The sequence below is a fragment of the Canis lupus genome, chromosome 9 (assembly GCF_003254725.2).
Source record: "Canis lupus dingo isolate Sandy chromosome 9, ASM325472v2, whole genome shotgun sequence".
Lineage (NCBI taxonomy): Eukaryota > Metazoa > Chordata > Mammalia > Carnivora > Canidae > Canis > Canis lupus.
In genome coordinates, this window is record NC_064251.1 from 43,050,469 (window position 1) to 43,121,950 (window position 71,482).

General features: G+C 43.9%; 1 protein-coding gene and 1 non-coding gene across 4 annotated transcripts; both read left to right on the forward strand.

Moving 5' to 3' along the window:
- Positions 1 to 13,699: 13,699 nt before the first annotated feature.
- On the forward strand, positions 13,700 to 30,640 carry WSB1 (WD repeat and SOCS box containing 1). 3 transcript variants are annotated; one of them, XM_025476452.3, is made up of 9 exons: positions 13,700 to 14,049; positions 20,622 to 20,790; positions 21,601 to 21,869; positions 23,487 to 23,618; positions 24,638 to 24,738; positions 26,978 to 27,150; positions 27,642 to 27,755; positions 29,041 to 29,148; positions 29,431 to 30,640. In XM_025476452.3, exons 1-9 carry the CDS (start codon positions 14,010 to 14,012, stop codon positions 29,588 to 29,590), a joined length of 1,266 nt encoding a protein of 421 aa, XP_025332237.1. In that variant the 5' UTR covers positions 13,700 to 14,009; the 3' UTR covers positions 29,591 to 30,640. The 3 variants fall into 3 exon arrangements, with proteins under 3 accessions (XP_025332237.1, XP_035577417.1, XP_025332238.1); XM_035721524.2 differs by lacking the exon at positions 27,642 to 27,755; XM_025476453.3 differs by lacking the exon at positions 23,487 to 23,618 and having other exon boundaries at positions 13,712 to 14,049.
- A 28,623-nt stretch (positions 30,641 to 59,263) lies between these two features.
- On the forward strand, positions 59,264 to 59,336 carry TRNAE-UUC (transfer RNA glutamic acid (anticodon UUC)). The gene has a single exon. It is a non-coding gene; the product is annotated as a tRNA-Glu (tRNA).
- Positions 59,337 to 71,482: the final 12,146 nt, after the last annotated feature.

Below are 71,482 nucleotides of genomic sequence, written 5' to 3' on the forward strand. Positions count from 1 at the left end.
CAGTTTTTTTGTTTTTGTTTTTTTTTAAGATTTTGCTTATTTATTCATGAGAGACAGAGACAGAGAGAGAGAGGCAGAGACAGGCAGAGGGAGAAGCAGGCTCCATGCAGGGAACCTGATGTGGGACTCCATCCCAGGACTCCAGGATCACGCCCTGAGCTAAAGGCGACACTCAACCGCTGAGCCACCAAGGCGTCCCTACAAAGACAGTTTAAACAGTTCCTACAATTGTGTGAGATTGGATATGATATATAAGCTATGATACACACACACACACACACACACACACACACATGCAGAGAGAGCTCCTAGTGGGTTCTGCATCTGTGATCGAATCCTGACTGTATTCTATTGATTTTATAGTTGGATAAATCCACTATCTTCTTTGGACTTGCTCTTCCAAAACCTTCATCATTCAGGATGATGTATTGTAGCTTGGTTCTGTACATTTTGTACTTTGAAGGCTAACAAACTCAATTCCTGAATTTTGAAGAACAATAAGCTTGCTCAGATGACCAGTTTCCCTAAGCTCTTCACAATTGCCTAATTTATAAAAATTGCTATGTGACAAAATGAAAATGATACACATACTTCTAAGAAATAAGGAGGTAAATGTCAGAAGTCAGAAAAGTTCAATTTAACCACCTGAGCTATCAAAAAGTTGTTGCTTTTGGCATAAGCCTTTGTTTTTTTGGCATCATTTGTCCCCCTGAACTAATTGCATGGAATGTTTTGATAAAAATAAATATTGGCTACAAGAAAGTTTTAATAAAAAGCAAATCCGTGCTACTTATTTGTAATAGTGCAGGCAAGAAGAAAGGAAATAGGAAAAGTTATCATTTGAGTTAGACAATAGAATTTAGTTCTGGAAAGATTCCCATACAAGTTGAAAGGAAGATCAAGTTTGGGAAGGAATATGAAACAGTAAGATTTAAAGGGATAAGAGAATGAGCTCTTCCTCAAGAGTCATTTGCAATACAAATCTTGGCAACATATTCTTGGGCTTCTCTCTCCTCCTCACCTCTCTGCCTTCTGTCATCTATTTGTAGCGTACTAAGTGAATCCAAACCTAAGACATTAATGAAACAAGAGAATACATTGAAGCAGTTCCTTTCAGGTTTATGTTTCACAAAAATATGACGTGAAAATATTTTGCTATTTTAAGCCAAGCCAACACTGAGAAGAAGTAGGTAGTTAGTCCTTAAATAACACTCTGCCCCAAAAAAGTAGATGGATGAGAGATTGGAAAAAACAACAACAAAAAAAAAAAAAGAAAAGAAAAGAAAAGAAAAGAAAAACAAACAAACAGAAAAGACAAGGTGCAGAGGAAAACATCAAGAAAGACCTAAGAAAAAGTCCTGGGGAAGTGGTTCTACTTTGGCAGAAGAAAAACAAATCATATATTCAGTAGTGTTGCTAGACCCATTTCAAAGCAATAAAGTAGCTAGGTGTTCTCTTACTAGGCCATTTATATCCATTTTAGAACTGCCTCTTCCTTCATTTGTACCTCTTCCTCAAATCATTTGGTAATTCCAGCTACACAAATTTCTAATGAATCCAATGAAGCCTGGGAGCTAAATGAATAATATAATATCCTACCTTATACACAATTTTCCCTTCTAGAAACATAAAGCATTTTACAGATACTTTCTCTTTTATTCGCAAAGCATTTCTAAGACTACAACAGAAGGCTGTGTACCCAAAGCCATGCAGATTGTTGGGAAGAGAGACAGCTTCCAGACTTCAAGCTCTGACGTTTCACCCTCGACTTTGCCACTTCTCTAGACCTAAGGATGTGCTTGCCAGACTCTAACCCCTTCTGATGACTGTTCATCTTCCTGGTTTCTAATTCCCCATGGAGTCTCTAATAGAGTTTCCTCTAGGTTGGTTTTATTCCATTCATCAATGCCTTTGGGTACAATTCCTCAACCAATTACAGATTCAGTTAACACCTATTGCTCTTGATACCTCATCAAGGAGTTTCTACTCTGGCTTTATGATCACATTTGTAGGTTCTTTTAGAACCCTGGGCTGGAAATTGTCTGGGCCTGAACACAAGCTCATTTATGGGACCATATACTCTCTTCATTTCTTTTCACTTATCTTGACTTTTTTTTTTAATTTAGATACAGTTGATATACAACATTGCATTCGTTTCAGGTGTACAACAGTGATTCAACAAATCTATATATTAGGCTATGCTCACCACAAATGTAGCTGCCATCTGTCACCATACAACATTATCACAATATCACTGACTATATTCCCTATCCTGTACCTTTCATCCCTTTGACTTATTCATTTCATAAGTGGAAATCTGTATCTCTCACTCCCCTTTACCCATTTTGTCCATTCCCCTCACCCACTCCTTTCCCTTCTGGCAACCATCAGTTTGTTCTCTCTGTTTATGAGCCTGTCGTTACTGTTTGTTTGTTTGTTTGTTTGTTTATATACTTATTTTGTTTTTTAGATTCCACATATAAGTGAAATCATACGGCATTTGTCTTTCTCTGTCTGACTTATTTCACTTAGAATTATACTCACTAGGTCTATCCAAGCTGTGGCAAATGGCAAGATCTCATTCCTTTTTATGGCTGAGTATCTTGAGCTTTAACTCCCTTTTAGAGATGTTTGTTTGAAATCACTTTTTCCAAGAGAGCAAGTCGAGTTCAGCCAACAATGAAAGATTTTGACTGTTGTCTTTGTCGCTGACTCAAGGATTTCTACTATATTCCTTGCTCTATGACTCTGAAAATAATTTCAGGGCTTTCCAATTGCATATCAAGGGGCACCTGGGTGGCTCAGTCAGTTATGCATTTGCTTTCTGCTCAGGTCATGACCCTGGGATCCAGCTCCTGGGATCCAGCTCCTGGGATCCAGCCCCAAGTCAGGCTCCCAGCTCAGCATGGAGTTTCCTTCTCCCTCTCCCTCTGCATCCCCCCATCCCACTCATGTGTGCTCTCTCTCACTCTCTTTCAAATAAATAAATAAAATATTTTTTTAAAAACATGCATTTATTGCATATCAATAAAACTTGAATCTCTCCAATGGCGATGATTTTCCAGTTTAAAAATATTATAAGACATTGATACGAGGGAGCCCATGCTTCTTAAATGCCATTTCCTACCCACAATCCTTATGTTTATTGACCAAAAAAGAAAGAAAAGAAAAAAGAAAATGATTAGAATTGTGTGTGTGTTTATGTATAATAAGTTGTGTTGAGAGTGAAATGAATGGTAGGTGAATTATCCAAAATCAATGATTGCATCAGACAAGACATTGAGAAATAAGAGGGATATGTCACTTACTGGTTCTTCATGTGATATGGGTCTGTTAACTTTTAACTAAATCTCAGTAAATACAATTGAAAGAGAACCTTTCTTCCCCAGTAGAGAGTATTCCCCAGATGCTCTATAATACTTACGCATTAAAAAGTATGATGCAGGGACGCCTGGGTGGCTCAGCGGTTGAGCCCCTGCCTTCGGCCCAGGGCGTGATCTTGGGGTCCTGGGATCGAGTCCCACATCAGGCTCCCTGCATGGAGCCTGCCTCTCTTTCTGCCTATGTCTCTGCCTCTCTCTCTCTGTGTCTCTCATGAATAAATAAATAAAGTCTTTAAAAATAAATAAATAAGTAAAAATAAAAATAAAAAAGTATGATGCAGTAGGCCATGGAGACAGCAGATCATGGCTTTGGGGTGTGAGAACTGCAGAGTGCAGGCGACCACAGAGACTGAATGAGGCAGTGTCTATGGATGAAATAAAGATGATGATGTTCTCCAAAGGCATCAGGCTGCTAAAGGAGTCGCTGCCCAAAATTGAGCAAAATGAGGCTGTATCTTCTACCTTGCTAAGGGCATGACCAGCCCAGGGGATGTGAAAAGGCCCTAAGAAATACACAGGGCTGGGATGTCTGGGTGGCTCAGTGGTTGAGCATTTGCCTTTGGTCCAGGTCGTGATCCCAGGATCCTGGGATCAAGTCCTGCATCAGGCTCCCTGCATGGAGCCTACTTCTCTCTCTGCCTGTGTCTCTGCCTCTCTCTGTGTGTCTCTCATGAATAAATAAATAAAAACATTTTTAAAAGGAAGGAAGAAAGAAATACACAAGGGCTGCTGTGAACAGAGCAGCCAGGCTAAGAACCGAAGAAAGGAGAAAACCATCTCTACTCTTCCTCCTATGTCATCTCCAGTCCCCCTACTCCCCACCATCCTTATCTCTAGCTCCCCATACTTTTCTCCTCATCCCCAAGTCGCTCTGAATTCCTGGTTATTAAAACCCCTCACCCAGGGGCACCTGGGTGGCTCAAACAGTTGGGCATCTGCCTTCGGCTCAGGTCATGATCCCAGGGTCCTGACGTCAGGAGCCTGCGTCAGGCTCCCTGCTCAATGAGGAGCCTGCTTCTTCCTCTCCCTTTGCCTGCTGCTTCCCTGATTGTGCTCTCTCTCTCTCTCACTCTATCTCAAATAAATAAATCTTTTTTTTTATTTTTATTTATTTATTTATTTATTTATTTATTTTTTTAATTTTTATTTATTTATGATAGTCACAGAGAGAGAGAGAGAGGCAGAGACACAGGCAGAGGGAGAAGCAGGCTCCATGCACCGGGAGCCTGACGTCGGATTCAATCCCGGGTCTCCAGGATCGCGCCCTGGGCCAAAGGCAGCCGCTAAACCGCTGCGCCACCCAGGGATCCCACTAAATAAAATCTTAAAAAAAAAAAATCCCTTCCCCAAGCTCAGGCTCTTTTCACTTCCATTTATTTATTTTTTTAAAGATTTTATTTATTTATTCATGAAAGAGACAGAGAGAAAGAGACAGAGAGAGAGAGAGAAAGAGAGAGAGAGAGGCAGAGACACAGGCAGAGGAAGAAGCAGGCTCCATGCAGGGAGCCAGGCAAGGGACTGGATCCTGGGTCTCCAGGACCACACCCGGGGCTGAAGGTGGCACTAAATTGCTGAGCCACCAAGGCTGCCCTCATTTCCCTTTAAATGACCTCTCTCCAAGCATTTCTGCTCAGCATCCCCTCACCTGTTCACCAAAGCCTTTCTGATGAGATTCAAGAGATAGCCACATCTCACGATTTCTATACTATCTCTCTGAGTGGATTATGTCGACAAATGAAAAAAATTAGTCTTGTTTATGTTGATTCTTAATGGCATTAATTTTGGAATGAATTTCCATTTTTAGACCAATTTCTCAAATTTGGCATTGCTCAAAGAATGTAACCATAGGATACAATGTAAAATAAGGGCCAAATGATACTTGCATAGACACTTGTGCAGGGAAGAGAGATGGAGCAAGAGGCCTACTACGTGAATCTACTCATGCACCTGTGTGAGGTGACAAAAGAACCATGCAAGCCCAAGACTGGGTGAAAAGGAGTAGCGATGATAATGTCTCAGGATCTTTTGATCTTTTGAGCAGTATCATGTTTCAATTTGGTGGCAAAATCAGCCTAGAATCCAGGTCTCAAAATTTATAATCTCATGATGTCAGTGAAGCACAGGAGCTTAAGAAATCAGGAAGAGGAGGGGCACCCGGGTGGTTTAGCTGGTTGAGGGACTGACTCTTGATTTGGACACAGGTCTCAGGATTGAAAGATCAAGCCCAGCGTTGGAGCCCCACACTCATCCCCCACCTCCCAGTGCAGAATCTTCTTGAAATTCTCTCTCTCTCTTCCTTTCCCTCTTCCCCTCCCCATGCTCTCTCTCTCTAAATAAATAAATAAAATCTTAGAAAAAAACAACAACAGGAAGAGGAGTTTGAATCCTGGCTCTGCCTCTTACTATAAGTGTGTGAACTTGCCAAGGTTATTTAGCATCTTTGAAACTGTCTCTCTATCTGTGAAATGGGGATACATTTGCTGGGAGGATTAAATGAGCTAACCTGGCAAGAGCCAGAGTTTGATGAGAGTTAGCCTTCTCTCCACTCTCTTAGCTCTTTGCTTGACCGCTGGAGTAGGCCTGGGTTGCACAATGCTTAGACTCCCAGATGACTTTGCAGGGAGGAAGGTGGTCAAATCCTATCAGGAATTTGAGCTCCCAACTTATTTGCCTCTGGCTCAGTCATACTTATCACTGTGCTGGGATAATTCTTGAAACCTCTTTGGAATTCAGAACATTCTTCTGTGGGATGAAGAAATAACAATCTATGCCCTTAAGACACAGATGAGGTAAGAGCCAGGTAACACTTATAAAATACATTACCCAGGGATGAAAGTGCATAATCAAAACACGCTTTTCAGTAAGTGCTACTATTGAATAAAGTGGTGTTTCTGAAAATGGGGATGTGAATTGCTGGTGGCACACAAAATTATTTCAGGTGAGAATCAGCTGTAGCACAAAATGACAAAATATCAAGGGAAGACACCATTACCTTTGCAATTTTCTTTGATCACATCAAGAAGTAATTTTCATTTTGGGTCTTTAACACTTGCTTACTCCTCTCTTGAAAAAGAGAATAAAAAAAGAGGAGCCTTTGGCAAGAGGAGTAATTAAACAGAATTTAGAAATATTTCCAAAGTTGTTATTTTTATGTTTATCTTCTAATCATAGCAAACAATACTGGTTTCCCACTTACAATAATGGCAAAAAGAATTTCTTTTTAAAATAAATTGGCGTTTGAAAATATATTACATATTAGAAAATTTTTAATTAAAAAGAACAAACTGTCAAAAATAGTAAGTACTAATACCGATGGTATGTGGATTCAGACAAATGGAAAATGTAGTTTGCAAATGACTGAAATGTAGAAACACTGGCCTTGTGGATTGGAAATTAGGATACAGGTATTCTAGTCCCATCTCTGGTAGCAATTTACTGTGTGGCCTTGGTGAATTCATTTTAACCTCTTAGAGCCTCAGCATCTTCATCTGGAAACAAACAGGGCTTGCGTAAGTGGGCTCTAAGGATCCTTGTGGCTCTAATTATCCTATGATTTAAAGCGCATAATTAGGGCATTTTCTGTTCTTTTGGCTAAGAATCAAGTGCTCTGTCTTCCTACTCTATTTTCACTCCACACTTCCCCTTCAGGCATTTTGATATCTAATCCAGAAGAAATGTGGATCTCCGTTTGATTAACATTCATAAATTTAATTAATGCATATGTTATTCCACAAATGCAAAAGGAAGAAAAGAAATCTTTGTAACAGAAAAAAATATTGGATTTTGAGGGAGATGACATACATTCTGGTCATTGCTTTGCCATTCCCTGATGATGAAAACCTTAAGTTCTCTTTAGCACTAAAATTCTATGAAATGCAAATGAACCTATAGGAAGGAAATATATCAGTTGAAAATTCATTTCCTTTCCTTTCTAAGTGAGATATTTAACACCTCACAGTAATATTTTAATATAGACTCAAAGCAAAATGGAGATCTTCATTTTAACTCTCATTTTGATACTAGTATGGCATTTGGTACATAAGCAGGCAGACAACAAATATTTAATGAATAAATAAAGAGTGGCATCCTGTGAACATGAGGCCAAGAAGGATCATATCATCAGATAAGAATTTGATCAAAAGGGAGTTAATTGAGGGGTGCCTGGGTGGCTCCGTAGGCTAAGCCTCTGCCTTCAGCTCAGGTCATGATCTCAGGGTCCTGGAATCCAGCCCCACATCATGCTCCATGCTCTACTGGGAGCCTGCTTCTCCCTCTCCCTTTACCCCTCCCCCAACTCGTGTGTGCGTGCACGTGCTCCCTCTCTCTTTCAAATAAGTAAAATCTTAAAACAACAACAACAACAAAGGGAGCTAATTGAGCACCTACCACTTGGTAACCACAATTGCCAGGCATTATACCTTTTATCTTTCATAAAGAGCAAAATGAAAAAGACCATGACCTCTGTCTTCCATTAATTTAGGACCCTTTGGGGGGAGATGACATCTATACAAATAACTATATCCTGCTAAAAGAGCTAAAGTGCAATAAAAAAAGTGCTGGGTTCTTATGGGAAGAACTATATCTTATTCTCATTTTTCCACTACCTAGCTGTCTGAATGTGAAAAAGTCATTTGTACAATTGACCACCAGTTTCATCACCAGTACAATAAGATTATACCATATGATCTCTAAGGTCCCCTGCAGCTAAGAGTCTGAAAATGATTCTATGCCTCCGAAAAAATAGGTTTTTTTTTTTTTAAAGAGTTATTTATTTATTTGAATTAGAGGTGTGCAAGCAAGGGAGGAGGGGCAGAGGGAGAAGGAGAAGCAGTCTCAAGGCTGAGTGGGGAGCCTGATGCGGGGCTCTTTCTCACAACCTGAGATCATGACCTGAGCTGAAACCAAGAGTCAGATGTTCAACCAACTGAGCCACTCAGTTTTTATTTCTCTTTCTTTCTTTTTTAGGTCTTATTTATTTATTTATTTATTTATTTATTTATTTATTTATGATAGTCACACAGAGAGAGAGAGAGGCAGAGACATAGGCAGAGGGAGAAGCAGGCTCCATGCACCCGGAGCCCGACGTGGGATTCGATTCCGGGTCTCCAGGATCACGCCCTGGGCCAAAGGCAAGCGCTAAACCGCTGCGCCACCCAGGGATCCCATTAGGTTTTATTTATATAAGCAATCTCTATACCTAACATGGTGCTGGAACTCACAACCCTGAGATCAAGAGTCATGTACTCTTCTGACTGAGCCAGCCAAGTGTCCCTGAAATATTAGTTTAAATGCTTAGTCTTGAAGACCTCTAAGTATATATTGAAGATGAGCTCTTTTTTTATTTTTTCCTTTGGAGATGAGCTCTTCAATACGCTTATTTTTCCATGTAAAACTAATAAACTAATAAGCAAAGTCACACAATACGTTTTTCTTTATCAGTCTCCATCTGCAATGCTTCAAGACATCAACCCTCCTACTGGCAAACTTTCTAATTTGATAATTAACTTTCTAATTTGATAATTTTCTTTTTATTTTTGTAAAGGCACTAATAGTAACAATTGCTTTCTAAGTAATCTCAAATAGGGCACCTGGCTCTTGATTTCAGGGTTGGCTCAGTCAGTGGTGCGTGTGACTCTTGATCTCAGGGTTGTGAGACTGGAGCCCCACTTTGGGTATGGAGATTACTCAAAAAGATACATAAATAAAATATTTTTAAAAATTAATTAATCTCAAATAATCTAGGAGGAAGGTAGATGAAAGATACAACTCGATTCTATTCGACAAACATTTATTGAATATCAATTATGTGCCAAGTCCTGAAAATGACTCTAAGATATGGACAGGTCATGTCCTAAGGAACCTACAACCAGGTAGAGAAAATGAAACGTTTCCATTATATCAAGAACATTCATTTCATAGAAAGGAAAAAACAAATTCAGAAAGTTAAAAAAAGATAAAAAGGCAACGATGTGGCAGTGTGTCAGAAATCAGTCAGAAGTTCCTTGGCCTCAAAATGCTAAAAAATGCTCTGACCTATTAGCCAGCAAGTAAAGGCATCCATAGGAAGGTCCCACATTCAAATCCATTACACGAGGCAAGACTGGCAGGCTTGAGTCAGAAGCTTCGGTGAAGAGAGCCTGTGAGCTGTCTGCAGGACTCTCTGGGTTCCAGGGAAAGACACGCTCCAGCCCATGTGGTTGCCTTCCACTAGGCAGGGGAAACAGCTGCCTAAAAATTAGTCTGCCCCAAAGCCAGGCAACTGGAGACAGGAAGACTCAGAAAGGGTTCCCCAAGAAAGAAGCCAAAAAACAGAGAGGTGGACAAGTGAGAGAAATCCTTGCATTTTGTACAGTTGATGAAGGATAATTTTCTTCCCCCTCCATAATCTTTATAGGATGGTCACAGGCAGAAACATTCAGAAAAATGAAAATGCACAGCTGTCTCAGAGGAAGAGAAAAACAACTGATATGGGGGGAAATCTCCATCCTAGCATGGAATATTCCATTTTATACAGATTTCTCCTGAAAGTCAAGGACTGAGCTAAAGGACACAGCCTGCATGTTAAGTGCCCGAAGTTTGGAGTTTGAGGGTAGGAAGAGGACATGGATGGAGCTAGGCTGGCTCAGCAACAAGAGTAGGGAATCCTACAGAACAATGGAGCCAGGGGCCTCTCGATTATTCTTTTAGATATAACACAATAATTGCCTATGCGCTGCCAGGAGCATTCTGGCTCAGACACAGATGTAGAAACATCTAGATGGCTGTACATTTTCACACTTTTGAGCCATTCTGGGTATAGTATAGCTGTAAACTAAGATCAAATTATACATCTTTAAAAACTACTATTCTAATATTCTGCTCACACCACACTGCCAAAGAGCCCACAAAAAATGTGAAATCAGGAAGAGAAGTGAAAAATAAGATAGCAGGGTGGGGCACCTGGGTGGCTCACTTGTTGAGCATCTGCCTTCGACTCAGATCATGATTCAGGGGCCTGGGATTGAGTCCCACATTGGGCTCCCAAGTAGGGAGCCTGCTTCTCCCTCTGCCTATGTCTCCACTTCTCTCTCTCTCTGTGTGTCTCTCATGAATAAATGAGTAAAATCTTTTAAAAAGGGATCCCTGGATGGCTCAGCGGTTTAGTGCCTGCCTTCGGCCCAGGGCATGATCTTGGGGTCTTGGGATCAAGTCCCACATTGGGTTCCTTGCATGGAGCCTGCTTCTCCCTCTGCCTGTGTCTCTGCCTCTCTGTGTGTGTGTCTCTCATAATAAATAAATAAAATAAAATCTTTAAAAAAACTTTTTTAAAAGATAGCAGGGTAAAACTGGGAACACCAATAGACATTTAATCCCCAGCAAGACTACCACAACCAAAAGGAATTGCCTCCAGGCTTTTCCTCTTGGTCCTATTTCTTTCCAGCATGTTACACAATTATAGAGGTTTTCTGTTATAGAAGTATTACTACTTATTAATATATATGTTTATGTGTATAAATTATGCTTGTCTAGCTAAATCTAGAGCAAATTCCAAACTCTCAGTCTAGAATCATGTGATTTAAAACTCCTAACCTAGCATGCAATCACTGAATAAACTTGGATGAATTCTTAGGTTTAGCCTAGGAGAGTTGTAGTAGCCATAATAGTAAAAAGGTCCAAAGAGCAAAAACATGCAAAAGAGCAACTCTCCTACTGCTTAAACAATGCCAGCTTTCTTTCTTTCTTTTTCTTTCTTTCTTTCTTTCTTTCTTTCTTTCTTTCTTTCTTTCTTTCTTTCTTTCTTTCTTTCTTTCTTTCTTTCTTTCCTTTTTTTTTAAGATTTTATTTATTTATTCATGAGAGACAGAGAGAGAGAGGCAGAGACATAGGCAGAGAGAGAGGCAGGCTCCATGCAGGGAGCCCAATGTGGGACTCCATCCCAGAACTCCAGGATCTGCCCTGAGCCGAAATCAGACACTTAACTGCTGAGCCATCCAGGGATCCCCCCAATGCCAGCTTTCCAAATTGCTTTTAACTGTTTGTTTGTTTGGTCTTGATAATTACAGAGTCAAAAAACTATGGTAATCTTTTTCATCTTTAAGATTTAACCGTTAGAGGTTATTGTCCATTAGAGGACAATAAATATTTGTGTTTTTTTTTTTTTAATATGTGGCATTTTGATGTTGTTGTTGCTGTTTTTTTTTTTTTTTTTTTCCTTTTTCCTGGTGGTTGTGGTGGTAAGCTTCAAGCCCCTATTGTACAATTTATTAGCTCTTTTTTTTCTTTTAATCTTGGTCATATTTTGTTGTTGCTTTAAGTAAATATTGCTTCCTTTTTGTTATAGGAAGAGGACACTTACTTTTACTGTCACCAAGATATAAGTTCTGAAATGGAATCCAGCGGGAATCCCTCCCAGTTTAAGAGGTTTATTATTTATTTACTTATTCAAAAGGTTTGCCTGTAACTTTGGAGATTTGTTAAATGCATAGCAGCAACCCATTTGAATTACTCTAACTTGAGATGAGATGTATTTTCCAAAAACAGTTCGCAGTTGTGAACTAGATACATTCATGATGACATTGAGAAAAATACACCTACAGTGTCTATACCAGTAATGAAGAGTTAATTATAGAAGAAGGCAACCTTTCTGTGCTGTTACACATTCTGGCAGAGGAAGGGGAAAAGTTCACTTCCAATGAAGTTAAGAAAAGTTTAATTTCGGACACCTGGGTGGCTCAGTGGTTGAGTGTCTGTCTTTGGCTCAGGTCGAGATAGGGGGGTTCTGGGATCGAGTCCCTCCACATCAGGCACCCTGCTTCTCCCTCTGCCTGTGTCTCTGCCTCTCTCTCTGTGTCTCTCATGAATAAATAAATGAAATCTTTAAAAAAAGAAAAGAGAGGGGTTTTCTTTTACCTTCTATTAAACATTTCACTATTGGAATAATTGACAGGCAAAGAAAACACATGCCCTACGTGATGTCATCTGAGAACTCTCAGGAGAGTTTGACTAATCCAACCCCTCTCCCATCAGTATCTCACATACTTGAAATTCCCAGTCTTTAGATGTCCTCCTTTGGAAGACGGCTTGGAAGCCGCTGAAGGGCCCCTGAAAATGCAAGGACGTCATCCGCGATCATCTGCGATGGGGAACCAACGTGGCCCCGGCAGACAGACACTGCCCAGCTGCCTCCCGGGGGCCTGGTCCGCCCGGGCCGAGGCCAGGACGCCGCGGGCTCCCCCCGTCCCCCCTGGTCTCGGGAGGGCGCCCCGAGCGGGAGCGGCAGCACAAAGGGAGGTCCCGCGGCGGGTGTGGGCCGCCGGCTCGCCCGGGCACCTCGACCCTTGCAGACCCCGCCTCTCCACCCCGGGGCAGGGCGGCCGCCGCGCAAGGCTGGGGCCAAGCGATCCACGTTCATTCTATTTTATTTTATTATTTATTTTATTTTATCTATTTTATTTTATTTTATTTTTTTATTATTTTATTTTATTTTATTTATTTTATTTTATTTATTTTATTTTTTATTTTATTTTATTTTATTTATTTTATTTTATTTTTTATTATTTTATTTTATTTTATTTATTTTATTTTATTTTATTTATTTATTTTATTTATTTTATTTATTTTATTTTATTTTATTTATTTTATATTTTATTTTATTTTATTTTATTTTATTTTATTTTATTTTATTTTATTTTATTTTAGCATCAAGCACGTGGGGGCTGTGGCCAAGTCGGGGTAAAACCTGCAATGTCTTTTTTGGTCTTTGGTTCAGCCAGTTTATTTATTATTTATTTCTTTATTTATTTAGAATATTTTATTAATTTGTTCATGACAGACACACACCGCGAGGCAGAGACACAGGCAGAGGGAGAAGCAGGCTCCCTGTGGGGAACCCGACAGAGGACTCCAGGATCACGCCGTGGGCTAAAGGCGGATGCTCAACCACTGGGCCACCCAGGTGCCCCGGTTCAGCCAGTTTAAATCCCACGCCATCTTTGGGCGGTGGGCTAGTCCGTGTGACACATTCATTCTCCTTTTGCCTTAGAAATGCAGCCCAGGCTGCGGCCCCTGGGGGCGGGGAGCGAGGACTGGGGCGAACCCCGAAGTGGGCGCACAGGTCGTAGCCCGCGCTCCCGGCCTCCGCCGGGCTCCGGCCGCAGCCCCGCCCCCGCCTCCGCCTCCCCGCGCTTTCCGCCCCAGCCCGTCGGGTCCTCGCGGAAACGCCCGCGCGCCCCCGGCGGGGGGAAGGGGCGCCCAGCCCCGGCCGGCACGTCCGGAGCGTCGGGGGGCGGGGCCTCGGGCGGCGGCGTCATCAGGCCCCGCCCACGCCGCCCTGCTATCTCCCGCGCTGCCCGCCATTTTGTCTCCAGTGTCTGGTTTGCGGTCGGCGGTGTCGGAGGCAGTGTCTCGGTCCGTAGGCTTGAGGCAGGGACCGGCGTCTATTGTCTGTGTTTGACTCCGTGGTTTGGTCCCGGGCCTTCCGGAGCTGTCCCGGGGCAGTCGGCAGAGGCTGCCGCCACCGCCCCCGCCCCGCCCCTCCGTCCCCGGTCCGGGAGGGACCGAGCCCGCGTCACGCCCCTCAGCGCTCACCGGTCCCTTCTCTGTCGTTGCGTCCGCATCGCGCCCCCGGAATCAGACGGTGCCCCATAGATGGCCAGCTTTCCCCCGAGGGTCAACGAGAAAGAGATCGGTGAGGAATGGGACGGTGGGTGGGGGCTGCTGGGGAGCGGGGAGTCCCCGGAGGAGGAAGCGACTGAGTCTGAACGGTGGGGGGTGAGCCGGGGCCGAGCGCTGGAGCCAGGAGGAAGGAAGCGGGTGCCGCCGAGGGGTACGTGGGCAGCGCTGATGCGGCGCCTGCCGGGCGCCTGGCTCGGCGGCAGGCAAGCGGCGGATCCTCGGGTCCGGGGAGCCCGGGGAGCCCGGGGAGCCCGGGGAGCCCGGCTTTCTCTAAGCAGGTCCGCACACCGCCAGGGTCCTGGGGTCCTCCGGGCCCCACGTCTGGGGCGTCCAGTGGGTAGGCGAGTGCCGGCCAAGTCTCGGGGACTCTAATCTCACGACGGGGAGGCGAACTTGTGTGTTCCGAGGGTGCTCGAAGGGGAGGGGTCCTCGTGCACCTCGGCCGGAGGGGCGCCGGCAGCCTGAGGGAAGCGGTGTTCTGGAGAACGGTATGGCGTTCAGAACGGCCGGGGTTCAGGGGAGGAGACTCGGTATCTCGCCTACACAGAGGAGCGGGGAGGAGCGGAGCGGCTGGGTGGAGCGACGGAGGGCAGCGGTGGTATGAGAGCGCACTGTGGAAAGGCCTCTGGAAAGCGGCGGGACCGCCTCCGTGGCTCCGTGAGAGCGCTCCGCGTTTCGCCCCACGTTTGAATTCTGCCTTGACGGTGGAATCCGTGGGACGACTTTGGGGGGGGGGGGTTGGTGCTGTGCGTTGATGGAGAGCCTGAGTCGACATTGGACTTACCAAGTCATGTTACGCTTCTTAAATATGTACGGTTTTCATTTAAAAAATTAAAATAGAAAAAAAAAACAAAATAAAAATTAGTAAAATAGGGTCGCCTGGGTGGCTCAGCGGATGAGCGTCTGCCTTTGGCTCAGGGAGTGATCCCAGGATCCAGGATCGAGTCCCACGTCGGGCTCCTTGCGTGGGGCCTGCTTCTCCCTCTGGCTGTGTCTCTGCGCCTCCCTCTCTCTCTCTCTCTCTCTAATAAATAAACAAAATCTTTTTTTTTTTAAATAAACAAAATCTTAAAAAAAAAAAAAAGGATTTAGCAGGCCCCTTCTCCAGAAAAAAAAAAAAACACACACACACAACAAATCCAACACTGAATTTACTGTGTTAATTAAATGAAAATTGTTGGTGGCTCCAGAGCAGAACCTTTGCATTTTCCTGTTCTTCGGCTAAATGTATGCCTTTAAATATGTGGAGGAGGTATTTCTAGAGAGAGGGAAAAGCTGAAGTATCCAAAAGGCCCTCTATCCTATATGCGGGTTGAGTTTTTATATCTAGAGACAGTAATTTTAGAATTCTGACTTTTGGGGGACCTGGGTGGCTCAGCGGTTGAGCGTCTCCTTTCAGCTCAGGTCGTGATCCCAGCCTGGGTGCTGGGATCAGGTCCCACGTCAGGCTCCCTACGTGGAGCCTGCTTCTCCCTCTGCCTGTGTCTCTGCCTCTCTCTCTCTGCCTCTCATGAATAAAAAAAAAAAAAAAAAAAAAAAGGAATTCTGAACTTTTGTTTTCTGAAGGATAAGGATGAATGACAGGTTAGGAGGGGACTTTAACCCTGGTCTTAATAACTATAAAACAAAATTCATGCCCAATTTTTATTATAGCTATTTAAAGACTTTAAGTCCTACTAAAGTGGAACGTAGAACTCAGAAGTTCTTAATCTTAGTCCAGTGGGCTTTTTTTCTCCCTCTGCTGCACAATAATATCACAGATAAGTGATCTGCCTTTCATTTATCTGTTTTACTTGATCTTGATGAACTATTTTGAAAACTTTCCAGTCCTGTCTTTTAAGGGCTGGATAGTTTCTGAGCATACCAGCATGAGGTAGAAGAACCATCCACTAAGTAGCCTTTTCAATTGAAAATTTTTGCATAGTAGATCTCTGTGTTATTTGCTGGCTATAGTATAAAATTTCTAGCCAAGTCCCACATATCTAAAAGAACTTTGGCCTTTCTTAAGCTTTAAAAAAAAAAAGAGTTTCTTTGTTTCTTTTTTCTTTGGAAGTACCATTTGGATACAGAGTTAAACAGTAATATCTTTGTAGCTTTTTATCGTTCAGTGAGGACTTAAGTTTTCCCCTTTTTTCTCGGTATTAATTATAGCTCTTTGGTTTCTCAAGTACTGAAAGAGGAGAGGCAAGATTCCTAGAATGATTAAAGGAGTCCTGTGTGACAGGGAGTACTGCCTGAGGCTGCTGCCCTCTTTCACAAGGCACTACGGAAGATCCTCCCTTTCTGGTTATGAAATTGCAGAGAGGAATGTGAAGAAGTAGCTAAATCTGGTTCACTTGGTTCAGCAGTGACTCGGTGTGTTACTACTGTACAGATAATGTAGTGTTAAATTTTATGGCTGAGTTCCCATGGCAGGCAGCTTTCCCCTTATTAAAAAGTCATTTAAAAAATAAAAAAATAAAATGTCATTAAATCATATATTTCTTAGGATACTAACATTAAACAGCTGCAGATAATAAAGGTGTAACAATTTTTTTTTTCAAAGCACTTCATTATAACCCTGTGCTACTGATAATATTGTACCAGTAAGTATCTAAATGAGTGCTTGGATCATTTGATGCAAAAATCATTTGAAAAAAAATCACTTGCTATGACTGTACAAGCAAGGAAACACAAAGCTAATTATTAATACAATACTTTGACAGTATAGCATCTATTTATTTGGTAGTTTCAAAATAATGACCTTGAATTTCTATATATTTAAGAATGAATCAGCTTATTATTTCATGGTTTTTGTTATTTGAACCAGTTTTCTAGTTACTTTCCAACCTTTATACAGAGGAGTTTTGTGATTGTGGTCACGCTAAAAGAAAAATAGAATGATCCTAAAATACAGACTAAAAGAGTCTTTTGTGGGAAAGTTTATGCTTGCTAAAGGAGTGATGAGTTCTAGTCTAATTAGCCAGATGTTTTTGAAGTTGAATGCAAGGGCTAGTCCTCTGTTTTTTTGACACAAAGTTTATATGAATATACTCATCAAGTTTAGCTAGGGGCTTTCTCTTTAAGATAATGCTTGGATTTTTCAGTTGAAAAGATTTTTTTTCCCAGTTGAATTTCATTTTATTTTTATTTTTTTTCCCAGTTGAATTTTAAAACTTGCTTCCCTGACTTGTGAACTTTGCTTTTTTTCTCTTAGAATTTATGGATTTTAAAAGATAGGTAAGGGGGATCCCTGGGTGGTTCAGGGATTTAGCGCCTGCCTTTGGCAGGGCGTGATCCTGGAGTCCTAGGATCGAGTCCCGCATCAGGCTCCCTGCATGGATCCTGCTTCTCCCTCTGCCTGTGTCTCTGCCTCTCTGTGTGTGTCTCTCATGAATAAATAAATACAATCTTTAAAAAAATAAAATAAAAGGTATGATTAAACAGAAACCCAAATTATTAAAAAAAAAAAAAAAAAAAAAGATTTAGGCAGGAGTTGCAAATTCAGGAGCCAGGCCCATGAACTACCGTAGTGAGATGACTGTGTGACACTATGGACTTGGAAGAATATAAGGAAAAGCAATGTAAGATATACCAAGGCCTTTCAAAAATCATTTATATGTTTCAAAAAAAATCATTTTGCAGGCATATGAGGGTTGCTGATTTGTGGATTTTATATTAAGAAAGTCCTGTAGGGATGCCTGGGTGACTCAGCAGTTGAGCGCCTCTCTTCTGCCCAGGGCGTGGTCCCTGGGGTCCTGGGATCAAGTCCCGCATCAGGCTCCTCTGGGGAGCCTGTTCTCTTTCTGCCTGTGCCTCTGCCCCTCTCTCTGTGTCTCTCATGAATGAATAAATAAAATCTTTTAAAAATTAAAAATTAAAAAAAGAAAGTCCTGTAACTGCTGGTGAGATTAATGTCCCCTTATGTCGTATTGATACAGTTGGGGTAGGGGTGGGAGTGGGGATGGGATTCTGCTGCTTTAATTAAACCACACCTGAAATACTGTGTTTATTTCTGGATGCCACTTTTACGAGGACCATTACTAACTAGAATTTATCCAGAAAAGTGATGGTGGCAAAGGTGGGGAATGGACTTGAAACCATGTAATCTAAGGATTGATTGACAGGCCTACGGAGTTTAGCCTGGTGAAAAGATTTAGTTGCTGATGTCACAGCTGACTTCAGTATGTGACTATCAGGTGAGAACGGTTTTAAGTTTATTCTCTTAGGTCAAAATTGGGACTGAGTGGGTAGAGTGGGCAAGGAGGAGATTTTTGAGCCGTCAGAAGGGAAATTTTTGATAATGTCAGCTGCATAAAAATAGAATAAGCCTTATTAGGTATTCATATTTATGAAGATCGTAGAAAAATAGGTCTCAGTTTTGTTTTCCCTTTTTTTTTTTTTTTTAATTTTGGTTTTAGGTTTTACTTTTAAGTAATCTCTTTACCCAACATCAGGTTTGAACCTACAGCCTTGAGATCAGTCACGTGTTCTGCTGACCTAGCCAGCCAGGCACTCCTTTTACTTTTTAAACCATAGCTCATTTGGTAATGTATCAAAAACTTGGGCAAGGAAATATTGAAATCATTCAAGAATGGGAGCTTATACATGTGCTTTCATATTCATTCAATAAATATTTACTGATCACCCATTATATCCCAGGTGCTCCACTGGCTGTTGACAGAACACACATTGAGACTTGAAGTGTCATCACCTGAATGAATATGTGGGGGGCAGGGGGGTTTTATCTATCTGCTCTAGCAATAAGAGTATAAGTGGTTCTTTTTTTTTTTTTTTTTAAGATCTTATTTATTTATTCATGATAGAGGAGGAGACACAGGCAGAAGGAGAAGCAGGCTCCATGCAGGGAGCCCAACACAGACTCATCCTAGGTCTCCAGGATCACACCCTGGGCCCAAGGCGGTGCTAAACCGCTGAGCCACCCAGGCTGCCCGAACAAGTGGTTCTTATTTAAAGTGCAATATATAGGATATATGTAATTTAATTGTTGGTAAGTTTAAGCCAAAAACAAAAAATACGCTAGATGTTGATCACACAACTAATCACAAAATAGATAATAGGAAAACTAAAATGATAATTAGTTTATACCTAAAAAGGAAGAGTAGCAAAATTTGAAATCAAGACCAACCCAAGAAAGCAGTGGTAGTGATGCACTGATAAAGATTCTTTTCCCAAATTGAGGAAACTCTGGTCAAGTTTGCATGCACACATGTACCAGTAGGAGCTTATTGATCATGCTTCTTGATAAATGCACAACAAAAAGTCTCTGTATACTCTGGTAATATGCCAGTTTTTGTATGAATGATAAATTTATTGACTAAATTTTATTTTTATTTTTTATTTTTGACTAAATTTTAAAATGTATGAAATTTTTCCATTCTCTGTCCTTAAAAACCAAAAGAATTCCATTTTGGGTCAGCTTGTGGTCCACTAGTAAGCTGCTTGAGGACCCCTATTTGAGGATCACAAATGTAATGCATTTTAAAGCACTGGTTGGGAGATTGTAATAAATAACTTTTAAGTCCCTTCTAGTTCTGGGGGGCTTGTGATTTTTGTGACCTGGGCCTGAAAAAAAAAAAAAAGAATTTTTTTTTTTTTTTTTTAAAGAATATTCATGTGGGGTACCTGGCTTGCTCAGTTAGTGGAGTATATGCCTCTTTATCTTGGGGTTGTGAGTTAAATTATTTTTAAGAAATCTTTAGAAAAAGAAAATGATCTCTTTAATATTCATGTTTAAATAAACTATTTATTTATTTTTTAAATTTAATTTATTTATGATAGTCACAGAGAGAGAGAGAGAGAGGCAGAGACACAGGCAGAGGGAGAAGCAGGCTCCATGCACCGGGAGCCCAACGTGGGATTCGATCCCGGGTCTCCAGGATCGTGCCCTGGGCCAAAGGCAGGCACCAAACCGCTGTGCCACCCAGGGATCCCTAAATAAACCATTTAATAGTGCTTTTCTTTGAGTAATGATATTGTATTACAGTGATTTGTGGTTTTTGAAAACGACAAATTTTTTTTCTTTTAAGATTTTATTTATTCATGAGAAACACAGAGAGGCAGAGGCAGAGGCAGGCTCCCTACAGGGAGCTCGATGTGGGTCTCGATCCCAGGACCCCGGGATCATGCCCTGAGCTGAAGGCAGATGCTCAACCACTGAGCCATCCAGTTGCCCCTGAAAGCTACGAATTTTTGGAAGATACTTTTACAAAATAAGTTTAGCCTGTTGCATTTTAAATGTTAGTAATTTGATGAGGAGATAAGACAATGCAAATCAAGACTTACTCATTGCTGGCCCTGATATATATCATTATATTATTATCACTTAACTAGTTTGTTTAATTGAAGCTTTCTAAAACTCTTGGGTGGAGAGAAGTTGGAAAATCACTTTATCTAAACTTGAAGATAGTTATCATTAAAGGGTCTTCACATACCTCCCTTAAGAGAGTAGAAAGCAGAACTCCTTATACCTTGTCTGCATAGAAACTCAATGGAGTTAAGAGTTCCAAATTAATACGGAGGCAGTCTCAAATTCATTATTGGTTATATATGGCATCCTGTGTATTTTTTTTTTTCTTCTTATAGTGAGATCACGTACTATAGGAGAACTTTTAGCTCCAGCAGCTCCTTTTGACAAGAAATGTGGTCGTGAAAATTGGACTGTTGCTTTTGCTCCAGATGGTTCGTACTTTGCTTGGTCACAAGGACATCGTACAGTAAAGCTTGTTCCGTGGTCCCAGTGCCTTAAGAACTTGTAAGACACTCTTCTTTTTTTGTATTTTGTATCTCTTTGTAGAATTTACCATTTTCTTTATGTGGAGTAATAAAAAGATTTTGATATTTAAGTTTTTCCTTTGTAGACTATTGTAAATGTATTTTAATCATAAGCTGAATATATTTATTGGAAAATTTGTGGGAAGAATTGCTTAGCTTTATACGTTATAGAATACTTTCTCAGATACTTTTATGCTTTTGTATTAAAAAGTGGGTTAATGGTTCCTTGGTAGTATGTATATTGTGCCAAAGCAGGTGACCTTTGTTATGTGATGCCTTTTGGATTTTACAACATTTTATAGTGATAACAGTGATCGTATAATTATTTTTTATGTACTTACTGTTCCTCTGCTTGGATTTGAGTATTTGTTGGAATTTTTTCTAAAATGTATCATATACTAAATTGAATCTCTCCCTCCCTTTTGTGTCTAGTTGACTTTCATGGTTGTATTAGTTAATGTCCTTATTACACATTATTTTAGGTCTAGAAAGTATGGGAAACTACTAATTATTGTGGGTTATTTTTGAGGTAATTTTCTGGTGTCAGTTTTATAATATCTTAAGTAAATCAGGCTTTGAATTTATTTGGTCATACCCTCATAGCTAATAGCAACTTTTCCCCTTCCCATCCATAGAATTCTATTGTTACTCAGTATCACTATGATAATAGGTTATTTTAACCTTTATCATTGTTTCATTTATCTATTTGCTCTAGCAATAAGAGTATAAGTGGAGTCCAGAGTAAGTAAGTAATAACTAGATGTCAGTCTGACCTTTTTTCTCCCCTCAGTCTCTTGCATGGCACCAAGAATATCACCAATTCAAGCAGTTTGAGATTGTCAAGACAAAACAGTGATGGTGGTCAGAAAAATAAGCCTCGTGAGCATATTATAGACTGTGGTGACATAGTCTGGAGTCTTGCTTTTGGATCTTCAGTTCCAGAAAAACAGAGTCGCTGTGTCAATATAGAATGGCATCGATTCAGATTTGGACAAGATCAGCTGCTCCTTGCCACAGGGTTAAACAATGGGCGTATCAAAATATGGGATGTATATACAGGTACGGAGCCATAGTTTTAAAAGCAAACTTGATTTTTTTGTGATGCAGGGCATCTCTCATAGGCACTAGAATATGTGATTTGAGGATTTTAACGTACTGAAAAGCAAGAATTGGTGTTATGAGTGTATCTTTTTAATCGTGGCCTGCAGAGCATCTTCAGCTCATGGTTTTACTTTAAGAAAATAGAGTTCTCATTGTTTGATACTCTTCAGAGAATACTACAGCAAGAAGGGCATGACTAAGTAATGTTTAATTCTTATTTATAAATTAATTTATAAATTAGTTTAGTTTACGGTTTAAATGGCAAGGTACTTCTTTTTTTTTTTTTTTTTTTAAGATTTTATTTATTCACGAGAGACCCAGAGAGAGAGAGAGAGGCAGAGAGACACAGGCAGAGGGAGAAACAAGTTCTATGCAGGGAGCCCAATGTGGGACTCTGTCCCGGGTCTCCAGGATTGGGCCCTGGGCTGAAGGCCATGCTAAACCGCTGAGCCACTCAGGCTGCCCCCAAGGTACTTTTTATATACTTTTTCGATGAGAGCTTGGCAGCTTTCAAGGCAAATCTGATTTTCAATAATTGTCTAACCTTTGGGAGGTTTTAGTGATATTTTATCTAAGGTTTAACTAGATAGGTTGAGAAGTTAAATTCTTTGGGCAATTAAAAAAAATGACTGTGTTCATTGACTAAAACAGTTTCTGGCTGATATATACTCAAAAATTTGAAGGATTTTTTAAAAATGACCATTAAACTATGTACAGTAGAACACAGCAAGTGATATTACTATTGAGTGAGGATAATGAGTTGGTAAATTTGATTGGATTCTTGAAAAAAATTTAAGGAAAGCACATTAGATTTTCATAGAAAACTCACAAAATTAAATAAAATACATTTTTCACTTATTTTTGAAAATTTAGGATTTTGTGGAGTGACATGAATCTTTGGGGAATTTGACAGTCCATTAGTAATCCAAGGCCAAGGAAAAGAAAAGGGAAAATTTGGTTTTATATTTAAAATCATTATACAAAGATTAAAAATTATAATCTAGGTATTCCTCATAGTAAAATGACTTATTTACATTTCAGGAATTCTCTTTAAAGTTATCTAAAAAATTTAGGCTTAGCTCTTCAGGAAACAATCCATTTTAAAACATTGTAAATAGAGAATCTTTAAAGGTGACGGTAAGGGACGCCCGAGTGGCTCAGCACTTGAGTGCCTGCCTTCAGCTCAGGGCGTGATCCCGGAGTTCCAGCATCGAGTCCTGCATCGGGCTCCCTGCATGGAGCCTGCTTCATAGTCTGCCTGTGTCTCTGCCTCTCTCTGTGTCTCTCATGAATAAATAAATAAAATCAGAGAGAAAAGAAAGAAAGAAAGAAAGGAAGAAAGGAAGAAAGAAAGGAAGAAAGGAAGAAAGAGAAGTGACAGTGAAGTCCCTTTAACTTGAGAGAGAAAGAAAGAAAAAGAGAAAGAAAAGTGACAGTAAAGTCACTTTAACTTGGGAAACTAAGGAGGTGCCAAGTGTTTCTGCTTAAATTTTTTTAATGAAGAACCTTATGTTTTTTAAAATGGGAAGCTGATAAAAATTAACATTTTTTTTTCTGCTTTTCCATTGCATTTAGGAAAACTCCTCCTTAACTTAGTAGATCATACTGAAGTGGTCAGAGATTTAACTTTTGCTCCAGATGGGAGCTTGATCCTAGTATCAGCTTCAAGAGACAAAACTCTGAGAGTATGGGACCTGAAAGATGATGGTATGTCTTTTTTCCAGGCTGGGAAACAGAATGATTTTCTTGATGTTACTACTGAGAGATGTCAAGAAGTGTTGATTATTGGGGCATTTGACTTTAAAAGTGATGTATGATCAAAGTTTCCTTTTTCTCTGCTTAATCATTTGGTACCTTGACCCATGTAGATGAAACTATAAATGTGACCCAGAATAGGAGCCAGCCGTTACTTTGAACAATCTGATAATATTCAGAAACTAACCACACAGATCTGTATCAACTATATGAGGGCAAAACCTGGGTCAATTTTAAGGTTTTATATGAATTGGTCTGCATTAGTTTATTTCCTTCATCTTAAAGATTTTATTTGGGATGCTTGGGTGGCTCAGCGGTTGAGCATCTACCTTTGTCTCAGAGCGTGATCCCGGAGTTCTGGGATTGAGTCCCGCATCTCCCTGCATGGAGCCTGCTTCTCCCTCTGCCTGTGTCTCTGCCTGCCTCTCTCTCTCTCTCTCTGTTTCTCATGAATAAATAAATAAAATATCTTTTTTAAAGGGGGAGGTCATATCAGAAAGGGAGACAGAACATAAAGACTCCTAACTCTGGGAAACGAACTAGGGGTGGTGGAAGGGGAGGAGGGCGGGGGGTGGGGGTGAATGGGTGATGGGCACTGAGGGGGGCACTTGACGGGATGAGCACTGCGTGTTATTCTGTATGTTGGCAAATTGAACACCAATAAAAAATAAATTTATTATTAAAAATAAAATAAAAAGGGGGAGGTCAGATGGTAAATATTTTAGGCTTGTGGACCATGCTGTCTCTGCTGTAGTTACAGCTCTCCCATTGTAGCACAGCATAAACAAACGGGCATGGTTGTTTCAATAAAACTTTACAAAAATAAGCAACTGGTTTATTTTTTTTTATTTTTTTTTAGCAACTGGTTTATATCCAACCCTTGCTATAGAAGTTTGTGATTCTCCCATTTTTGAAATGCTGCTCATTTGAAGTGAACTTTAGAGTTAACACAGGTATTTCTTTCTGTTCAGGAAACATGATGAAAGTATTGAGGGGCCATCAGAACTGGGTGTATAGCTGTGCATTCTCTCCTGACTCTTCTATGCTGTGTTCAGTGGGAGCCAGTAAAGCAGTATGTATCAAAGTTCTTGTACATTCATTGTGAACTGGATTATAATAATGTGTGCATAATCATTTTAAATCTAAGAAACCTATTAAATCTGTGCTCGGTGTCATGAATATCTTAAATGTTTTATTTCATGATGGGGGAGAATTTGCATGAGGGAAATTAAATATAGTTATTGATTGTGGAGTGAGAAATTGGATTGCCTATAGTTAGATAATACTCATAAAGTAAGGGGTATGTCAAATTGACTTTTTTTAAGATCTAGGAAAGGTTATGTGCTATAGAAGAGATCTAGTCCAAATGTTAAGACATTCCCGCTAATTATCTTCTTCTCTGTTGTTCTATTTTTTTTTGTCCAGTTTGCTGTTTAAAAAGTTTTGATTCCCAGCTGGTCCTGGACATTTAACTGAAAAAAAAGTAACTTAAAAATCTAATACTAAAAACAGCACTCATGATGTCTAGAGTGAATTATAGATAAAATTGATATGGTCTGTCTTGCATAGCATACCTGTGGACAGATTAAGTATAAAGTGATTCTTGAGATGTTTATGCTGATTAATGAGCTCTTTTAGTTGCCTACCAGCTCTTAGTGTAGTTAAAGAGATCTTATTAGCTTCAGATGTTTATGAAAAATGTTGGAAGTCCAAATACATGTGATATTCACAATACACTCTGAATTATTGGGGGTGGGAGACTGGTTTTAAATGCATTTTATTTAGCCAAGAAGTATGTTAAAATGATAGTAGCAAATGTTGGAAGTTTAGAAAAAAAGTATTTAGTTCTTTAAAAATCATAAGAAGAACAAAGCTCTAGATATTGACATTGCTATTTTAGGCTGTGTGTTTTCCATATGCTTCTTGCTTTCCCTGTCACAGGTGGTGGCAGCAATATTGGTGTGATTGAGGTTATGCTGGCACCACTCGCACACAGGCGCACAATGGTGTTAGCTGGGCAGAAAGAGTGGCATCTCTGGCTACCGGGCTGGGGGCGACCTTTACCATAGGATGAAGTAACCTTGCATTCGGCTGCAAGGTGTACTGTACGTACACAGGTGCTGGTCGATGTCCACTTTCTGCTTTTCTTTCTTTCTTTTTTTCTTTTTTAAAGTAATTTCCCCCACAGTGAAACCGACTGATGACTCCAAGTAAATTGTTCTTCCAGTCTCATGGAATTGGGAGTCTGAGATGTGAAACCAATTTAATGTAATGTAATTGGCTTTCAGATGGTTTCTCTGTGCTGTTTTTTTGGAATTCTTTGAGATGTTAGAGATACCTTAAGACTTTGATCCAACTTGAAATTTGTATTTATTTTTCTTTGGTAGTAATAATATTGTGTCTGTGCAGAAAAAAAAGTAGCAAAAAGGATTGCTTTACTCCAAGAGGAGAGATTGTCTTAACTAGGATTGTTGTAAACCTCCAAGCTTGCATTTACTATAACTAGACTGAAGTAATAAACATTTGAATCCTATTCAGAACTATTCTGCACAGTCTAAGTACTGATCTTATAGAATCAAACTATGTATAAACTTGTACTAAAGTAATTTAAATATTTTATGCTTAAAATGACTAATGATTGTGGTCGGTTTGGGAAAAATAAGATTGGCAAATCTTGATTCACAGACGTGTTAATTGTAATATTTTTATAAAGTAGTCTTTTCGTTTTGTAATGTGGTTTAACATCCTTGTTGTTTGCCAAAGAAATTTCATTTGGCTGTGAAAATTTCTCTTTGCTTGCAGTATCTGTTTCTCTTCCTAGGCTCACGTTGGTGACCCAAGCCTATTGTAAACAAGTGATTATCTCAAAGGGAGATGCCAATGGAGTAACAATTTGTTAACATTACATTTTCTGTCTGTATATTTTTTAAAAATTTGGTAGTTTCTGGAAAAAAAAAAGGGGGTTTGTAGTATTTAACCCTATTTATTTCTGTATATTTTAGTTAATTAGTTTTTGGAATAAATGGATTTCAGTATAACTTTGTGGTTAAATTGCATTGCCTTTTTTATGTTTAGGCTTATTTTTAAATTAACATTTAACAGAAACATTTGAAATAGAATTTGCATGTTTACTTTAATTAACTTAAAGACTGATTTTAATCTGACTATGACACTGAGCATATTCTCTTAATTATTCATAATTTGTAATGTTTAATATAATGTTAATTAAATTTAGCAGTTTTAGATTAAGTTGTGCCATTTTGTCCTTTGTGTGCCTGAATGAAGCTATAACATTTGCCTTTTTATTGCAGGTTTTCCTTTGGAATATGGATAAATATACCATGATACGGAAATTAGAAGGACACCACCATGATGTTGTAGCTTGTGACTTTTCTCCTGATGGAGCATTACTGGCTACTGCATCTTATGATACTCGAGTATATATCTGGGATCCGCATAATGGAGACATTCTGATGGAATTTGGGTAGGTACAGCATGAATTAATTGTAGTCTGGGATTCATGTCTGGCTATTAGTATAACGTTTAAGAAACTATATGAATGATTACAATCACTAACATGCAAGACTTAAAATTGTAGTATATCATAGTTGTAAATTTCAGTATTATTTAAATCCTTGAATAAATCAAAGCTTTAAATATAAATTCTAAACAAATTTGGCTCTCTTGATACAGATTGTGTTATTGTCGTTCGAATAGTATAGGACTCTAATTACAGTTTCGGGCCAAGGTTTTTGAAAAACCATTGAAACATGTTGGAGTCACATTGTAAAAAGGAGATTGGTAATTCTTTCAAGGTTCCTTTCATTTAATTTGGATCAGCTCCACTCAGTCTCCTTGATTGTGTTCATTAAAGCCACTTTAAACATTATTCAAAGTCAGATGTACTTTGTACCTGGGCAATTTTGCTTCTTGAAGTGACTCACATTTTCACTGAAAACATGTACTTGACCTCAGGCACCTGTTTCCCCCACCTACTCCAATATTTGCTGGAGGAGCAAATGATCGATGGGTACGATCTGTGTCCTTTAGTCATGATGGACTGCATGTTGCAAGCCTTGCTGATGATAAGTAAGTGTGGGAATTACAGTTTGACCTATTACTATCTTTTAAAGATTTCCTTTCATCTTTCTACTTACTAGAAACCTTTTCAAGCCTTAAAAAAAAAAAAAAAAAAAGCTTTTCTGCCATGTGGGTTTTAATTTCTCTTTCTCTAGATAAGACTTTGGGAGATGTGTGTCTTAAAGAAAATTGACCTGACAAGTATCCATGTAAACTAAAGATAATGTATGCCTTTCTCTGTGTTTCTTGTTTGTTAACTGGTGTAGGGAGACTGGGTAGATTTTTAATTAGCTCTTAGCTCACAGATTTATTTTTCAGTAATACCTTGTAAAGGTTGAAACAGAAGGACATTTTCAAAGTGAAACATGGTAAAAACAGAGTCACTTGTGTCCACTGCAGTTGAGGCTACAAGATGAAATGTTGCACGAGTGAGCTGTGCTGCTTACTGGTATGCAGAACTGGATAGCCATTCCATTTGCTCAGCTTTTATCATGCCATGTGCATGGATACAGTATTAAGTAGTTTGGTCACATTAATTCAAAAAGCAACTCATTATCATCTTTCAAGAACAAAGAGGAGTTTTTTTTTTTTTTTTGCCAACAGTCATGGTTTTTCTGTTTGTGCAGATTTTGAATATCAGGTCTCTGCTGTTTCTAGACACATTCTACCTATGTGAAAGGCTTTTTAAATCCTTGGAAAGAGTAAAACAGATCAGATATTGAGTGTAAGGAGAAAGATCCTGGTTGTGACCATTATGGATCTGAACACTAGGAAGGGAAGGCAGCTAAGCATTATAGTCTCTTAAGTGTGAGTTGATCCAAATTACTGATTGGTATAGGCTAGAAAATATTTTTTTTTTAATTATTGGAAGATTTCTTTTTTTTTTTTTTAATTTTTTTTTTCATTTACTTATGATAGTCACACAGAGGGGCAGAGACATAGGCAGAGGGAGAAGCAGGCTCCATGCACCGGGAGCCTGACGTGGGATTCGATCCCGGGTCTGCAGGATCGCGCCCTGGGCCAAAGGCAGGCGCTAAACCGCTGCGCCACCCAGGGATCCCTAGAAAATATTTTATAAAGCAAATTAGAGTAATCACTTGGCTGCAATGGTGTGTGTGTGTGTGTGTGTGTGTGTGTGTGTTGTGCACGCATGTGCCCACACACAATCACACAATTGCAGGTATGGTGTATATTTTGTGACTTAGAGTGGCATTTTTTTTATCTGAAGTATAGATGTTGCTTTTACCTTTAATTTTGGGTTAGATACTCACTGGACAATTTATTTTCTTTCTAGAATGGTGAGGTTCTGGAGAATTGATGAGGATTATCCAGTTCAAGTTGCACCTTTGAGCAATGGTCTTTGCTGTGCCTTTTCTACTGATGGCAGTGTTTTAGCTGCTGGGTAAATTGATTTTTCTATTTTCTTTAAGAGGCAATTTAAGGTGGCTTTTAGTCAAAGTAGCCAGTATTTTATTGTCACTAAATCTTCTATAAGGGCTCTTTATAATTCTGCTGCTTTGTCATAGAGAAGGTCATTGATTAGGGCTCCTTTATTAGGTTTTAATGTGTATTTGTGACTCTTGATACACAGCCTTGGATGTTAGTTGTTTGAATGGTGGGATATTGAGATTACATGTATGTAGATGACTGAGCTTATGATTTTTTTTGTTTTGTTTCTGTTTAGGACACATGATGGAAGTGTGTATTTTTGGGCCACTCCAAGGCAAGTCCCTAGCCTTCAACATTTATGTCGCATGTCAATCCGGAGAGTGATGCCCACCCAAGAGGTCCAGGAGCTGCCTATTCCTTCCAAAGTTTTGGAGTTTCTTTCCTATCGTATTTAGAGGGCTCTCTCTTCCTGGTACTAGGGGCTGACAGAGCACACTTGACACAAACCTCAAGCTTGACTGACTTCAAGTATCTTTTTCAAGGTTTAGAAGATTTATTTAATTTGATGCATTCTTGTAGTGCATTTTGATCGTTTGAGCATTTAAAAATATTATTTATAGACTATAGAAGAACTGTTTGCGGACATATCAAATGTAATTTTTTTTCCTAAAATTTAACTGTGAAAACATATACATAAATGTATATATTTAGATATAAGCTGCTATGTGTTGAATAGATCCTTTTGCTTTTTTAACTTAGTTACAACGTGTATATATTACTTCAGTAGAGCCTCAATATGTATCTTCACTGTAAAGTGGAAGGAAGTTTTGTTTTTTGTTTTTTGTTTGTTTTTGATTCTGGGCCGCTGAGTTTGATGGTAAATATTGGCTAAAGGAACCTGAATTTCCTGATTTAAAAAAAATGCAGATTTGGTCAGGGGTGGAGTCAGACATCTGACCTGCAAGTAAAACCTCTGAGGAAAGGATTTTTTTTCTTTAGAAATGGCATCCAAGGGGTAGAATTTGAATGTGACATTATTAAATAAAAAGCAGAGCCAAGGTTTAACTAGGAAAGGGGTGTGTGTGTGTCTGTCTTTTTCTCATCATTTCTCCCCACCCCCACCCTCGCCCATAACTATAACTGTTGCTGCGGGCTTTAATTTTGGAAAGCAACTTGCTACTTCAACCCCGTGGTATAAAGTATTATAAATTTTAGTTATTTTGCAAAATCCGTCTACTGTATTATTGCTAAATATTTTGTTACTTGTACTAAGGGACAATTTTAAGACCATGGTTTTGCTTGTTTTTTTTATGTTTTTTTTTACATGTATCATATGGTTCTGCAGAGGGTAATATTGGTGATTTGCCAAAGAGAAGCAATACAGTATATCTGCTTTTGCCTTCTGTTTTTTGTCTTACCTGCAGATATTAAGAATGTATGCATTATGTAAAATGCTTGATTATATATATTTTTGAGTTTTTTAATTAAAGACTTGTGAAAAACCACCATCACAAATGTTTCTTAAGTATGTTGGACGGTTTAGTGCTTTTGTGTGTCTCCAGTGTAGGACCAATGCAGCACCACAACAAATTAAGCAATAAAGGTAATGAATAGCATAAGCACTACTATTTTATAGAGTTGATACTTCATGAATGCAGCAATTTTTATATTGATTTGTTCTGGGAGCACTGCTGTAGTACTTAATGCTTACTGGCTGGCTCAGGCAGTGGAGCAGATGACTCTTGATCTCGGGGTCATGAGTTGAAGCCCCACATTGAGAGTAGAGATTACTGGAATGCCTGGGTGGCTCCGCTGTTTTAGTGCCTACCTTCCGCTCAGGGCGTGATCCCGGAGTCTGGGATCAGGTCCCACATCGGGCCTGCTTCTCCCTCTGCCTGTGTCTCTGCCTCTCTGTCTCTCTCATGAATAAATAAATAAAATCTTTAAAAAAAATAATAAAGATTACTTAAATAAACTAAAAAAAAAAAGGCCTAGGAAAGCTCTAGAACAAGGGAAAATAACTGTTGAGTGAAAGAAAAATACAACCTTTTAGAGGAACCAACAGGCTTATGGAAGTCTATCAAAGGAAAGTCTAGCGAGGTGGGCCTTTTGAGGAGGTAAAATCAGCAAAACGTTTATTAGTCCTGTGTGCTCTTGAAGACTTGATTGTTGCCACTGAAATTATCTGGAAGTTCTTAGAGTTGGCTCTATGAAGGATGTAAGTTATAAGTTTGATAACCAGTAGGAAATGTGCCCAAGTTACTTCTTGAGAATCACCTATTTTACAAAAAGCACAAAAGCATCTTATCTTTAAACTTGTGATTTTTCTTTTTGCATTTTACTTTGTAATGTCTGCTTTATAGTTTGAAAATGATAAGATCCCATTACTTATTCTCACACCATGAAATTACTCTCTAACCAACATACCTGATCGGGTAAAAATTGCCTATTTGGAAGATGCATTCTCTGAGGCCAGATGGCTTGATACCTTTTCGTATGAAAATCATAGTGCCAAGGTGAATGGAAAACTGTGGAATATGGGATGCCTGGGTGGCTCAGCAGTTGAGCATCTGCCTTTGGCTCAGGGTGTGATCCTGGAGTCATGGGATTGAGTCCCACTTCAGGCTCCCTGCATGGAGCTGCTTCTTCCTCTGCCTGTGTCTCTTCCTCTCTCTGTGTCTGATGACTAAAGTGTGAACCATAGAAAAGAACCTCTAGTGAAGTCAAGTAGAAACATGCTTAAATTTTCCATTTGTTTATGGAGAAGGAAATATAGGATATGCTACTTCAGAGTGACAGAGGAAGGTAGAGATGTGGTCGGGTCAGATTCTAGCTAGAGGATTTTATCAAAATGACACTTTATCCGATTTGCCAGAGGCATGCCATTTGGAGAACTGGTGAGATCATTTATGTTCAGATTCAATTTCCTATTGTAGTGCCCCACCGGGGTACCTCACACTCAGCACCCAAGCTGTCTTTCACAATGTCACATGATTTAAATGACCTCAAATGATTTTTTTTTTTTTTTTTTTTTTTTTTTTTTTTTTTAATTTTTATTTATTTATGATAGTCACACAGAGAGAGAGAGAGGCAGAGACACAGGCAGAGGGAGAAGCAGGCTCCATGCACCGGGAGCCCGATGTGGGATTCGATCCCGGGTCTCCAGGATCGCGCCCTGGGCCAAAGGCAGGCGCCAAACCGCAGCGCCACCCAGGGATCCCAACCTCAAATGATTTTAAGATCTGTAACTTGATCTTAGGTTGGCAAATCTTAACTTTATGATCCTTGAAGTCCCCTGCCTACTTGTGGCAGAGTGAAGTTGGATTCAACAGGTTTGCACTACCCTCTGGGCAGCAAGACCAAAAAAGGCTGGACCACTCTAGCATGCCTGTGGGTTGAGGCAGTGGCTAATGGGTGCAGGGGACTTGGCTATTAGCCAGCCTGCACAGAGATGAGAAAGTCCCAAGTATGAGAAAATGCTTGGAAAGTATACTTGGGAAGAAGATGTTTTCTTCTCACAAGCCAGAAATCGGAATGAATCCATCAGATGAATCAAATGAAAGTTTGTGGGTTTTTATCTATGTAATTCTGACCAGGTTCTGGCCTAAGAATGCATTTTAACTATAGACTATAGATTATAAAAAATTTCTACAGTAAAGTTAAACACCAGTTAGTTACATGTCCATTTCAAAATCCAATAAAGTATCAATTTGGAGTATACTGGAGTTTTGTTTAATCGCTTTGGAAGTAATAGCTGTGAGCAGTAAAGTGCAACCTGGAGAAACGGTCATCATAACCGTTTATGTTTACGTTTATTTATGTTTATGGTAAGATGTTTAGGAGGAATAAAGATTAGTAGACAGTTTCATCCTACCCTTTGCTCTGTAAAGCTTGCTTTTAGCCAAAAGCAAAATACCTGGTTTAAACAAGGTATAAATTTATTTATATTATGGGTAGTTGAGTAGCTTTGTGGTTGTGATTTGGCATTTTATATAGGTTTAAGAGTTGAGTCAGGAAAAAAATATTGAGGCTAGAATTGGGGAAGGAAGAGCAATCTCATTCAATTTTTATTAACTGGCATTTTCCCTATTGGAGACAATCATGATTATCCTTGTGATTTCTCTTTCAGAAGTGATAGAAATCTAGGAACTTATCTGCCTATATATAATACCACTGGGAGTCGCTCTTCTGGTCTGAAAATAAACCCTAGACTGTTTTGAAAACGTGTAACAGTGATGACCGTGATCATTTTGTTTTGTTTTGTTTTAAATGAGGCTGAAGCACTAATGATGCTTTAAATTTTTTTCTCCAAAAATAAAGTGTGAACCATAGAAAAGAACCGCTAGTGTAGATCAGGAAATAGAATTAAAAGGACTTGCAAAAAAAAAAGCAAAAAAAATAAAAAAAAATAAAAAAAAAAATAAAAGGACTTGCAATGACAGATGAAGTGGTGACTCCAATGAGTGGTTTTGCATGTTTCCCAACTGCTAATTAATAATGAAATGTTCTTGCAGGAAAATAAAGATTTAAAAGCTAGCTGAGAAAGCTCGTGAGAACAGCCCAGGGATGATGCTACTAGAAAATGGAAACCGTAAAGAACCTCAAGTTTGCACTCAGCCTGATGGGCTCTAAGGCAAAATGGGAAGCTCCCCCAGTGAGTCACATGATTCCCTGAGTGTCTCATACCATCATTCGGTCCTTAATTGTTGAAGGTGAGCACAGTTAAAGCTTGCTTTCTTTTTTTTTTAGTTAAAGCTTTCTATAGGACTGGCAGGAATACCTCCTTAGTACCTCTTAAATCAGTAGCAGCTCTGCTAGAGCAAGCACATGGGTATCTGTTTCTTTGTGTTGCCCAACTGTCTCCCCACCCATAAGGTCCATAAGATAATTTGGCAGGAATGACAGGTTTCAGGCCTGAATGATAATAGTTGAGCTTAGAAGAGAAACAGCAGACATTCCTGGGGGAGAAAGGAAAGAAGTGAAATGACATCCAGGATTTGAATTCCAGTTGCTTATCTCCAGGTCTCCATGGTGGCCACAGATGGGCACAATAGGTAAGGTATTCAGTCAACATAGACTGTGCTAGTCCCTGCCTGTGTCTGCCCACCCCCCGGGTCAGCATGCTGTCCGGTATAACCTCTTCCCAACATGCCCTGCTTTTCACTGAATCACGGAAATTTTGAACATGGAAGGACTGACTCCAAATTTAATTTGGAGATTGAAACCCACACAGATGAGAAAATGGCCTTTGGGCTCTGTCCTTTGCCCACTGCCTGGGCGAAATTACACTGGGTGTTGGTCAGTTTCTTCCTCCACGCTGCTCCCCTTAGGAGCTTATCTCAAATCATTTTTATTACCCATGTGAACAGCCACAGGGCCAAAACGGGAAGCAACAGAGCAGTCACTACAGATGAAAAAGTCAGCTGAGCTCACAGCCACTGGCTCAAAAGATCAACACCAGGTCTGGTTACAAGTCACCAAGTCCAGGGGGGAAACCTTAGCCCCTTGCACCAGCTGCATGGACAAGCTTAGACTCACAAGCTCACCCAACAGGAGTACCAGCTACTAGGATGGCAGTGCGCCAGGTTGGAGACTTATCCAGGTCAATTGCTATAGATGCCGTCAAAGGAGCCAGGGCAGTTCATAGCCAGGAAGGGCCCAAGTCAAAAATAAAGGATCAGAATACTCCTAACATATTCATGGGTTAAATACTGTCCTCCCTCTGCATTTTATCAACTCCAAAATTGGGATATATTTTAGAATTGATGGTGTCTTCAAATTTTTCTTTTGGGCACCTGGGTGGCTCAGTGGTTGAGCCTCTGCCTTTGACTCAGGGCATGATCCCAGGGTCCTGGGATCAAGTCCCACAAGAAGCCTGCTTCTCCCTCTGCCTGTGTCTCTGCCTCTCTCTCTGTGTCTCTCATGAATAAATTAAATCTTTAAAAAAAAAAATCTTTGCTCTACTTTAGCTGTGTGGCCTTGAACAAGGTCCTTAGCCTCCAGAACCTCCTCTTCCTCGCCTATGAAATTAGACATCATCCTAGTACCCAAACCCCGGGGTGATCCATGGTTAAGTAAAACCTAGCCCCAGAAGCACTTAGCATAGGGCGTGGCCTAAAGTAGGAAGCTGTTTCCACGCCTCCTGAGGGAGCACATCTCCATAGCAACAGGGGGCTTATTATCCCCTTCCCCAAATAAATTCGAGGCAAGCCGGAGACTTTTTTTTTTAGCATATCAGCCACTGTTTTAAGTGTTTTGTTGTTTCTGAAGTAAATGCTAAAGGCCTTAAAAACCCACACCTCGGCCTAGGCCTCCTGTGTGCAGGAGGGATCGAGGAGGGATGGACAGGGAGCTGGGGAACTGGATCAGATTGAACACAGCCCTGCAGCCCCAGGCCGGCAGAGGTTTTCACAGGAACCAGCGCTGGGGCCACCTCCCTGAGGCGGGCTGTGTGCAGATTAACTGTCAGAGGACACTGTTCAGCTGCTCACTGGGTATGCACCCGTCCGGACACAGCCCCCCTCTCAGGCCTGCCCCAGCTCTGTCCAGGCAGTGGTTGTCTTCCCCTGGCTTCCTTGGCATCTGGGCCTCCCTCTATTCCGGCACTTGCCTGTCATTCATGCACTCACCCATACATTTGTTCGTTCCTTCGTTCGTTCGTTCATTCATTCATTCGTTCATTCATTCATTCATTCATTCCTGCCTGTCTTAACTGCATTCATTCTGTTAGCTAGGAGGCAAGGGAAGTTACTCCAATCAGAGGGCTGAAAGCTATCAGGAGATGGGAAGAGGGGGAAGGGAGACACCAGGGCAGGACCAGCACTTCCCCCTAAAGAGACAACATCACCACCCAGGTAGGTGTTCCATTGGTGTTTCACCGGATTGCCCTTTACGGGAACCAGTTTCAGGTGGTGTGAGCTGAGGACCTGCACTGAGCTATTCTAAAGTTACCTTAAGTTAAGCTCATCTGAATACTAAGATCACCTCCCACGGGAGGGGTTCGCTGCCAATTTTTGAACATGTCACATATGCACTGTTGACATGCTAGGCATGTGCAATTGAGTCACACTGCCTAAGTAACAGAGTCTGTGTAAGTCCTGTAACATATGTGCAAGCTCCCTGCCCCGCCCCCCAACACATAGCATCAAAGCTTCCTGTACTAACCCCGCGGGGAGACAAAGCTTTGAGAGCTCTTTGCTATCTCCTTACTTGCACCAGGTAATAAAAAGTCTTTGCTTTCAACTTCCTTGGGGTGTGTTCAATCGCATGCACCCCACCCGGGGAGCCCCTTGAGTTCAATTACAATTCATCCACTCAGTAGCACCTGAGCCCTTGCCACGTGGCGGACCATACTGGGAGCCAGGGATACTAGACAGAGCGCCTAGCCCTCAAAGAACCCCAGTCTAGAAAGTAGTTGGAAACAAACCTGCAAACCACTACCGAGCTATGGAAAAGCCACCCTCATAATTACTATAAAGGGCTACACACAGGATCACTTTTCACCACCTCATTTGCTGGGCTTAGCACAGGAGAAACAGAAAGTGGGTTGACAGCAGAGTCTGCAGCCACACCGTCAGCTGGGTACCCCGGCTCTGTAAGAACTAGCTGTGGGACCTCAAGCAGGAGCAGAGCTTCTGTGGGCCTCTGGCTGTAAAATGTGGTGATAATAATTATATCCTCACAGAGTTGTTATCAGCATTAAAGGACTCAGTAGTTCTAAGACTGGAGTAGGGCCTGGCCCACAGCACAAGATGAGTATTGTTTTTCTTTAAGCTGCCAGTTCTCGGGATACCCTGGGGTTCTGTACCCACCCCACCAGAGCTCTCAGCAAGTGTGCCCTGTGGCCTTCACCAGGCAATGGATAAGTTAAGACCAGTGTTGACCATGAGAGAGAGCTACTTGTGGAATTTCTGAAAACATACGTGCCAGGCCCTGTCCCTGGAGATTCTGAGTCTGAACCACAGCCCAGGCCACACAGAAGTGAGTTCCCTGTTGAAAACCACCGATCTGGTTCAAACTCTTCATTTTACCGAAATCAATCAACTGGATCAAGACAAGGTGAAATTCACAGCAGAGCCCAGACTGGGAAACTGGTGCTGTTTCCTTTCACACTTCTAGTTGGAACCAGTGCTCCAGTAGTCTCCATAGACTCAAAAGGAGGGGCCTTGGGGACCACCAGAAACCAGGGAGAACCTTGGGGAACTTCCCTGTGGCCTTCCTACTCCGCAGCCTGTTCCATTTCAAAGAATACCTTCTGCTCCCCGCCCCAGGAGCTCCTGCCTCCCCAGGCTCATTCCTTAGATAGCAGTGGTACCTGCCCTTGGGCAGAGCAAGGCCTCAGAGATCAAGAATTTCTGCTCTTCCAACTGAGCCAGCCAGGTGCCCCGGTTATCTTTTTTTTTTTTTTTTTAACTTTTCATAGTTACCATTTATATTCGCCACATATTTCAGAATGTTTTGGTTTGTTCAGTGATAATGATAGCTAATAATTTTATACACTTCTTCACATATTTTACCTTTAAAAAAAGATTTTATTTATTTATTCATGAGAGACACAGAGATAGGCAGAGGGAGAAGCAGGCTCCTCAAGGAACCTGATGCAGGACTCGATCCTGGGACTCCAGGATCACGCTCTGAGCCAAAGGCAGATGCTTAACCACTGAATCACCCAGGCATCCCATATTTTACCTTCTTTATGCTTATAATAATCCCATGAGATTGGTCCTGCTCTAATCACCATCCTCGTTTTACAGAAGAAACTAAGGCACAGAGAGGTGATAGAAATTTTTAGGCTGCGCAGCAACTTAGTGGAAGAGATGGGACTTTTTTTTTTTTTTAAGATTTTATTTATTTGGGATGTCTGAGTGGCTCAGTGGTTGAGCATCTGCGTTTGGCTCAGAGTGTGATCCTGGGATCCCAAGATCAAGTGCTGCATTGGGCTCCTGCAGGGAGCCCACTTCTCCTTCTGCCTGTGTCTCTGCTTCTCTGTGTCTCTCATGAATAAATAAAATCTTAAAAAAAAAAAAAAGATGTTATTTATTTGACACAGAAAGAGAAAACACACAAGCAAGGGTAGGGGTAGGGGGAGAGGGAGAAGCAGGATCCCCACTGAGCAGGGAGCCCAATGTGGGGCTCAATCCGAGGACCCTGGGATCATGACCCAAGCTGAAAGCAGATGCTTAACGAACTCCACCACCCAGGCGGCCCCAGAGATGGGACTTGAATCAGGCAGGCTGGCTCTCAGAGCTGCACCTCTGACCACCACACCTCACTGCAGCTCTCCTCAAAAACATTTCCTGACAGCCAGCTCGGGCTGCTCCAGCCTCTGGCAGCCCATATGCACAGAGAAAAGGCCCCAGATCTAAGGCGCTTTCTATCTAAGGAACAAGCTGGCTCTGGCTAGACATTGGAGGTTGCTCCCTCTTTTCTCCTGTTAAAAATAGCTCCCTGAAGAAGGAAACTTGTAATGCCAAAGACGGGCTGTGAGTCAAAAGTTAACACCTCATAGCTCTTGTGCACCTGCCTGATGGCTTTCCTGAAGTGCAGAGTCTGTGTAAGCCACAGGCAGCAGCATGGGTGGATCTAATAATCTCCCCATAGCCTCGCCAGCACCAGGTATTATTCTACCAAAAATGGTTTGGCATCCAGCTTGAAAAACAGGCAGCTGCTGCTTCTTTGGGGTTCACATCCATAGCCCAGTCCAGCTCATGAAAGGTGGATGAAATATTAAGGTATGGAAAGGACAGAGGATTCATGCAGGCCTGTGAAGCAGGCCAGAGTTGTGGGGGTTTTGCATTTCAGTGGGGAAGGTTACTATCTTTTCTGCTGTCCAATATAAAAATATTTCCTTGAAGGAAAGATGGTAGGCTGGGCACCCCTAGTGCCTGGCTTGGAGCTGAGCATGTAGACTGGTTCCATGAGACCCTACTGTTCCACTGGCCCACACCACTCACCCAATGCCCCTGGAGTGGACCCCAGACCCCGTAACAAGACAATAAGCAGACACACTACAGGCAGATCCAGGTCCAGCTCTGAGCCAGTTTCTCCGTCTTTGTCACTGCCTTAAAAGGGGGGGAACGGGGATTTGTCACCAAAGCTAGTGGGCAGAGCTACCAGGCTGCAAAGGGAAGCCTTTGGAGTCCACGGCTGGATTGGTGGCGCCCCTGGTGGGACAGTTGGTGGTGCTGACAGCTGTAGGGTCAGGGAAGTGTTTGATGGTAAATAAGAAGGTTGTGTGGCAGGGAGGAAGGGGTCGGGGTGACAGAAGGAGCCCAGGGCTTGTGCACAAAGGCAGCTTTAGCCTGAGCTGCTTCCTGGCTGGGGGCGGGGGACAGGCAGACAGCAAGGAAGCAGGCGGTGAGGGAGGGAATCACTGGAGGCTGACCTCGGAACTGCGGAACTGCTCTCTGCTGTCTGCTGGCTCCGTACAGCCCTGCCCCTGTCAGCTCCTTGCAATCACGAGCTTTTTTTTTTTTTTTTTAAATTAAAAAAAATTTTTTTTAAGATTTCATTTATTTATTCATGAGAGAGAGAGAGAGAGAGAGAGAGAGGCAGGGACATAGGCAGAGGGAGAAGCAGGATCTATGCAGGGAGCCCGACATGGGACTCGATCCCGGGTCTCCAGGATCAGGCCCTGGGCTGAAGGCGGTGCTAAACTGCTGAGCCACCCGGGCTGCCCCAATCATGAGCTTTTAAAGGGACTAACAGAAACATGAATTTCCTTTGTCTCACAATTCCACTTTTAAAAACATTCTACCGGGCAGCCCTGGTGGCGCAGTGGTTTAGCGCCGCCTGTAGCCCAGGGCGTGATCCTGGAGACCCCGGATCCAGTCCTGCATCGGGCTCCCTGCATGGAGCCCGCTTCTCCCTCTGCCTGTGTCTCTGCCTCTCTCTCTCTGAATGAATGAATAAATAAATAAATCTTAAAAAAAAAAACATTCTACCCAGAGATGTTCCCACGGTGCACAAGGATGTGTACCTGTAAAGACAAAACCAGGAAACGACTTACTTGTGCATCTGGGAGGGCCGGGTTAGCCACACGCCGGGATATCAGGAGGCTTTCTAAGAAAGAGATAAAGCTATGGGGAGAGAACAGAGAAAGTCCAAGACTGGTATGCTCAATTATATTTGTTTGCCTGTCTGTTGTTTATTGTTGGAAAAGCTTGGAAGCATTTATACCAAGATGTTAACAGTGAGATACGAAGGGGGGCAGGGAATTAGACTTTCACTGGATTCTATTTTATTTTATTTTATTATTTTATTTAAGATTTTATTTATTTATCCATGAGAGACACACACAGAGAGGCAGAGACACAGGCAGAGGGAGAAGCAGGCTTCCTGCAGGGAGCCTGATACGGGACTCGATCCCGGGATCATGACCCAAGTCAAAGGCAGACACTCAACCACTGAGTCACCCAGGTGCTCCCAGATTCTATTTTAGATGCTTTTGTGTTACTTGGACATTGTACAGCAAACATTAAAAAAATAATTTTTAAAAGGTTAAAAACAAATGGAGCCCTGCAAACCTACGAACAAGCCATCCAGCAAAGGCACAGTGCACCTGCTTCCCAATTGTTGGGGCCTCTGGAGTGGGGAGCTTGGGGCCTCAGGTAACCCCCCCCCGCCCCCTCCCAGTGTTTCCTGGCAAGTCATTTAGCCCTTCTCAGCCTGTGTCCACCCATGAAGCAGGCAGAGCCATCTCTGAAGCTCGGGGGCTGCCAGGAAGCCGGGCAGGGGACAGAGGGGGTGAATGAGTTGGCAGCGTCAGCAAAACTCAGGCCCAGGCAGCAGCAGTGTCAGGGTGGCTTCAGTGTCAGACCCAAGCTCAAGCTGGGGGGGCTGGGGGGCTGCAGGAAAGAGGAAGGAAGAAGAGAAGGAGAGGAACAGCTTGGTTTCTTCTGGCCTCAGCCCCTCCTCCACGTGACTCGCTGACCTCCCTGCTGGCACAGACCGTCTTTGTGCTGCTCTGGCCCACGGCTTCTTCCTTCCACGCCGCTTCCTCCTCCCCCAGAGAGGCCCTTGGTTTCTGGGTCTCCCCAGCCACACCCCCGGCCTCCCTCTGAACAGATCCGGTCTATGCAGGGTGCTTCTAGCTTCACTGAGGTCCAGCAGCACACATTTTAGAACCAGGTGACAAAAGCATCCTCTTTATTAGCCAAAAGTGAAAATTTTGGAGAATGTCAAAAAGAAACCCACAGGCCCCAAATGGCATCACTTAGGCTGATCCCCAAACAGGGGCTCAGTACTGAATCCAAGGGCAGTTTCGGCCTTCCCAAGAAATGCAGTCAGAACCCGTCATTTAGGATCTTCCGACCAGCACCAAGGAGTCTGCTAGGGGTGAGTGGGCACCTCGTTCTCTAAAGGAAGATGAGATCAGCTGCTGATAAGACCCCTTGTGATTGCCGCTAAGGGAAAGCCACTGTGCCTGGCACAATCCTTTTTATTTCTTCTTATTTTTGGGGGGTGGGGGCGGGGGGAGGCTAATAACTTTCTTGCTCCAGGCTCCTTCCTATAAAAACCTTCCATTTGGGACACCTGGGTGGCTCAGCGGTTGGGCATCTACCTTTGACTCAGGGCATGATCCCAGGGTCCCTGGGTCAAGTCCCTGCATTGGGCTTCCTGCGTGGAGCCTGCTTCTCCCTCTGCCTGTGTCTCTGCCTCTCTCTCTCTCTCTGTGTGTGTCTCTCATGAATAAATAAATCAAATCTTTAAAAAACAAACAAACAAAACAAACAAGCAAACAAAATCTTCCATTTAGTACCATTGCTCGGACCTCCTCTCTACTTGCTAGTTGGGATGCTGCCTCATTCATGAATTTTGGAATCATGGATTCACCAGATTTTTAAATTTACTCTGTTGAATTTTGTTTTTTAACAAGTGAAAAGGAAATGCAGCCCTGGGACACCCCAAGGCAGGATGAGAAGTAGAGAGAAGACAGGGCGGGCAGGGGGGGAGAAGTAGGAGGCGGAAGGCCACCTTGGGCTGGAATCCCAGCCCCAGCTGGGCCCCAGGCTCAATGGGCAGGTCCGGGGTGGAGGGTGGGGGGTGCTCGGGACACCAGAGCCAGGGCACCTAGTGCAGCCGCGGGGAGAGGTGATAGGGTTAAATCCCAAGGGAATCTAATGCCAGGACTAGACGGTCCAATTTGATCAGCTAAACTTGATACGCGACAGGGAGCCCAGGGATCTGGGGACCTGCCCAGGCCAGCCCAGCATCCAGGGCCCCGCGGTGACACACCCTGAACTCCCACGGCCCCGGCTTCTGTCAGTGTCTCCTGACCTGCCTGGCACTTAGTGGGGACTCTTCAGACACCTGTCCCCTGAGTGAGCCAGTTAGGAAATCGAGAGGCCCGCGTGGGTGAATCCAAACCAGGCCCGAGGGGCCTGCCCCAGGTCTGCGGCCCGGCCGGGAGGGAGGGAGGGCGACTGGGGACAGGCCGCCGCGCCTCTCTCTCTCTCTCTCTCTGTCTCTCTCTCTGTCTCTCATGAATAAATAAATAAAATCTTTTTTTTTTTAATAAATAAAATCTTTAAAAAAAATGTCAAGACTCTCAGATGCGTTGCAACCTCTTCGTTTTGTTTTGGTCATTTTTTCTTAGGTTTTATTTATTTACTCATGAAAATTTATTAATGAGAGACGAGAAAGAGAGAGGCAGAGGCACAGGCAGAGGGAGAAGCAGGCTCCACGGAGGGAGCCCGACGTGGGACTTGATCCTGGGACTCCAGGATCTCACCCTGGGCTAAAGGCAGGCGCTAAACCACTGAGCCACCCAGACGTCCTTGTTTTTGGTCATTTTTAACACATAGTGCTTTACATTTCGATGCGGTCCGACCTTTTGATGTTTTCTTGTATTCTTTTTCCCTTTGCTTTTTGCTTGTAGGACTGTTCCCGTTTGAGTACCAAAGATTTCCCTAGTTCTCTTCCACCTCAGCTTCCTCCTCATTCCCCTCCTCCTCCTTCCTCTTCTTCAACAACTAGTTCTTAATCCCCTCTGGAATTTGTTTTGATATAAGGTAGGAGGTAGGGGATGCCTGGGTGAACTGCCTTCCTCTCAGGTCATGATCCTGGGGTCCTGCAATCAAGTCCCACATCCAGCTCCCCACAAGAAGCCTGCTTCTCCCTCTGCCTGTGTCTCTGCCCCTCTCTGAGTCTCTCATGAATAAATAAATAAAATCTAAAATCTAAAAATAAAATACAATAAAAAAATAAAAAGGCCTGAACAGGGGTGCCTGGGTGGCTCAGTTGGTTAAGTGTCTCCCTTTGGCTAGGATCATGGTCCCGGGGTCCTGGGATCAGGTTCCCTGCTCAGTGGAGAGCTTGCTTCTCCCTCTCTCTCTCTGCTTCTTTCCTGCTTGTGCTCTCTCTCTCTCTCTCTATGCGTGTTAAATAAATAAATCTGTAAAAAAAATTAAAAATTAAAAGAATAAAAAGACCTGAACAATTTAAACGCTTATAATACAAAATGGCAAACTTACCTCCAGAGTGGCTAGACTCATTTTTATCTCACCAGAAATGTGTCAGAATGCCCTTTTGAATATACTCATGCCAAATTGGATTATTATTTGTGAAAACATATCCCAGATTGAAAGACAAAAAAATACCATTTCATTGTTCTCTTTTAATTTGTGATTGACCCCAGGATCCCTTTGGCAGGACTTTCTGGGCAGGGGAGGTCACTTTCCTGCTTCCTATGCAGCTCACCTGAGAGCTGCATCGGAAGAGATCTTTTTTTTAAATATGAGTGAAATTCACATAACATATAGTTAACCATTTAAAACAAAAAAAAAATTCTGGCAGCCCTGGTGGCTCAGTGGTTTAGCGCCACCTTCAGCCCAGGGTGTGATCCTGGAGACCATAGCCTGACAACCACAGTCTGCTGTGATTTAACAATTCAGGGCATTTCATAGAAATGGAATAATACATTATGTGGCCTTTTGTGCCTGACTTCGAAAGAATAGCATAATGTTTTGAGGTTCATCCATGCTACAGCATGTATCAGTACTTCAACCCTTTTTATGACCGAATAATATTCCACTGCAAGGATACACCACCATTTTTAATTCATTCATCCATCGACGGACATTTGGGTTGCTTCCACCACTTGGCTATTGAATAGTGCTGCTATGAACATTCAAAGAGACTATGATTTTTATGAAGTAATAATTGGGTACTGATCTGATAAAGCAAGTTTTCTAACTGGTGCATTTTTTCTTTAATATGAAAATTTCATGATGTTGCGAAGGCAAATCTCACGTGGACAACAGACACTTAATGAAATCAATGCTATTGATTTTCAGGAATGTCTGGGTAAAAAAAACAAAAACCAACAACAACAAAAGGACCTATAGCGAGTAGGGAAGAAGATGAGCATTTGTTGAGCACCCATATGTTAGGCCTAATTCTAGGTAGCAGATGTGGCCATGCCTGTGTCCCCTGGGCCACCTGGAGTCAACTGCTGATGGTACCTTATGAAGGTGACTTCCCTGGATATGAAGCCCATGGCGGGAGTGGGGGCAGCTCAGAAGGGCCAGGGATTTGCCAATACCCTGGGTGAGACCCTCAACCAATGAGGAGTGCTCTCCCTCCCCTGCTGAATCCTGATGTGCAGTCTCTGCAGCCTCTCAGCCGGTCCCTGGTGGGAATGAACCCTGGTTGCCCACCTTGCTTATTTATGCAGACATCAAAGGCTCTCCTCCCTTCCCTGTCTCACTTCTTTTCCTTTTTTCTAAAGATTTTTATTTATTTGTTTTATTCAGGAGAGACACAGAGAAAGAGGGAGAGAGACAGAGACACAGGCAGAGGGAGAAGCAGGCTCCATGCGGGGAGCCCAATCCCAGGACCCAGGATCACACCCTGAGCCAAAGGCACATGCTCAACCACTTAGCCACCCAGGCACCCCTGTTTTTAAATCGTAGTGAATTATTTAAGCCCTGTGCTTTAGAGGCCTCATTTATACCACGCTAATCATAGTACCTGCCACAGTTAGGACAAAATGAGTTAACACGTATGAAGTGTTTAAAACAGTGTCTGGGGATCCCTGGGTGGCGCAGTGGTTTGGCGCCTGCCTTTGGCCCAGGGCCCGATCCTGGAGACCCGGGATCGAATCCCACGTCGGGCTCCCGGTGCATGGAGCCTGCTTCTCCCTCTGCCTGTGTCTCTGCCTCTCTCTCTCTCTGTGACTATCATAAATAAATAAAAATTAAAAAAAACAAAACAGTGTCTGGTGCAGAGTATGTGCTCAGAAATGTCAATCACGCTTTATAAATAGAATGAGCATTAGCTGTGGGAAGTAAACCACAACTGGGTCCAGTTTCCTCATCTGAGAAGTACAGGTTTAAACGTCCTCATGAGGGGCGCCTGCCTGGGTGGCTCAGTTGGTTAGGCATCTGACTCTTGGATTTGGCTCAGGTCATGATCTCAGGGTCCTGGGATCAAGCCCTGTGTCAGGCTCCATGCTCAGCGTAGAGTCTGCTTGAGGCTTTCTCTCTCTCTCTGCCCTCTCCCCCTACCCCACTCTTGCATGTGCTCTCTCTTTCAAATAAATACATAGATCTTTAAAAAGAAGAAGAAGAAGAAGAAAATAAAATGTCCCTTTGAAAGATGACTGTAAGGAGTGAATGGATTGACATAACCTGGGAAAATTATAAAGCATGGGCCTGCCTGAGGTGAGGGCCAGTGCTGGGCATGCCAATTGGGCCATCTTCATCCAGTGGCTGTGACCACCACCAAGCAAGAGAGGCCAGTGCGGGGGTGCAGGTAAAACCACTTCACAGTCCTGGGCTACTTCCTGCTTTATTTCTGGAGAACGGTGTGGCCTCAGCCAGGCCGTGTCTCTCAGGCCGTGGTCTCTGCATCCCGGGAAAGAAGTGGTTGGGTTTAGGGGATTGCTAATGCCTTACCAGCTCCAGAGATCTAGGGAGAGGCCCTGTCCTGGGATGGACACACCCACCCACACCCACACTCACTCACATACACGCATACATACACACACAAAATACAGATCCAGACATACACACATGCTCGTACACATGCTGCAGAGAGGGAGTAATTGTATATCTGTTCAGGCCCCTTGAGTCACTCCCAGGAGCCCTAGGTCCCAGGCTCTGGGGGCCTTCACCCCAGAGAAGAAGAATGTGTCTGGAAAACATTTCCAGGCATTTTCATGTGTGAAAGCTGTTTTCTTCTTAGGCTCCTCCTCTCCTTTCATCACTTTGCAGATGTCTGTGGCTGTCTCGCCAAGTCTTGGGATCAAGCCACATGGCCCTCTCGAGGGCTGAGTTGAGGGGGGCATGGGGAGCCTTTGAAAGACCAGCCTGGGGACGCCTGGGTGGCTCAGTGGTTGAGCATCTGCCTTTGGCTCAGGGCGTGATCCCGGGGTCCCGGGATTGAGTTCCACATCAGGCTCCCTGCATTGAGCCTGCTTCTCCTTCTGGCTAAATCTCTGTCTCTCTCCTTCTGTGTCTATCATGAAAAATAAATAAAATCTTTCCTAAAAAGAGAAAGACCAGCCTGTACCATCCTTTCCAGTGCCTGCAAGAGTCTAACTGACCCAGAGGAAGAAGTAGCCCCACGATGTTTCACAGAGGTCATAAAATGTGGCTCCACCCTCAAGAGGAAGCCAGAGCTAGCTGTGACCACAGAGCAGCTGGGGCCTAAGGAGGAGGAAGCATTATGTACAAGGTCTCGAAGGAAAGCCGAGGAGGGATGGAGAGTGTGTGTGCAGCCCCTCCTCTGGATCCAGGCCTTACATCCATAGGCTTGAACTTTCTCTCAGTGCCCAGGAACCCCAAGGAGACAAGAGATAGAACTTTCTTTGTTTTCTATCACTGAGCCTCATTTTTGACTTCTAGTTTGTTTTCCATCAGGCTGGTGGGGAAAATATATAACTTCTTCCAGGAGTTATGTTGTAGTTCTGAGGCTTTAATGCAATGCTGCATGATAGAAGCATGGTGTGTGGTCCTCATACAACAGTCGCCAAGTCACTTCTGAGGCTGTCCTTGCCTGTTCCACAGGGCCCCCATAGGCCCAATGTTTCCCTCTTTGTTATGGTCACAGTCCCAGCTTAGGTGCATCCCCAACCCATTTGCCCCAAACTCCTGCCACCTCTCTAAAAACAGCTCTGGGGCCCACAGATCTCTTGCCCTCTGTCATTCTTCTTCAGGCCAGAGCACCTGTTCCTGGTTCAGGAGTTGAGGGGGTGGGGTGGTCTCCTCTCCCCACAGCTTCCAGCCAGCGGGACTCGAAACTTGCATGCACTTTTCTCCCTTTATCACCTCCAGAAACCATCTCAATTCTCCTGAGGGCTTAGGCTCTTAAAAGAGCTTCATTTTAAAAACATTTTCAGGGGATTCTTGGGTGGCTCAGCGGTTTAGCACCTGCCTTTGGCCCAGGATGTGATTGTGGAGCCTGGGATCAAGTCCCACGTCGGGCTCCCTGCATTGCATGGAGCCTGCTTCTGTCTCTGCCTCTCGCTCTCTCTGTGTCTCTCATGAATAAATAAAATCTTTAAAAAAATAAAAACATTTTCAACTTAATTTTTTTTTGCTATTGACTGATTGATTGAAGTATAGTTGACAATTAAGAGTTTTAGGCTACTTCTGTTTCCCTCCTCTTCTTCTCTGCTCTGCCTCAGTCCTCAAAGCTGCCTGTATGAGGGAAAGAGGAATGGAACACAGAGAAAAATGAACATTGGTGAGTATACCAAAATAATGCCTGGCCACATGCCCCAGCCTGTTTAATCTCACCACAATCCCCAGTGCTCTCCTCATTCTACGAAACTAAGGCTTAATGATGTCACATAACTGGGGCACCTGGGTGGATCAGTCGGTTAAATGTCCGACTTTTCATTTCAGCTGGGGTCATGATTTCAGGGTCGTGGGAAGGAGCCCCACGTCAGGCTCTGTGCTCAGCAGGGAGTCTACATGAGATTCTCTCTCCCTCTCCCTCTGCCCCTCCCCACACTCTCTCTTTCTAAAATAAATAAATCTAAAAAAAAATGTCACATAACAAGAATCCTTCCCACATACAAAACCAAAGCACTGTATAAAATGAGTGTGCCCTGGGTCAGTGAACTAGACCCCACATTTCTTGTTATTATGAGAAGAACGCCTTATTCAAATAGAATCTTCCATGAAAAACTTGAAGGTGTGTTTCTGCTCCGGTTGCAGGCTCCTGGGCACTTCTGTGATGTTCGAGGCCCCAAAGCACATTCAGAGATCCCTGGTCTTCATGTGGACCTCCAGGTTTGCTCTCTAGCCAAGCCCCTAGACCCAGATGATGACATTCTTGGTGCCCGGTCTTGTGGATTTCCTTGGAAGACCCTGGCTTCACATCACACACAGTGTGGCTCTTCCCTAGAGGCCACTGGGCTCCACTCCTGGATGCCCTGTCAGGGCCAGATCCTTAGTTTCTGAGAGTTTGGAGGCCAGCCCACCCCCTACTGCCCAATCTCTCCACTGCGTCCAATGCAATCAGCCAGGCTGCATGGGGTCAATTGCTTTAAATAAATGTTAATCCTGCTCAGAGCTAGATTGGCAGGGCTTTTAGGAAGGGTTAGAAGGAACAGGGCTATAATTTCTCCCTGGAGACTATTTTTTTTCTTTTTTGCAAATCTTTTCATTGAGACTGCTGCCATTTCATCCCCTTTCATTCATAAAATGGATGTTTCAAGAGACACTGATAGTCCTTGGGCTTCCATGGCTGGTCAGCCCATCATTAGGTCGCTGGGTAAATGTTAGGTGAGCACCTACTGAGCGCCAGGTGCTGTGTTACCTACAGGGACGCGAAGGTGAGCAAGATGCTTCTTCACAGGCTACAGGTCTTGCCTCTGTGCTCCCCTAGCTCCAGGACATCGTAGTGGACATTTGCTGGCTCTCGGCCACCCAGCACTCACTTCCCCTAACAGCTCTCTGGTTTCCTTTCCCATGACCTGCCACTCCTGTCCCTGAGCTGAGACAATGAATCAGGCAATTTGCCCTCTCCTCGTGGAAGCCAAAGGGGTGTCTGAAGGTTTTCTGGACTACGGTTCTGCCTCTCCATGTCCCCATGAGACCAAAGCCACATCACAGCACCATCATCCTTCCAGTGAGCCCCTCCCAGGACTTGGAAACCAGGTCCAGAGGGGCAGGTGGCTTCCTTAGCCCAGCATCAGAACCCGACTGCTGAAGAAACTTCTCTTCTGCTTCCCGTTCTTCTTCTGAGCCTCGTGCTCCAGGCTTCCTGTGGGTTTGGGGCTCCTCCCAAGTTTCTTTCTCTTCCCTTCCCTTCCCTGTCCCTTTGACAGCCAGGACTGGTCTGTGCTACATGTAACCAGAGAACCCCGGCCCACAGGCTGGATTCCAGCTGTTACCTCAGGCATCTCCAACATGCTCCAAACAGACAGCTGAGCACCTGCTCCAGGCGGGGGGCTGTGGAGGCGCCGACCTGGAGGGGCCAGGTGCTGGAGTGTGAGGAATGTCGTGGAAGCCGAACAGGGAGGAAGATGTCAGCTCCACCTGAGTAGCAGGTCACCAGACTGAGTTCCCTGCTTTGGCCCTTGACTCCAACCCTCACCCCCCCTTGGCTTTCTCAACATGGACAGCTGGAAGGATATTTCACAAGTCAAATCACATCGTTGCTGGGCTCAAACATACAGATGGTGCCCTGTCTCACTCAGAATGTGAGTCAAAGTCCTACGGGGGCCCTATGTGACCTGCTTCCTCAGGAAGGGACTGTCTCTCAGTCCCCGTGTGGCTGGGTAGGGTCACTAGGCCAGCCTTTCAGCCGTGAGACCTGGTGGCGGGTGCCCAGCCCAGCCCACCCCACTTGCCTACGAGGAAATGCTGGATTCGACTTTCTGCACTTCCCCTCCTCACCTCTGAGGGGAATGGCCACAGCCAGAGCAGCCTGGAAGCCACAAGTTAAAGGTGGCTCCTGAATGACTGGACCTGAGGAGCAGAGCTGCCCTTTTTTTTTTTTTTTTAAACAAAATGCACAGCAGTGCCTCCAAGCCGGAAGTGAGAGGCCACACTCTGTTGCCCTCTTATATTCCCTCATCTACTTTTGAGGATTTGGACTTCTTATTTATTTATTTTTGTTGACAGGCTTAGTCATCAACATTTGGTTTTTTTTGTTGTTGGTTTTTGTTTTTTTTTTTCCCTTGGATATCCTCTTCTAAGCTGAAGCTTTTACTTCACTGTAGGCTAGGAAACCAGATAATCAAGTTTCTTAGAATAGTGACTAGGGTAAAAGTGAACGGGTGCTGAGGGAGGCCTGAGAGGTTCTCCTGTGGCAAAGCATGTGATTTAGTGCATAGGCTCTGTCTGTAGCTTCTCAGAGACCTCCTGTAGTCTTCTCTTGTTTTCTTGTGTTTTCTAGACGTTGGAGGTTACTGAAAGGTAACCTCAGACTGAATGAGGTATGACTGCCCTCTCTCCGAGGAAAAAAAACAACAATGTTGTCCTCGCTCTTTACTAACAGAATTGTGGCCCATGGATAATACTCAACAAAATCCAGCATTTTTCTCTACAGAAACAGAAATATTTTCCTTTAATTTTTGTAAAAAAGTAGAGGACTAAAGGGTCAGGAATCATTAAGACACTGTTGTAGAAGAATAAGGAGGGAGGGGGTTGTCCTGCCATGTATAAACACTTCATATTAGCAAAGGTAGACAAAGAGAGCATGGAACTGAGTGGAAGACCCAGAGAAGGATCACATGTTGATGGGAACTTGGGCTGTGACAGAGGGGGTGTTACTATGAATCAGTGAAAAAAGAAGGTATCAATAGATCATGCTAGCAGAGTAAGTGGCTAATATATGCAAAATATAACATCAGATCTCTTCCTCAGGCTCTATTCAGATATTTTTAATTTTTATTTATTTATTTTTAAAAGATTTTATTATTTTTAAAAAATATTTTATTGCTTTGTTTGAGAGAGAGAAAGAGACAGAGCATGAGCAGTGGGGAGGACACAGAAGGAGAGAGAAAAGCAGACTTCCCAAGGAGCAAGGAGCCTGATGTGGGGCTGGATCCCAGGACCCTGAGATGGTGACCTGAGTCAAAGACAGACACTCAACAGACTGAGCCACATCCAGGAACCCCTAAAGATTTTATTTTTTTAAGATTTTATTTATTTATTCACAAGAGACACAGAGAGAGAGAGGCAGAGACACAGGCAGAGGGAGAAGCAGGCTCCATGTAGGGAGCCCGACATGGGACTCGATCCCGGGTCTCCAGGATCACACCCTGGGCTGGAGGTGGCGCTAACCCGCTGAGTCACCAGGGCTGCCCTTAACCAGGAAATTAAAGAAGAAATTTAAAAAGTACATGGAAGCAAATGAAAACGAAAACATGACAGTCTAAAACCTTTGGGACACAGCAAAGGTGGTCCTAAGAGGGAAATAACTGGCATTACCAGCCCACCTCAAGAAGCAAGAGAAGTCTCAAATACACAGCCTAACCTTACACATAAAGGATCTAGAAAAGGAACAGCAAATACAGCCTACAGCCAGCAGAAGAAGGGAAATAATAAAGAATAGAGCAGAAACAAATATACAAACCAACCAACCAGTAGAACAGATCAACAAAACTAAGAGTTGATTCTTCGAAAGAATTAATAAAATGGATAAACCGCTAGCTACACTTATCAAAAAGAAACGAGAAGGGACCCAAATAAATAAAATCACCAATGAAAAAGGAGAGACCACAACCGGCACCACAGACATACAATTAGAAGAGAATATTACGAAAATTTATGTGCCAACAAATTGGGAAACCTGGAAGATATGGACATATTCTTATGAACATACAAGCTATCAAATGGTCATAAACAAAAAAATGTTCAACCTCATTAGTAATCGTGGGAATTCAAATATTAATAATGAGACCTTGGGATCCCTGGGTGGCGCAGCGGTTTAGCGCCTGCCTTTGGCCCAGGGCGCGATCCTGGAGACCTGGGATCGAGTCCCACGTCGGGCTCCCGGTGCATGGAGCCTGCTTCTCCCTCTGCCTGTGTCTCTGCCCCATTCTCTCTCTCTCTGTGTGACTATCATAAATAAATAAAAATTAAAAAAAAAAAAAAGAGACCTTGTTTCAGGCTGATCAGATTGGCCAAAATTGAAAAAACCTGATAATACCATGTTGCTATAGATGGGGGTGAAGGAGAACTCATACATCTGTGGTGGGAATGTAAGCTGGTACAAGTCTACAGTTCCTTATCTGCAATTCCCAAATTAAAAAACTCTGAAAACTGCAAGTTTTTTTCACCCCTAAGTTTGTTTGCCTTAAATGCACTTTAGGACAAAACTTGATCTAGAATTGGAAGGAAGGGACACCTGGGTGGTTCAGTGGTTGAGCCTCTCTTTGGCCCGGGACGTGATCTTAGAGACCCTGGATTGAGTCCCACATCGGGCTGCCTGCATGGAGCCTGCTTCTCCCCCTGCCTGTGTCTCTGCCTCTCTCTCTCTCTGTCTCTCTGTGTGTGTGTCTCTCTCATGAATGAATATGTAAAATCTTTAAAAATAAAATTAAAAAATAATAATGAAAAATATAATCTTTAATTTAATTAAATAAAAGGGGAAATTCTGACACATGCACTACAACATGGATGAATCTTGAGGATATTGTACTAAATGAAATGAGCCAGTAGCAAAGAGACAAATACTGTATAATTCCACTTATATGAGGTACTTAGGGTAGTCAAAATCATAAAGACAGAAACAGCGTTTTCAGGGATTAGGAAGAAAGCAGAATGGGGAATTATTGTTAAACAGGTACAGAGTTTTAGTTTTTCTTTTAAAGATTTTATTTATTCATGAGAGACACAGAGAGAGAAAAAGAGAGAGAGAGGCAGAGACACAGGCAGAGGGAGAAGCAGGCTCGATGCAGGGAGCCTAATGCAGGACTCGATCCCAGGACTCCAGGATCATGCCCTGTGCCGAAGGCAGGCACTAAACCTCTGAGCCACCCAGGGTCCTGAGTTTCAGTTTTATAAGATAAAAAACATTGAGTGGATGGATGATGGTGATGATTGCATAATGTGATTAATTGTATTTCATACCACTGAACCAACTGTGCACTTAAAAATGGTTAAGATGGTAAATTTTGTTATGTGCATTTTACCACAATAAAAAAAACTGAATTAATTTGAGTTTTTTAAAGTCTTAATTTGTCCCATTTAATGTGATTATTTAGGGCAGCTGGGTGGCTCAGTCAGTTAAACGTTTGCCTTCAGCTCAGGTCATGATCCCTGCTCAGTGAGGAGCCTGCTTCTCCCTGTCCCTCTCCCTCATAACACAGGTTCTCTCTCTCTCTGTGTCAAATAAATAAATAAAATCTTAAAAAATAATAGTAAGATAAATTTAAAAATAAGAAAAACCATGTGATTGTTCATATATTTTCCTGAAGAAATATTATTGTTTGGTTATGGGGTGCTCCACTGGCTGTTTTAGGCAATATGTGGCATATCCACCATATTACATTTAAACGTTTTTATTTTAAAAATATTCTTAAATTTAAGATGGATTTTCTTTCCTTTCCATACAGTCCTAATTGTAACACATGTATAGATTTGTGTAACTACCACCACAATCAGGATATAGAGCAACCCCAAACAATCCTTATTTCTCTCTTTTATAATCACACCCTCCCCTCAACAACCCCTACACCTGGCACCCATTGATCTGTTTTCCATCTGCTTGTCTTTTCAAGAGGAAATAGAATCCTTTAGCATATTACATTTTTAAGATCAGAACCATTCTAAAATTGGAAACAAAATGGTCCCAAGTATTCAGAGAGCAGAAGATATGCAACTATTTGCCTAAAAACCTCCCCACATGTTTGTGGGAGGGACATGTACAAGAATCTTCATAGCAGTGCTACACATAACAAAAAAGGAAACAGTAAACAGTCTATCAGTAAGAGAATGGATAAATAAACTGAGGTTTACTGTCACAACTGAAAACTATACAAACAGCATCTTAAACACCATCCCTGGGTGGCTCAGCGGTTTAAAGCTTGTCTTTGGCCCAGGGTGTGATCCTGGAGTCCTGGGATCGAGTCTCACATCGGACTCCCTGCATGAAGCCTGCTTCTCCCTCTGCCTATATCTCTGCCTCTCTCTCTCATGAATAAATAAATAAAATCTTTAAAACAACAACAACAGACAGAATCTTAAAATAATGGATTAGAATGTATCAACATGGATGAATCTCAGAAACAGGAGTGTAAAAGCAAGATTCACTTTTCAAATTTCAAAGGAATTTACATGGTATCTTACTATTTATAAACACATATTGTTAATATATGTATTATATATTACATATGTGTAGTATTTATCTATACACATATTAATATAATATTGTACATTTTGATGATTAGTCACATGGTAAAAGCATCTATGGGTGGACAAGAAGGATTTTTTTTTAAGATTTTATTTATTAAAAAAAAAAGATTTTATTTATTTATTCATGAGAGACACAGAGAGAGAGGCAGAGACACAGGCAGAGGGAGAAGCAGGCTCCATGCAGGGGAGCCCAACACAGGACTCGATCCTAGGACCTCAGGATCACGCCCTGAGCCAAAGGCAGACGCACAACCACAGAGCCACCCAGGTGTCCCAAGAAGGATCTATAGCAACTTGAGAATAATGGTTATCTTAACAGGGGAAATAAGGAAGAGCTTTGGATTTATCAGAGTCTTTTTATTTTTAAGAAATATGGAGCAAATACAGCATGATGTTAATATTTGTTAAATCTGTGTAGGCAAGTACATGGGTGTCTGTCATAATATCTTTTGTACCTTTTTTTAAAAAAAAAGTTCTATTTATTCATTTGAGAGAGAGAGAGCGAGCAGAGGGGAGGTGCTGAGAGAGTCCAAGTGAACTTCCCACCAAGCACAGAGCCAGATGCATGACCAGATCCCACAACCCCGAGATCATGACCTGAGCTGAAACCAAGAGTCAGTCACTCAACTGAGTGAGCCACTCAGGTGCCCATTTTTTGTACCTTTCTTTAGAAAATATTTTATTTATTTTTAGAAAAAGAGCATGAGCAGAGGGAGGGGCAAAGGGGAGAGGGAGAGGGAGAATCTCAAGCAGACTCCCTTCTGAGCGCAGAGCCTGCTGCAGGCTCCATCTCACCACTCTGAGATCATGACCCAAGCTCTAATCAAGAGTCCAACATGTAACTGACTGGGCCACCCAGGTGTCCCTTTTTTATTGGAAATACTTCATCATTAACTTTGATCACAATCGATGAAAGAAAAACAAACGGATGAAGATTTAGAGCAGGTAGACCTTAGCACTTTGCCCCTTCCCCACTTTATAGGTGGGGAGAGCAAGCCATTTGTCCAAGGTCACAGAATGAGTGCAGAGCTGGGAAAAGAATGTAGGTCTCCAGACTGGTGCACTTTCATCGTGACGTTTGCCAAAGGGTGTGTGTGGTATCCGTGGCCTCAGGCTCGTGCTTGACACTCACGTCCAGATTTGGAAAGCTGTGCTGAGCTGTTCACTGTGCTATGCCAGGTCAGTGGGCACAGCCTCTTAGGACAGGCTCCTCTCCACTGCAAAAAGCCTGGGTTACTGCAGTGGCCCCTTACACTCTGGGGACGTCCATCCATCTACTCATACATGTGTTAATTCATCCATCCACCCACCTACACACCCACTCTCCCTTTCTTTGACTCTCATCCTCCATCCACTCATGGGCCAAAGTTTTATTGAGGGCTTACCCTGATTATGTGCAGAGGGCACAGAATAATAACACTGAGTGGTTTCCCAGCCCCAAGGAGCCCGCTGTCCATTAGAACAATAAAGGCGTGAATTAAAAGAAACAAACAAATGCCCGAACCTCCACTGTATGGCAAATGTTTTCCTGGAGATATTGGGTATAATGGGAGCAAATAAGGAAGTCTGATCTATTCTAGAGGAGAAGGGGAAGCAGGCAGTCAGAGGCTGCTGTGGATTTTTTTTTAATTTTAATTGTGATAAAATACACATAATCTAAAATTTATCATCTCCAACATTTTTAAGTATACAGTTTAGTGGCATTAAGTACACTCACATTGTTGTGCAGCCATCACACCCGTTCATTGTGGTTTTGATTTGCATTCCTTTAATGATTAGTACACTGAGCGTATCTTTCCGTACTTATTGGCCATTCATATATCTTCTTTGGAGAAATGGCTATTGTGAATAATGATGCTATGAACATGGGTGTACAAGTATCTGTTTGAGTTTCCGCTTTTGATTCTTTCTGGTAGATTGCTGGATCATATGGTAATCCTATTTTTAATTTTTTTAGGAACTGCCATATGTTTTTGACAGCACCCATGCCGCTTTACCTTCCCACCAATGGTACACAAGGGTTCCAATTTCCCCACAGCCTTATCAACACTTGTTATTTTTGTTCTTTTTAATATTTATTGATGTATGCGTATACGTATGTATGTAATCTCTACACCCCATGTGAGGCCCGGATCAAGAGTTGCCCACCCCTCTGACCTTGTGGCTTTGATTTGCATTCCTTTAACGATGAGTATAGTGAGCATGTTTTTATATGCTTATTGGCCATTCACCTATCTTTTTTGGAGAAATGGCTATTCAAGTTCTTTGCTCATTCTTAAATTGGGTTGTGTGTGGTTTTTGTTGCTGAATTATAGGAGTTCTTTATGTATTCTGGGTATTAACCCCTTATTCTTCTCCTATTATGTGGGGCGGCTTTCTGTCTCCGTTGACTGTGCCCTTTGATGCACACCATGGAGATTTGAAAGGGTCATGGAAGTCAGCCTGTTTGGGCAGCAGCAGGATGAGGGGAAAGGTGCTCGGGGCACAGGAAACAGCCTGTGCAAACACACAGGGGAAAGAAAATGTAAGCAAAATGTAAGTAGTCGAGGCTTGCTAGAACACGTGTGGGAGAGGTGAGGCGGAGCGACCCCAGCACAGTAGGCCCGCTAAGCAGCGTGGACTTTGCTCTAACGTGGTGCCAGGTTCAAGGAGCCGTCCGGGGACCCCTGCCCCAGCAGCCCGCGCTGGGAGTTTGTGAAGATGCACACCCGTGTCGCCCCAGCTCTGCTCGACTCCGGGGTGGGGCCCGGGTTCTAATAAGGCTCTGGGATTTTTCGGACGTTCATTCGAGCTTGAGCACCGCGCAGAGGCGGGCCCCGAGGGGGCTCGGGAGCTGCAGAGACCGCCCGGGCTGCGCCTCGGGGGCGCCCCGCCCCGTCCCCCCCGCGGGGTCGCGGGCGCCGGGGGGCAGCGCTGCCGCGGCCAGGCCCACGTTCCTCTCACTTCCCGCCATTGTCCCGAGTTCCTGCGGCCGCGGCTCCGCGCTGCCCCGCCGCCCCCTGGCCCCGAGGAGCGGTGACTCACGTCCGTTCTCCGCGGTGACATCAGCCTGCGCAGCGCCGCCCGCCCTCCGGGGCCTGACCGGGGCGCGGGCGCCGTCGGCCTGCAGGGGGCGCCAGAGCCCGCAGCGCCCTCCCCCGCCGCCCGAGCCCGCACCCCCGGCGCGGAGGAAGGGGACCAGGGGCCCGCCGCAACCACCACCACCACCACCACCTGCCCGGCTCGTGGGAGCCACCAGCCGAGAGCCACAGATGGGGAAACTGAGACCTGGCGCCGGGGTGCGCGCTGAGCTGGGCAGCCGGAGCCCCCCCCCCCCCGCCGCTGCCCCACCTGGCGCCGGCTGCCCCTCGCCCACCTGCGCTGCCCGGCTCTCCGCTCGCAGGGGCCCCTGGACCCGCTCCTTCCCCCAGCCGGCTCCCAGGTTCCGGGGACCCGGGAAACTCACTCCAGTCCGGGCTGGTTTCACAAGACCCGGAGCCACCTGAGGGCGCCTTGGTCTAGGAAACACGGAGTCCTGCGAGGGCCACGGCGAGCTCCCCGCCTCGCACCTGGCCGCTTGGGGCTCGCGGGGCGCCGCGTGGGCGGCCCAGCCTCGGACGCAGGAAAGGACTCCCTCCCCGGGGCCCCTGGCGCTGTCCCGCGGCCAGTCACCTGCCTGCCGGTCCTGTCTCGCTACCAGGAAAATTCTTGTAGAATTGAATGAGCTCATACACGGAAGGTGCCCGTAGCAGTGCCCGGGGGGCCTGAGAAGCACCTACAGCCTTCGGGGACCAGGGCTCCAGGAAGGAAGGGATGCTCCTGTTGTCTTGCTTTGTGCACTGCTGTGTCTCCAACCCTTAGAGCACTCCGTGGTACACAGTAGGAGCGCGGTAAATACTTGTCCAGCGAATGAATGTTAGCTGTTATTACTGCCTAAGCTGATTTTACTCTAGAATTTAGGCCTGTCCGCGCAGGCCTAGAGGACAGGACGGGAGGATTCTTGAGCATCTGCTTGCACAAGGGATAGAGGGCTCCCTGGAAAGGAGTCATCCTAAGGAAAGAGAGTTGAAGAGGATAAAAGAGGTTCAAGGACAGGGTGAGGAGGAGAAGGTGATTCAGGGACAAGGATCCTCAGTGCTCACCCCTGAGTCCCAGGAGCACTGCATAAAGGAGTGGACACTTTCACGAACATGCCAGAAGGAACGTCAGCATGATTTGTCAATGGCAGCTTCTTGACAGTTTGGACAATGAGGATTTGGTTTTTAAAAAGTCAGCACTTGGGACGCCTGGGTGGCTCAGCGGTGAGCGCCTACCTTCTGCTCAGGGTGTGATCCCGGGTTCCCGGGATCGAGTCCCACATCCGACTCCTTGCATGGAGCCTGCTTCTCCCTCTGCCTAGGTCTCTGCCTCTCTCTGTGTGTCTCTCATGAATAAATAAATAAAATCTTAAAAAAAAAAAAAAGTCAGCACCTTTAATGTGGGTGGTTTACTTCTGGGAAGCATATCTCCAAAGGCAGAGCACTTGCAGGGCATTCCCAAGAACGTCTGCAGGGACAGAGCCAGAGAAAGCCAATTACTGTTATATGTGGTCATATTTCTGTCAATAGACTGATGGGGGTTTGGAGGGCTTGGGCCAACACAACTCGGAAGGGTAGCCCTGTCAGAGCTGCCTTAGTGGGGAGTGGGCCCGCTGTCTGTGGAAATGTTCAAGCAGAGGCTGAACTACCTCTCTAAGAGATAGCACAGTGGAGGTCCACCAAAGGATGAGAGCTTGGGCTACATGGACCTCAAGGTTGCTGCTCTGAAGCAGAGATAGTGAAGCAGAGGGGTGCCTGGCTGGCTCAGTTGGTAGAGCTTGTGACTTTCAATCTCAGGGTCATGAGTTCAAGCCTCATGTTGAGCATAGAGCCTGAAAGAAAGAGAGAGAGAGAGAAGAAAAGGAGAAAAAAAAGAAGGAAGGAAGAAAGAAATAGTGAATAGTGAAGCAGAGGGCATCTCTGAGACCACCCGGTCCTGGTTCTGCCACCGTGATGCCTTGGGAGTAAGCAGCTCATGGGAAATGGAGTTTGCCATGAATTATTCCTGACTGGTCTGCACTTCTTCCGGAAGGACAGGTTAGCTCTGACCGAACCTGGCCTTTCCACCTGGTGGCCTGCTTGCCCTTGATGAGACAGTGAACCGTCAGGGAGGAAGCCTCACAGAGTCTGGAGTCGCCAGGTCTGGGTTCAAATCCCACCTCCTCCACTTCCTCAGCAAATCCTCTTACTTCTCTGAACCTCAATTTTGTCAGCTATGAAATGAGAATGAAAATATTTACTATTCAAAGTTGTTGCAAGATGATGTGTTCTCAATGCCTGGTACATAGTAAGAGCTTAAAGAACATCCATCCTCTCTGACTTGCTTCAGCCCAGGGGCCAGGCTTTGCCTTCTTGGGGAGAGATGAGATCATTCTTGAAAAGAATGTTGAAAGCTAAAAGGTTTAAGTGGGATCTTGAGCAACTCCCTTAACTTCCCCAGTCCCAGCCTATTCCTTTTTAAAACGAGGGAAGTGGGAAGGGGGTTCTCCAACTCCAGCTCATAGGTAGACTTTCCTAGATGTGAAAGAGCATTGCAAGCCATGGATGCTGGAGGTCACATCTTATCTTTTGTTCTCCAAACCAGTTGAGTCTTTCCACCCCTGAGCCCCACCTGGATTTCTAGCATGCCAACAGTGATGGGAGGTGGTGGGCTCTCGTATCTTCCAAAACTCAATTAGAACCCCTACTCCCCCCATTTGCTTGTTTTGTGACATTGGGAAGTCTCTGAGTCACAGTTTTCTAACCTCAGATGAGGACAATGACAGATGCTTTGCAGGGTTGCTGGGAGAGTTGAACAGTGAGTGCTGTATAAATGTTTACTAAGTCACTAGAAATGTAGATGGATTAAAACAGACATATGTAAATAGATAGATGCATAAATAGATCGGAGATCGCAGCTAGATGAAGCCTTCCTTTCCTAAACCTCTCCTCCCACTATTCTGGAAAACTTTGCTGCCAAACTCTGCCCCTCCCGGTTCTGGCCCCCACTTCCTCTGGCCACACCAATGGACTCAAGGCTTGAGGGCCATGAAAGAAGGTTCTTCTTCGCAGAGAAGTTGAAGATACTGACAGAGATGGTTCCAGCTCAATCCACCCATCTGGCTGTCAGCCCTGGAGACCCCTCCTTTGTGGTAGTAGCATCTTTTAAGACATTTTCACTTGCAAAAACTATTTGTGTTCTTCCAACAGCCTGGGAAGATGGTAGGAATAAATATTAGTCACTGAATTTCAAGAAAGGGAACCAGAAAAACATGGAAAGCACTGGGGTTTCCCCTTCCAAGCCCCAATCGGCCATTCTGGAGCCACAAAACCCCATCATAATAATCACCACTACTTAACGGATGGCCCCTAAGTGCCGAGGACTCACACAGTTTACCCAGTGTCAGTAGTCCCCTTAGGTCAGCATGAAATCCCCATGTGATAGCTGAGGAAACAGAAGTCAGGTGGTGAAGTGGATCAAGATCATGGAACCAATAAACTGCTGACCAAGGATTCCAGACCCAGATCTGAGGATGCCAAAGCCACTGCCAGTGGACTCTGGTGTCCTGACACTCTCCACTGGGGGGATGAGGCCAGTTGCTTCTTCTGGGCAGGGTTTGGGCTAAACACCATGACCAGACTGGGGGCAAGGGCCCCTTGGGCCTATGTGTTCATCTTCTCCAAACTTGAATTGTGCCTGAAGCTCTGCCTCTGCCTCCTCTGAAGCTCCCAGACTTGTATCAGAGGAGTAGAACCACTTTCTTTTTTCTTTCTTTTTTTTTTTTTTCAGAACCACTTTCTATAAAGGGATTTGTTAGGGCCTTTGATAGCACGTAGTTAATTGTGTGAACAGTCTCTGTAAAACTGTTGTTTTCATGTCTATGCAGGGCAGGCATTTGGAAAGAGATGGATGTAAAGTGAGGGAGGCTGAGGGCAAGCTGGAACCCATGAGGATGGCCTGCAACCCACACTAGTTCTTGCCTCTGATCTTGATGGTGGAGGTGTTCAGCAGGAGAAGCTGACGTTCTTTGTTGAAATGCCGAGTGCACAGCCACCCCAGGAGTCTGAGAAGCAGCGGGAGGATCCCAAGAAGTCAGAGCAGTGGCAGACTGGGCAGCTGCCTGCCCATCAGTAAGTAAGAGATAATATGTAAGCTACAGAAGTATCTGCTCCTGCCTCCCTGGGCATTAAAAAACAGCAACGACAAAAGTTTGTATTAGTTATCTATTGCTGTATAACAAATTACCCCCAAATCCAGCAGGTTAAAACAACATAAATTTATTATCTCACACAGTTTCTGCGGGGCAGGAATGTGGCAGTGAGTCTGTTGGGTGATGGTGGCTCCCATCTCTCATGAGGTCACAGTCAAGCCCTCAGCCAGGCTTGCAGTCAGCTGTAGGCTTGGCTGGGGCTGGAGGAACCGACTTCCACCATGAGTCACTCTCATGACTATACCCTGGAGCCCTCGCTCCTTGCCACATGGACCTCTCCTCTGGGCTGCTTGAATGACCTCATGACATGGCAATGTACGGCCCCCAGAGCAAGTGATCCAAGAGAAACCCATGGTCTTCATGAACCACCATTTCTGCAATCTCTTATTTGTTGTAGTTCAGCCCTGATCTGTGTGAGAGAGACCCAAGGAAGAGCATGAATACCAGGGAGTGGGGGTCACTGGGGCTCGCTTGGAGGCTGGCTACCATGAGGGACGCCAGGGTACTGCTGAAATCAAGAGGCCCCAAGGAGCTTTATCAGGTGCCCAGCCTTCCCACCTAGCAGGAGACCTATTTATTTATTTATTTATTTATTTATTTATTTATTTATTTAGATTTCACTTATTTATTCATGAGAGAGAGAGAGAGAGGCAGAGACACAGGCAGAGGGAGGAGCAGGCTCCATGCAGGGAGCCCGAAGCAGGACTCGATCCCGGGACTCCAGGATCACACCCTGGGCTGAAGGCAGGCGCCAAACCGCTGAGCCACCCAGGGATCCCCTGCTAGCTCTATTTTCAAGCAGATCTGAGGTCCACCTACTTCTCACCACCTCTGCTACTGCCCTCTGGGCAGCGCCCCATTCTTTCCTGCCTGGGTGACTGTGATTGCCTCCTGACTGTGACTGTCTCCTGTCTGTCTCTCTACGTGGCAGCCTGAGTGATCCTGTTAAAAGCCGGTAAGGTCCTATCACTCCTTTGCTCAGACTCCTGCAATGGCTCCCACTGACTCAGAGAAAAAACAGTCTCTGCAGTGGCCTACAAGGCTCTGTACCATCAGATCCCCCACCTTCATGCCCTCACCAACCACACCTGTCCCCTCTGTCCCTCCCTCCCCTGAGACACACTGGCCTCTGCGACACATCAGACCCATCCCATGTTAGCACCTCTACTCTTCCCTTCTAGGGTACTTCCTTCAGAAGCAGCCAGGGCTCACTTCCTCAGGTTTTATGTCAAATATCACCTTCTCAGGGGGTCTTGCCTCACTCCCCTATTCAACCCAGCAACCCTCACACCTCTATATGTCCCATCTGTCTTCCCTGATTTATGTTCTTCCACTGTACTTCACATTTCCCTATCCATTACCTTAGTTGTTTATCTGTTCACTATTTCCCCCTTTGGCTGAATGAGGGCTGAGACTGTTTGTTCACTGTTGTGTCCAAAGAGCCCAGGGCAGCGGTTGGCAGGTGCTCAGAAAGTACCTGATTTTTTAAAAAAAGATTTTATTTATTTATTCATGAGAGACACAGAGAGAGAGAGAGAGAGGCAGAAATACAGGCAGAGGGAGAAGCAGGCTTCATGCAGAGAGCCCAATGTGGGACTCGATCCTGGGACTCCAGGATCACACCCTGAGCCGAATGCAGGCACTCTAGCCACTGAGCAACCCAGGCATCCCAGGAAGTACCTGATGAAATAGCAGATTCTCAAGAACAATTTTTTTTTTTTTAAAGTAAGCTCCACACCCAGCATGGAGCCCAGTGCGGGGCTTGAACTCAAGACCCTGAGATCAAGACCTGAGCTGAAATTAAGATTCAGACGCTTAACTAAGTCACCCAATTCCCCTAGAACAATTTTTGAAAGAATAAATGGAGGATGAATAATGGCTAATATACTGCTTACCAGCTGTGTGACATTAAATGAGTCACTTCCCCTCTCTGAATCTAGGACCAGAGACACAGGGATATCCTCAAGGATATGGTCATCTTAGACCATTCTCTAGTTGCTCAGCGTTCCAGCTACAGTGGCTCTGAAACTGGCTATGGTGAGACCTTGGGCAAGTCACTTAATTTCTCTGCCCCTTGGTTTTCCCCTCTGTAAAAGAGGCATAATAAAAATACATATCCTAAGATACCATTATGTGAATGCCATGAGCTCAGGGATCAGCCCAGTACTTGGCACATAGTAGGTCCTCCCAGAGAAGAAGGTGCCTCATCATGCATACTCCCAAAGTCTTCCTACCCTGGTCATGGGACATCTATGCATCCAGGGCTCTTGGCCTCTGGGATTTTCCAGAACCTGGATCAAGATCTGTTATGATCGCCAGTATTTTTCCATGGTGAAAAACCAATCTCTCTGAGTTCTGCCCCTGAGAGTCACGGAAAGCTTCGAGAAAGCTCACAGGGCTGCCCTGTCCACTGAGAGATCCTGTCAGGAAAGGAAGGAACTCAGAGGACACTTCACCTCATGTGACTGCGGATCTTGAGCAATGCCCTCATCACCCACACACTAAATTACAGAGATCACTCATCATATCTGGAGACACCTTGGAGGTAAGTTTGTCCAGAGGCTGCAGTGACAGTGAAGTGCTGAATGAGACTCAGGGACCAGATTGTTCTGTTCAGCCTGTACCACATTCTGAAAACAACAAAATCTGAAAACCTGTGGGCAGTTCAGGCAGGTCAATGTGCACAGACCCCACCACTCCCTACTGCCTCACACCTGGCCGAATCCGAAGATTTGCATCTTCGCTTTGTTTGCTTGGACCCCTGAGCAGGCCATCTGCACACTTCCGGGTGAGACTGCAAGAAGCTGACTCCTTGGAAAATCATCTCAGCCTTTTGCTACTAGGATCGTTTTGGATTCCTGTGTAGCCAGCAGTTAAAAGCGCAGTAGTCTGTATCATCCAAAACCATAGAGTCATCTTCAGGCCCCTCCTCTTTGAGTATTGACCTGCCCCTCCCCCTTTTTCTTTTATTTTTTTTCTTTTCTTTTCTTTCTTTCTTTCTTTCTTTCTTTCTTTCTTTCTTTCTTTCTTTCTTTCTTTCTAGATTTTATCTATTCATGAGGGACACACAGAGAGAGACAGAGACACGGATAGAGGGAGAAGCAGGCTCCCATTAGGGAGCCCGATGCAGGACTGGATCCTTGGATCTGAGATCACACCCTGAGCTGAAGGCAGACCCTCAACCACTAAGCCACCCGGGTGTGTCTCCCCCCACCCCCCCCACCCTCCCCACCCCCCCACTCCCGCTTTTTCATACTGACTTCCTAATCCTATCTACTTAGCTCTGAGAAGAGGAGAGCCAGGCTGGCTGTTCTCTCTGCCAGGATATCCTCCCTCTGTCATCTGCCCCATTGGCACCCACTGATGGTCCCTGGTACTGTATCTCATCCATCAACTTTTCCGTGTCCTGTTCCCCAACAGGCCATGTTGTTTGGATGGACACCTGTTCCCTGGCCATGTTGTTTGGAAGGACACCAATCAGGGCGCCTTTCCCTCAAGACTGCACTGATTTCCCTTTGGATCTGCTTCCCCAACTGGACCATGAGAGCTCCCTGAGGGCAGGGATTGCAAATTACTTAGCTTTGTGTACTTAGGGTTTGGCTGATGTGGATACCCAATAAATGGGTCCTGAAACTGTAATAGAAGAAAGAATGAATAGGGCAGCCCAGGTGGCTCAGCGGTTTAGCACCGCCTTCAGCCCAGGGCCTGATCCTGGAGACCAGGGATCGAGTCCCACGTTGGGCTCCCTGCATGGAGCCTGCTTCTCCCTCTGCCTGTGTCTCTGTCTCTCTCTGTCTCTCTGTCTCTCTCTCTCTCACTGAGTCTCTCATGAATAAATAAATAAAATCTTAAAAAAAAAAGAATGAATAAATGAAAGAAGGGAGGGAGGGAGGGAAGGGAGAAAGTAGGAGGAAATTCACTAATGAATTTGCTCTTCACCTTCCACACATTTGTTTGCCCAGCCCTGTCCGCTGGGATGTGTCCATCACACATAAGAGGAACCCTGGTGGCACCTGGTCAGCTCACTCAGTAGAGCACACGACTCTTGATCTCAGCCTTGTGAGTTGGAGCCCCATGATGTGCATAGAGCTTATTTTGAAGGGCAAAAACCTTATAAAACATTTTTTAAAAAGCCCAACAACTAAAAAAGAGGAACCTTGGGCCTGGGCCAGCTATATACGACAATCACCCCACCCTACCCCTGACCACCATGTCACACCCAGCTTCTCCTCCTCTGGCTGTTTTTTTCTTTTGTTTTTGCTGTAAATCTTATGATCTAACATATAGGCCAAAAAAGACAATTAACCAGTGTACATTTGAGTGAATTTTCAAGGTGAACACATCCATGTAAGCAGCACCCAGATCAAGAAAGAAAATGTAAATAACCTCACCTCCAGTCACTACTATCCCCATGGGTGACCATTATTCTGGATGTTATCACCATGAATTTTCTGGCCTTTTAACTTATATAAATATGATAATATGGGCAGCCCCGGTGGCTCAGCGGTTTAGTGCCGCCTTCAGTCCAGGGCCTGATCCTGGAGACCTGGGATTGAGTCCCATGTCAGGCTCCCTGCATGGAGCCTGCTCCTCCCTCTGCCTGTGTCTCTGCCTCTCTCTCTGTGTGTCTCTCATGAATAAATAAATAAAATCTTAAAAAAAAATTATAATATGTGCTCTTTTGAGTCTGACTTCTTTTACTTAATGCTGTATTTATGAGATTTATTCATGTTGTGGTTTATTCATCCTCATCACTATATAAAATTTCATGACACAATATGCCACAATTTGGGGATCCCTGGGTGGCTCAGCAGTTTGGCACCTGCCTTCAGCCCGGGGCATGATTCTGAGGTCCTGGGATTGAGTCCCACATCAGGCTTCCTGCATGGAGCCTGCTTCTCCCTCTGCCTCTTTCTCTGTGTGTGTGTCTCTCATGAATAAATAAATAAAATATTTTTTTAAAAATGCTACAATTTATTTATTCTTTTCATTGCTGATGGACATTTCCAGGTTTGGGTTATTCAGATTAGTTCTTTCTTTCTTTCTTTCTTTCTTTCTTTCTTTCTTTCTTTCTTTCTTTCTTTCTTCTTTCTTTCTTTCTTTTTGTTTCTGAGAGAGGGGAGAGAGATAGAAAGGGGGAAGGGGAGCAGAAGGAAAGGGAGAGAGAGAATCTTAAGCAGGTCCCATACCCAGCATGGAGCCCAACGCGAGGCCTGCCTTCACAATCCTGAGATCATGATCTGAGCTGAAAACCAAGAGTTGGCTGCTTAACTGACTGAGCCACCCAGGTGCCCCCCAGAAACTTTTGTTTTTCAAAGGATACTGTCAAAAGAGCAAAGACAACACAGAATGGGAGCAAATATTTGCAAATCATTTATATGATAATAGGCTCATATCTAGAATATATGAAGAACTCTTAGGGATGACTGGGTGGCTCAGTCGGTTAAGTGTCTGCCTTTGGCTCAAGTCATGACTCAGGGTCCTGGGATTGAGCCCTGCATTGGGCTCCAGGCTCAGTGGGGAGCCTATTTCTCCCTCTCTTCCCCACTCCTGCTCTTGCTATCTCTGTCTCCCTCTTTCAAATAAATAAAATCTTTTAGAATAATTAAAATAAAAAACAAAAAGAACTCTTAGAACTCAATAATAAAAAGACAACCCAATCAAAAATGAGAAATGGATCTCGATAGACATGTCTCCAAGGAAGCCATACAAATGGCAAAGAAGCACATAAAAGAGGCTGGACACCATTAGTCATCAGGAGACTGCAAATCAAAACCACAATGAGATATTACTTCACACCCACTCTGATGGCTCTAACAGAAAAGACAGACCATAAGAAGTGTTGATAAGTGTATGAAGAAACCGGAGCCCTCCTAACTTCTAAAGGGAATATAAAATGGTGCAGCCACTTTGGGCAACAATGTGACAGTTTCCCTAAAAGTGAGACCCAGGGTTACTATTTGATCCAGCAAATCCACTCCTTCATACATTCCCTAGGAAACATATGGCCATCCAGAAACTTGTTCATAGCATGACTGTTCATAGCAGCATTATTTATTATAGCCAAAAGATAGGGACACCTGCATGGCTCAGTGGTTGAGCATCTGCCTTAGACTCAGGGCATTATCCCAGAGTTCTGGGATCGAGTCCCGCATTGGGCTCCCTGCATGGAGCCTGCTTCTGTCTCTGCCTGTATCTCTGCCTCTCTCTGTGTCTCTCATGAATAAATAAATAAATAAATAAATAAATAAATAAATCTTTTAAAAAAATACCCAGAAGATAGAAACAGCTTAAATGTCCATACTGATGAATGGGATAATCAAAATATGGTGTATCCATACAATGGAGTATTATTCATTCTTATGAATACTGAAACACACTACCACATAGATGAACCTCATAGACAGTATACTTCAGTGAAAGAAACCAGTCACAAAAGAACACATATGCTTCCATTTATTCGAAGTGTCCAGAATAGGCAAATTTATAGAGGCAGAAAACAGAGCAGTGGTTGCCTAGAGCTGTGGGAGATGGAAGGCTTGACAGTGATAGCTAATAGGTACTAAAAACCATTTGGATGATGGCAAAAATGTTCTAAAATTTTGGTGATGGCTGAACAACTCTGAATATACTAAAAACCATTGAATTATATATTTTACGGTATTGGGGTATATGGTATGTGAATTAGATCTCAATAAAGGAGTTATAAAAATAATTTTTTATTATTATTATTAAAAATTTTATTTAGAGCAGCCCCAGTGGCTCAGAGGCTTAGCACCGCCTTCAGCCCAGGGCGTGATCCTGGGGAGCCAGGATCCCTGCATGGAGCCTGCTTCTCCCTCTGCCTATGTCTCTACCTCTGCCTCTCTCTCTATGTCTCTCATGAATAAATAAATAAAATATTTAAAAAAAATAAAAATCATTGAAATCTTCACTGTTGTCTCTTGAGAAAATGCTGAAAAGGGAACGTATGGGTTACATGGTGTGTCCCCCGCAAGATACGTCCACATCCTAAGCCCCAGAAACTGTGACCTAATTTGGAGAGTCTGCAGATGTAATTTAGCATCTAAAGAGGAGATCATTCTGGATTATCCAGGTGGACCCTAAATCCAACTGTAAATGTCCTTATAAGAGATTCACAGAGGAAAGATCTGGAGGGAGAAGAAAAGAACACGTGGAGACCGTGATTGGGTTGATGCAGCCACCAGCCAAGGGATAACTGGAAAGCCAGAGGCTGGGAGAGGCAAGCATCTCCCCTGACACCTTCAGAGGGACTTGCCAACACTTTGATTTCAGACTTCTGGCCTCCACAACTGTGAGAGAGTGAATTTTGGTCGTTTTAAGGCATCCCTGTCCAGATCTTTCCAGGCAACAGCCACAGAGTTCTCCCAGGTGCCCTTTGATTTCTCCCTTTTCGTCTTTCTTGACATCCTCCCAGGCACCATTTGGCCTTTGAAACAATCCTGGGGCCAGCCCACTTCTCTCCATCCCCTTGCCTCTCCTTTGGGTTCAGGCCACCAGCATCTCCCCTAGACCACTGCCACATGTCTGCTGTCCTGCCCCTCAACTCCTCTATCTCAAGTCTACTCGGGCTGCTGGAACAAAATCCGACAGACTGGGTGGCTTATACACAATGGAAACTTCCTTCTCACGGTTCTGGAGGCGCTGGCAGATTCTGCATCTGGTGAGGCCTGCATCCTGGTTCCTGGTTCATGGAGGGCCAAACCCCTGCTGCATACTCTCATTCTCCGTGGTGAAAGGGGCAAAGGCACGAATCCCGGAGCCCTCCTGACCTAATCACTCCCCTAAGGCCCCACCTTGTGATACCATCACCTTGAGGGGGAGGATTCCATCACATGAATTTGGGGGGTAGGGACACAAACATTTGATCTGCAGCACCACCCTTCACACTCCAGCAGTGTGAGTCTGAGCGTGCTATGCCCCAGCTGGGACCCCGTCAGGGTCTCTGTCTCTCTAAGCCCATAGCCAAAGTCTTTACCCGGGCTTGGGAGACTCTCTTCCTCCAGCCTCCAGCCTCATCAGGGCCCGACTGCCAGGGACATGCCTCTTGATCTCCTTGCTCCCCCATGGGCTGTTTCCTCTTCCCTCTCTCACCCTCACTCCTCCCCCACCCCCCAGTCACCACACCAGCTCCTCGGCAGCCTTGGGCCCCAGCCAACACTTCCTCAGAGGAGCCTCTGTGCAAGGGTGAGCTATTCCTGCTCCCTGTCCCCACAGCCCTGACATTCCTCCCCATGGTCTCCTGTCACACATTATAGCTGCCAGGACGTTATGGGAGCAACTCTGAGGGTCATTCTTGTTCATTACTGGACGGACCTCTGACCCCAGCCCCGGAATGTACTAGATAGTGTGTATCAACAGATAACTGCTAACTTCATGATTTAATGAACTGGGGGGCCAGAGAGGGGATTATTGACTCATCCAAATTTATAAGGGCAAATGGAACAAGAAAGGAGAAGATTAAGTTTACTGAGATCATAATATAAACTAACATTTATTAAGAATCTTCTAAGCTTTAGGGGCATTTAAATGCATTTAGTCATTCCACTAACATTTGAGCACCCACTATGGGTTAGCCACTAAGAACATGCATATGGATAAAGCAATGCTGGTCCTGGGGAGCCTGGTGACTCAGTTGGTGAGCGTTCAACTCTTGATTTCCAGCTCAGGTTGTGATCTCAGGGTCATGAGATCTAGTCACACGTCAGGCTCTGTACTCAAGGGAGAGTCTGCTGGAGAGTCTCTCCATCTGCCTACCCCGCCCACCCCTAGCCTGGTCCATGCACTCGATCTCTTTTTCTCTCTCTCCCTCTAAGTAAGTAAATCTTTTTTTTTTTTAAGATTTTATTTATTTATGAGAGACATACAGAGAGAGAGGCAGAGACACAGGCAGAGGGAGAAGCAGGCTCCATGAAGGGAGCCCCACGTGGAACTCGATCTCGGGTCTCCAGGATTACGCCCTGGGCTGAAGGTGGCGCTAAACCGCTGCGCCACTCCGGCTGCCCTAAGTAAGTAAATCTTAAGAAAAGAAAAGAAAAGAAAAAAAGAAAAGAAAAGAAAAGAAAAGAAAAAAGAAGAAAGGAAAGGAAAGGAAAGGAAAGGAAAGGAAGGAAAGGAAAGGAAAGGAAAGGAAAGGAAAGGAAAGGAAAGGAAAGGAAAAGGAAAAGGAAAAAAGGGAAAGGGAAAGGGAAAGGGAAAAAGTACTGGCTTCAAAAAGCTCACAGCCTAAGGCTTATAATTCTGTTGAGTCCTACAGTAACCCACTGAAATGAGTATTATTAATCTGGGTTGATTAGGACATTTTTGTTCCAAGTGACACAGGAGGGCAATGTCCAAGTGGTTGAGGCTCCTACCAAATGCTCCAGGGCCTCATCCTAAGGTACCCCCTGAATAAAGTTTGGGGCCTTCCTTGACCTTGCAGGTGGTGAGCAGGGGAGGGATAAACCTCAGCGGAATCAGTACCTGGCAGACCTAAGGATTGCATCTTGGTCAGCCTGGTTTCCAGTAGCTTTTTACGAAGCCATCATGTCCCAGGGACAGCCTTTGACACAGGAAAGAGCCTGGAGTCCCTACTCAGAGGCCTTGCTTTTCTTTTTTTCTTAATTTTTAAAAACAGATTTTATTTATTTATTCATGAGAGACACACAGAGACACAGGCAGAGGGAGAAGCAGGCTCCCCAACGGGGAGCCTGGTGTGGGACTCGATCCCAGGACCCCGGGATCATGACCTTGAGTCACCCAGGCGCCCCAAGGCCTGGCTT

Excerpts from the sequence above, each read along its gene's own strand:
- WSB1 (XM_025476452.3), top strand. The coding sequence starts at position 14,010 with ATGGCCAGCTTTCCCCCGAGGGTCAACGAGAAAGAGATCG. Across the intron at positions 23,619-24,637 it reads ATGGGACCTGAAAGATGATG|GAAACATGATGAAAGTATTG; the intron begins GTATGTCTTTTT and ends CTTTCTGTTCAG. Across the intron at positions 24,739-26,977 it reads CAGTGGGAGCCAGTAAAGCA|GTTTTCCTTTGGAATATGGA; the intron begins GTATGTATCAAA and ends TTTTTATTGCAG.